General features: G+C 41.2%; 1 protein-coding gene and 1 long non-coding RNA gene across 2 annotated transcripts in view; one reads left to right on the top strand and one right to left on the bottom strand.

The window, feature by feature from the left end:
* Window positions 1-366, bottom strand: part of slitrk4 (SLIT and NTRK like family member 4) — a 14,867-nt gene extending 14,501 nt beyond the window's left edge. Inside the window, exon 1 of the mRNA XM_062963776.1 lies at window positions 220-366. The gene's annotated coding sequence lies outside the window, so the exon portion shown is untranslated. The remainder of the gene's footprint in view (window positions 1-219) is intronic.
* Window positions 367-6,617: 6,251 nt separating this feature from the next.
* On the top strand, window positions 6,618-40,919 carry LOC134294077 (uncharacterized). Its single transcript, XR_010001060.1, has 3 exons — window positions 6,618-7,138; window positions 35,306-35,453; window positions 36,920-40,919. It is a non-coding gene; the product is annotated as an uncharacterized LOC134294077 (long non-coding RNA).
* Window positions 40,920-66,719: the final 25,800 nt, after the last annotated feature.

Genomic DNA, 66,719 nt, shown 5'->3' with positions numbered 1-66,719 from the left:
TTTGAAGCCATTGTTCCGTGTCCTAGTCTGCAGGGCAGCAGAAAACAAGCTCCCTCCCTCCTCCCTAGGACTTCCCTTCACGTATTTGTACATGGCTATCATGTCTCCTCTCAGCCTTCTCTTCTGCAGGCTAAACATGCCCAGCTCTTTAAGCCTCTCCTCATAGGGCTTGTTCTCCAGACCCTCCAGGAGGAAGAATAGAGGCATTTCTGTTTGTACCTTGGTCCGGTTTCTGGATGCAGCCAATTGCAGAAGAAAAGAAGGAGGAGGAGGAGGAGGAGGATTTGGGGAGGAGGAGAGGAAGAGAAGACAAGGAAGAATAGGAGAGGAAAAGGAAAGAAGAGGAGGAGGAGGATTGGTGGAGGAGGAGAAGAAGAAGAGGAATAGGAAGAAGAAGAAGAGAAGACAAGGAAGAATAGGAGAAGGAAGAAGAAACGGGAAAAGGAAGAAGAAAAGAGAATAGGAGAGGAAGAGGAGAAAGAAGAAAGGGGGAAAGAAAGAATGAGAAGGAGGAAGATAAGGAAGAATAGGAGAGGGAGAGGAAGGAAGAGAAGAAGGAAGAAGAAAGGAAAAGGAGAGGAAGAAAAAGAGAAAACGGGGAAGAATAGGAGAAGGAAGGATAAAGGGAAAAAGAAGGAAGAAGAAGAGGAGGAGAGGAAGAAAAAGAGAAGAGGGGAAGAATAGAGAGGAAGAGGAAGGAAGAGTTGAAAGAAGAAAGGGGGAAAGAAAGAATGAGAAGGAGGAGGAGAAGGAGGAAGAGGAAGATAAGGAAGAATAGGAGAGGGAGAGGAAGGAAGACGAGAAGGAAGAAGAAGGGAAAAGGAGAGGAAGAAAAAGAGAAGACGGGGAAGAATAGAGAGGAAGAAAAAGGAAGAGTTGAAAGAGGAAAGGGGGAAAGACACAGAATTTGATTTTATTGTTTTGTTTTTATTGTTATTTTAAAGCCAAGTGTATTGTTTTAATCTATTTTTGTAAACCGCTCCGAGCCAAACTGGGAGTAGTGGTATATAAGTTTAATAAATAAATAAATAAAGGAAGGAAGAGGAAGAGGATAAGGAAGAAGAGAAGACTAGAAAGAATAGGAGAGGGAGAGGAGAAAGAAGAAAGGGGAAAAGAAAGAGAATGAGAAGGAGAGGAGGAAGAGAAGATGAGAAAGAATAGGAGAGGGAGAGGAAGGAAGAGGAGAAGGAAGAAAGGGGAAAAGGAGGAGGAAAAAGAGCAGGAAAGGAGGAAGCACCGAAGAATAGGAGAGGAAAGGGAAGGAAGAGTTGAAAGAAGAAGAAAGGGAGAAAGAAAAAGAATGAGAAGAAGGACAAGAAGGAGGAGGAGAGGAAGAAGAAGAGAAGATGGGGAAGAATAGGAGAGGAAGAGGAGAAAGAAGAAGAAAGGTGAAAAGAAGGAGGAAGAAGAGGAGGAGAGGAAGAAGAAGCAAAGACTAGGAAGAATAGTCTCCTGCTGCCTTGTTATTAGCAATGCTTCTTAAGGCCCATTCAACCTCACTCCTCAGAATGCCTGGTTCTTGGACTGCAAGAAGATCCAACTACTCCATCCATCCAATATTGGACTTTTTAACGCCTTGGATGATTGTTTAATATTTTAATTATGTCTGTTTTAAATCATGACTTGTTAATTTGCTTTTTAAATGCATTCTTTGATGTCTTAACTTTTGATTTTATGATATTATATGATTGTATTGGGCTTGCCCCCTCCACCACACTCCAGGCAGGGAGTTCCAATGCTGAACAGCTCTCTCACACATTTAGGAAGTTCTTCCTAACGTTCAGGTGGTTTGAAGGCATTGCTCCATTGCGTCCTAGTCTCTTGATCCATGGCCCTCATCTTGTCTCCTCTCAGCCTTCTCTTCTGCAGGCTAAACATTCCCAGCTCTTTCAGCCGCTCCTCATAGGGCTTATTCTCCAGACGCTTGATCATTTGAGTCGCGCTCCTCTGGATACATTAAAGATTTGTTCTTCACTTTAAGTATTGTGTTATTCTCCCCCCCCCCCTTTTTTTTCTTGCACTACACATGTGATACAGTAGAGTCTCACTTATCCAACATAAACGGGCCGGCAGAACGTTGGATAAGCGAATATGTTGGATAATAAGGAGAGATTAAGAAAAAGCCTATTAAACATCAAAATAGGTTATGATTTTACAAATTAAACACCAAAACATCATGTTATATAACAAATTTGACAGAAAAAGTAGTTCATTACGCAGTAATGTTATGTTGTAATTACTGTATTTACAAAATTAGCACCAAAATATCACGTTATATTGAAAACATTGACTACAAAAATGCGTTGGATAATCCAGAATATTGGAGAAGCGAGTGTTGGATAAGTGAGACTCTACTGTATGTGCAATGTGCATAGAAATTTATTTATTTTTTCTTCAATTAGTTCACACAAACACTCTCCATCCATCTGCTAAAAGGGCTCAGCGGCTGAAAAAGTGTGAGAACCTCTGGTTCAGACAATTGAATGTTGGACTAGAATCATAGAATCATAGAGTTGGAAGAGACCTCACGGGCCATCCAGTCCAACCTCCTAGACTACAACTCTGAGAGGCTTGAGTTCGAATCCCTGCTCAGCTATGAGAAAAACCATGGGGTGACTTAAGGCACCATCCCACTCTCTCAGCTTTGGGGAGGCATTGACAAACCTCCTCTGAGTGAATCCTGGCAAGAACACTCTGGGAAGGGGCCATCACTCATTGCAATTGACTAACCCTAACAGAGATACACACACACACCTACCTATTGCATGCTTTGCATTACAACCATGTGTATAATCTATATATATAAAAGAGTGATGGCATCACGGCGACTCACAAAACTACAGGCCCCCCAACCTCGAAATTTGACGACACAACCCATCATCCACGGCTCTAGGTTGATACAACAAAAAGAAAAGAAAAATAAAGTCCTAATTAGAGAGAGAGGAATAATTGCTTTTATCCAATTGCTGCCAGTTAGAAGGCTAAGCTCCTCCAACTTGGTCTCCTAGCAACCCAATAAAAAATAATAAAAAACACTAAAAAAAAATAATTAAAAACGCTAAAAAATTAATACAATAAAATACTATAATAACAGAAAATAACAAAAAATAACACAAGAAAATAATAAAATATAATAAATAAAAAGATAACTTACAATAAAATTAATTAAAAAATACAAATAACGTCAAATAAAAATGACACAACAATTTTTAACCAATACCACCACCACTTTGCCACAGCAACGCGTGGCCGGGCACAGCTAGTTACTCAATAAACCCACTCAGATCAATGGGACTTCCTCTCCCAAACTGAGAATCATCCAAGACTTGCAGTTGTTCCCAACTTGGGTCCCTCTGGGTGTTTCTGACTACAGCTGCCATCATCCACAGCAGTCGTTAATGGTGTTACTCTCTGGATATTTGGTAGACATTCCTAATTCAGAAGTCACGACCGGGAGACCTTTACAATGCCGACAATCCCTGTTGAATATATATATATGAATCAGTCACAAATGCATAACCCCAGATGACTCATTCGTAATTGTGATTGTGCGTTTCAGCAATTATCTAGAACTATTTCCGTAGCAAAACCCTTTAATTGCAGGAAGGATGAGCGTGGTGAAGAACACAACAACTAGTCTGTCGAAGAGTTCTGGAAGACTGTAAAGATTTATTTATTTATGTATTTATTTATTTACAGTAATCCACCCTTCTTTTTCACCCCAATCACAATGTACTTATACAGTAGAGTTCCGGTTAACCGACTTCCGGTTAACCGACACTCCGTATTATCCGACATCCCAGGCCCCTTAGGAGGCGCTCATGCACGTTGCTAGGTAGCTTGCTATCTACCTAGCAACGCACACAGGCACCTCCCAAGAGGCAGAGAAGCGCCCGTGCGTGTTGCTAGGTAGATAGCAAGCTACCTAGCAACGCGCACGGGCACTTCGCTAAGCCGAGTGCTCGCTCCTCTGCCCCTTGGGAGGCGCCTGTGCGTGTTGCTAGGTAGATAGCAAGCTACCTAGCAACACCCATGGGCGCTTCCCAAGGGGTGGAGCGATGAGCACTCGGCTTAAGAAGCACCCCTGAGCGTTGTTAGGTAGCTTGTTATCTACCTAGCAACGCGCACGGGCACCTCCCAAGAGGCAGGGCAAAAGCGCTCCTGCGCGTTGCTAGGTAGCTTGCTATCTACCTAGCAACGTGCACGGGGCACTTCCTTCAACCGGCTTGCTGGATAATAGGGCCTCCCTATTATCCGTCTGATCCAGTTATTCGACATTCGGTCTGCCCGTTTATGTCGAATAACCGGAACTCTACTGTACATGGCAAACATTCAATGCCATTAGATATACGACACACAGACAGAAATACAGAGGCAATTTAACATTTTCCAGCTTCTGGCTTCATGAGAGTATGCTTGATTCCAGCCACAGGGGGGCGCTGCCGCTTGATTGCCCACTTGATGGAGTACTTCCTCATTCTTCTGCACACTGCTGGAAGTTTATATGGTGTCATAAATTAATTAAATTAGCCTCCCCGTATAAAGTGATACCTAAATTTTCTTACTTGACAGATGTAACTGTCTTTTGAGTTGCTTAGATCAACAACGAGCTAGGCTATTTAATGGTCGGGTGCTCAATCCGACCTGGGCTGGCTTTGAACTCATGACCTCTCGGTCAGTAGTGATTTATTGCAGCTGGCCTCACAGCTTTCTCTCCTTTCATCTGGTCTTCTAGTAAAAACATTTCCCTAGTGTGTTGTTGACATTGCATGCCTTCAAGTCGTGTCAAATTTATGGCAACTTGAAAGGTGAACTTATCATGGATTTTTCTTCGCAATATGTGTTCAGCGAAGGGGTTAATTTTGTCTTCTGTTGATGCTAAGAGAGTGTGACTTGTGCAAGGCTTTTGGCTTTATTTGTCAAAGAATGGAGGTGTCTATGGACAATGCCGACTCTTCGGCCTAGAAATGAGCACCAACCCCCAGAGTTGGACACGACTAGACTTAATGTCTTTACCTTTACGTAGAGCCAAAGAAGGTCTTGCCATCTCTTCTACCTTCAGTCATCCCAACATTTTGGGCTTCCTATTAAAATATCAAGTAATGCTTTTTAAAAATAGAATGCTCTCTCTGCCACACCTTTAGCATATATACAACATTTATACCCCGCCCTTCTCACCCGAGCGGACTCAGGGTGGCTTACAAAAAATTGGCAAAATTTAATGCCCAAAATGCAATCATAAAAACAAAACAATATAAACAGATCCATTAATAACATTGTTAAAACACATTATAAAAACCTTAAAAACGTATATATAATTAATTCCATTCGTCCGAGATCCAAAGACATACAAACAAAGGCAAGGCTTCTCCTTTCATTTCCGGCTTTCTGGAAGCTCATATCTGGCTCCGGGGAGGTGCTTTCTCCATTTTCAAGCCGAGATGTGGCCAGCAAGATTGCTTGAAGCATCTCTTTGCCTTTTCCCACAGAAGCGGTATCTATTTATCTGCCGACATTTGCATGTTTTCGAACTACAGTAGAGTCTCACTTATCCAACATAAACGGGCCGGAAGAACGTTGGATAAGCGAATATGTTGGATAATAAGGAGGCATTAAGGAAAAGCCTATTAAACATCAAATTAGGTTATGATTTTACAAATAAAGCACCAAAACATCATGTTAGACAACAAATTTGGCAGAAAAAGTAGTTCAACACGCAGTAACGTTATGTTGTAATTACTGTATTTACGAATTTAGCACCAAAATATCATGATATATTGAAAACATGGACTACAAAAATGCGTTGGATAATCCAGAATGTTGGATAAGCGAGTGTTGGATAAGTGAGACTCTACTGTACTAGGTTGACAGGAGCTAAGGTTTGACAGACGGGAGCTCATCCAGTCTCCCGGATTTGAACTGCCAACCTTCAGGTCAGCAGTTCAGCTAACCTTCGGGTCTGCAGTTCAGCCAACCTTCAGGTCAGCAGTTCGGCAGCACAAGAGTTTAAACCATTGCGCCACCACAGCCCCACAAAGACTTAATATTGGGAAGCCTTCTATATAATTGCATTGTTAATACAGTAGAGTCTCACTTATCCAAGCTAAACGGGCTGGCAGAAGCTTGGATAAGCGAATATGTTGGATAATAAGGAGGGATTAAGGAAAAGCCTATTAAACATCAAATTAGGTTATGATTTTACAAACTAAGCACCAAAACATCATGTTAGACAACAAATTTGACAGAAAAAGTAGTTCAATACACAGTAATGTTATGTTGTAATTACTGTATTTACAAATTTAGCAGCAAAATATCACGATGTATTGAAAACATTGACTACAAAAATGGCTTGGATAAGCGAGGCTTGGATAAGTGAGACTCTACTGTAGTACTGTTTCTTACGCAATTCAGTTTTTCAGTGACTTATAGAACAGCTTGAGTCTTTTCACTGAAACTTTAGAAACAGTTAGCCAATGTGTGACAAATGACAAAGTTGACATGGCCTGATTTAAGGATGGAGCATGAGGATCGGAAGCTGGGGCTTAAATGGGGCATATGTACCAGAAAGTGCCGTAATTTGAGTGAGAAAAACTGGATTGGCTATCCATCAGCTAAAGCGTCCAGGCCTCCCTGAGCCCCGACGAATCCAAAAGCATCCTTGACAAAACCATTTGGATTTCACAAACCCGGAGCATCTTCTTTTGAACAGACAGCACCGCCAAGAAGGTTCTCTTCCACCAACAACAACATCGGATCGAGCAAACACTCCCAAACGGGAAAAGTCTTGCAATGATTGTTTGGATGAATGGAGATGTCCTTTGAAGACAGCAACGGATGCCTCTCGGTCCTGGCTTGCATCTCCTGAGTCGACTGCCTGTCAAAGGAGGCAAAGAAGTGGATTTCTTCCACGGGAGAAATAAAGCCTACACAGACTCCGGCTCCACTGACGATTTAAAGAGCTGATGTGAGAGAAGGCAGCAGGAGGCTGTAAATACTCGGAAGGCAGAGTCGCGGCGGCCAAGCGCTGTGCCAAATAAAGCGGAAGGAATGCAGTCAGATATACCTCTCGGTATGGTCCCCAATTACTTCCAGATGGCTTCCTCTAGTTTATCCGGGAGACCTCGCCGTGCTAGAACAGGTAACCTGTCGCTTCCACACTGAGAGCGCATTTCGCGCCACGGCCTCCAAAGGCTGGAGCGGTTCTTTGCGTTGCATCCATTATTCACAACTCTGAAGTTGGATAACATTTGACAGAGGAAAATGGCTGCTTACCAACATTTTCCACCTCATTTTCCCCCTCCTTTGGGTAAACATAGTTCCTAGAGATCTTAAGCTCTGAAACACTCCGTCTAGCCTTCCAGACTCATTCTGCACTGTTAGGCAATTCAAATTTGGATACATAGAACTCCATTGAGATCATACAATACAAAGCTAACATCAGGGTAGATAGGATAGATAGATAGATAGATAGATAGATAGATAGATAGATAGAGAAATAGAGAGATAGAGATGACGGACAGAAAATAGAGATGGACAATGGATGGATAGATTTATTTATTTATTAGTTTTGCCCGGCCACACATTGCTGTGGCTTATGTGCCTTTCTACCTTGCAGAATCATTGGATCATACAATACAAAGCTAACATCAGGGTAGATAGATTAGATAGATAGATAGATAGATAGATAGATAGATAGATAGATAGATAGATAGGGAAATAGAGAGATAGAGATGACGGACAGAAAATAGAGATGGACAATGGATGGATAGATTTATTTATTTATTAGTTTTGCCCGGCCACACATTGCTGTGGCTTATGTGGCTTTCTACCTTGCAGAATCATTGGATCATACAATACAAAGCTAACATCAGGGTAGATAGATTAGATAGATAGATAGATAGATAGATAGATAGATAGATAGATAGGGAAATAGAGAGATAGAGATGACGGACAGAAAATAGAGATGGACAATGGATGGATAGATTTATTTATTTATTAGTTTTGCCCGGCCACACATTGCTGTGGCTTATGTGGCTTTCTACCTTGCAGAATCATTGGATCATACAATACAAAGCTAACATCAGGGTAGATAGATTAGATAGATAGATAGATAGATAGATAGATAGATAGATAGATAGATAGGGAAATAGAGAGATAGAGATGACGGACAGAAAATAGAGATGGACAATGGATGGATAGATTTATTTATTTATTAGTTTTGCCCGGCCACACATTGCTGTGGCTTATGTGCCTTTCTACCTTGCAGAATCATTGGATCATACAATACAAAGCTAACATCAGGGTAGATAGATTAGATAGATAGATAGATAGATAGATAGATAGATAGATAGATAGGGAAATAGAGAGATAGAGATGACGGACAGAAAATAGAGATGGACAATGGATGGATAGATTTATTTATTTATTAGTTTTGCCCGGCCACACATTGCTGTGGCTTATGTGCCTTTCTACCTTGCAGAATCATTGGATCATACAATACAAAGCTAACATCAGGGTAGATAGATTAGATAGATAGATAGATAGATAGATAGATAGATAGATAGATAGGGAAATAGAGAGATAGAGATGACGGACAGAAAATAGAGATGGACAATGGACCGATAGATTTATTTATTTACTAGTTTTGCCCGGCCACACATTGCTGTGGCTTATGTGGCTTTCTACCTTCCGGAATCATTGGATGGCTAATTTGAATAGCAATGAATAGTTTCAGTGTAGCAGGTATGAATGCTGCAATTAGGCACCTTGATTAGCATTGAATGGCCTTGCAGCTTCAAAGCCTGGCTGCTTCCTGCCTGGGGGAATCCTTTCTTGGGAAGTCTTAGCTGGCCCTGATTGTTTCCTTTCTGGCATTCCCAATTTCCCTGTTTTCAGAGTGTTGCTCTTCATTTACTGTCCTGGTTCTAGAGATTATATTGTTCTGTATTGTTGTAATGTTTATTGATTTTGTTATTGTTTTATTGAATGTGTTCTGGCCAATGTAAATTGCCGACTGTTGTAAGCCGCCCTGAATCCCTACGGGTGAGAAAGGTGGGGTAAAAGTGATGTAAATAAATAAATTAAGCGAGATTCTACACTAGTCTGATTCATTTTCTGCAATGGAAACAAATTGTCCAGAAGGTGGAAGAGGCAACAAGGGGGAATCAGCTCTCAATGTGAAAAAGATCTTGGAGTCTTAGTGGAGAAAAAGTTGAACGTGAGCCAAGAGTGTGACGCAGCAGCTAAAAAATCCAACGGGATTTTGGGCAGCATCAAAAGGAGTCTAGTGTCCAGATGGAGCGAAGTCATGGTGCCTTTGTATTCTGTTTTGGTCAGACCTCAAATGGAATACTGTGTCCAGTTCTGGGCACCACAGTTCAAGGAAGATATTGACTCTAAGCTGGAAGGTGTCCAGAGGAGGGCAAACTAAAATGATCAAAGGTCTAGAAACCATGAATAATCCCTGTGAGGAGCGTCTTAAAGAACTTCAGTTCAGCCTGCAGAAGAGAAGGCTGAGAGGAGACATGATGGCAATGTTTAAATATTTGAAAGGAGTAGGGATGAGGCTTGTTTTCTGCTGCCCTGGAAACTAGGACTCGGAGCAATCTGTTGGGTTCAAATGACAGGAAAGGAGATTCCACCTGAACTTTAGAAAGCATCTCCTGACCATAGGAGCTGTCGAACACTGGAACTCTCTGCCTCAGAGTCTGGTGGAATCTCTTTCTTTGGAGGCTTTGAAACAGAGGATGGATGCCATCTGTCTGTGGTGTTTTGATTGTGCTTTTCTTGCATGGCAGGGGGTTGGACTAGATGCTATACAAAATCCCAGAATACTTGTATCTACACAAACACAAGATGGTCTATGCACAAAGAAAATATGTCCAGATAGCATATAGTATTATTAAAGTTCCCCGTACAAAGCTCAATTGGGCAGTACCAGACAAAATGAAAAGGAACAACAGCTCTAACACAAAAGTTATCCAAGTCTGATATTGGTTCCAATGTATATAGGCTTAATATAGAGAAAATTTTACCAGCAGTATTAACAGAAGTAAAGGTAACCCATATCTATATATATAAAAGAGTGATGGCATCACGGCGACCCACAAAACACCAAAACTACAGGCCCCCCAACCTCGAAATTTGACAACACAACCCATAATCCATGCCTCTAGGCTGATACAACAAAAAGAAAAGAAAAATAAAGTCCTAATTAGAGAGAGAGGAATAATTGCTTTTATCCAATTGCTGCCAGTTAGAAGGCTAAGCTCCTCCAACTTGGTCTCCTAGCAACCCAATAAAAAATAATAAAAAACACTAAAAAAAATTGATACAATAAAATACTATAATAACAGAAAATAACTAAAAATAATACAAGAAAATAATAAAATATAATAAATAAAAATACAACTTACAATAAAATTAATAAAAAATGCAAATAACATCAAATAAAAATTACACAACAATTTTTAACCCATACCACCCCCACTTTGCCACAGCAACGCGTGGCCGGGCACAGCTAGTACTTTATAAGAAGAAAAAGAAAAGAAAAAAAAGGGCACCAAAACCACCAAAAACAAAATGCCCAGAAAAGAAGGAAAGATATTATGCCATGCAAAGAATCTGGAAGAAATGTGTGTACATGTGTATACAGGGTGGGTTTTTGGGGGGTTTTTTGGACATATTTTCTTGGTTGGACTAGATGGCCTTTGTGTTCTCTTCCAACTCAATGATTCTAAGACCGTGGAGAAAACTGATACAGTGACGATATCAAGGATGGTGTCACTAAAGGGTGAAGGGACTTCCATGGACCACAGATGATAAACTATGTTGGACCAGTGACTAGGCAATTTCCCTTATTTTGAGTGGTGAAGCCACTGAAAATCAGTTTAAGACAGATTCACGATTCTCATTAATTTTGCTGCTTCATACCAGACTCATCAACTGACATGTTTCCTACGATAATCTGCAAGCAAAAGATACGGCGACTTGTTGCTTCCTTGAAGGAGAATTAACGTTGGAGGGATAATGTTCGCACACAAGAAAATTAAGATAACTGCCGGGGCTGTTTGTTCATTGCTCGGCTTTAATCTTTTCCTCTCTTGCTTCTGGGTTTGGGTATTTTGTTTAAGATGCCCTAATTTTGTCAAATGTTGCATTCTCTATCCATGTAAATGAGATCTTGAAAAGTTTCTTGTATTTGGCAAGATATTTTGTGCTACCTTTTTTAAAGGAGTTAACTTTTTCTTTCCCAATTTGACCTTGGAATTGATCGGAAAAGAGGAACTTATTAAAATGATATTTTCATATTACTTACCGTATATACTCGAGTATAAGCTGACCCGACTATAAGCCGAGGCACCTAATTTTACCACAAAAAACTGGGAAAACATTGACTCAAACATAAGCCAAGGGCGGTAAATCTCAGAAATAAAAATAGATAATAATAAAATTAAATTTTTGAATATTTACATAAAACTGTAATTTAAGATAACACTGTCCAACTCTAATTAAATCATTATTCTCACCTTCTTCAATGTAAATGTGCTTATGTATCCTTTTAATAATAATAAATATAATAATAATAATAAATACAGTAAAATAAGAAATGTAACAATAGCGTAAATTAACAATAGAGTATATTTTTCTCTATTATTGTTGCTACTATTACATTTATTTCACTCTATTTTTTATTATTATTAATACATTTATTATTTCACTCTGATCTTATTATTATTGCATTTATTATTTTACTTTATTTATTATTACTTGTATTATTTTACTCTATTATTATTAAAAGGATACATAAGCACATTTACATTGAAGAAGATGAGAATAATTACTTAATCAGAGTTGGACAGTCTTATCTTAAATTTGAGTTTTATTTTACTCGATTTTTATGATGATTATGATGATTATTATTATTATTATCATTACTTTTATTATTTCACTCTGATCTTAATATTATTATTATTGCATTTATTATTTTACTCTATTTATTATTACTTGTATTATTTTACTCTATTATTATTAAAAGGATACATAAGTTGGATATTTATCTTAAATTTATGTAAATATTCAAAAACATTTAATCTACTGATGCCTTAATTAATGTAATTTTATTGGTATCTATTTTTTATTTCTGAAATTTACCACCCTCGGCTTATACTGGAGTCAATGTTTTCCCAGGTTTTTTTGTGGTAAAATTAGGTGCCTCAGCTTATATTTGGGTCGTCTTATACTTGAGTATATATGGTATTATTATTATTATTATTATTATTACATGTATTATTTTGATCAGAGTTGGACAGTCTTATCTTAAATTTGAGCTTGATGTAAATATTCAAAAACATTTAACCCACTGATGCCTCAATTAATGTAATTTTATTGGTATGTATTTTTATTTCTGAAATTTACCACCCTTGGTTTATACTGGAGTCAATGTTCTCCCAGGTTTTTTGTGGTAAAATTAGGTGCCTCGGCTTATATTCGGGTCGGCTTATACTCGAGTATATACAGCAATGTAATTTTATTGGTATCTATTTTTATTTCTGACATTTACCACCCTCGGCTTATACTGGAGTCAATGTTTTCCCAGTTTTTTTGTGGTAAAATTAGGTGCCTCGGCTTATATTCGGGTCGGCTTATACTCGAGTATATACGGTAATAATAATTGCTGATGATGATAGGGTGACTTGGAGGTCTCTCACTCAAAGGGTCACCATAGATTGAAATTAGGAAACAATTAAAGCCTTGCATCATTATCATGCAGGGTAAGTAAATAATAATGTTAGCTTAGTGTAAAAGGACATCCAAATTGTTGATTAAACTTGACCATTCAAAAAGTAAATACAAAAAAGTTGATCCAAAACTTAACTCCTTTTTTATGTGTAATCAATAGTATACCTTCAAACCACCAGATGGCAGTATCTTTGTCAAGCAGGTCAAAAATAGACGCTAATAGCTGTCAATACGGAACAAAATCTACAATGAAAATCACCGTCAAGGAGATATATACGAGATATATAAGCAAGCAAAGAAAATCCTTTAAAAATGAGGTGACAGTTTTCCAAGGGCATTGCACCGGCTCACATCCTGAAAATCAGGGATGACGGATTGATTTTGTCATGCAGTTCCAGGTATTGTTATCAATATCTGCAACCAGGAGAGTGTGTCCTTGTCTGACTGGTCTTCTTTAACTTCCCTTGTCTATTTGTGTGTTGTGCACTTGTTTTGCTCTTCATTGTCGCAAAATAAATAGAGAAGGGTGAAGGGTGAAATACTGCATTTACCTGCCGTGTAAAAGAGGAAAAGTAACATTGACCATCCCCTCAATATGAACAAAATATGAATAAGAACAAGTGTGATCATTTTTTCCTAATTTTCTTGATTTTATTTTATTTTAAATCGTGTCAGAAGCGAATTGAGAACATACTGCAAGTCGCTTCTAGTGTGAGAGAATTGGCCGTCCACAGAGACGTTGCCCAGGGGATGCTCAGGTGTGTCACCATCCTGCTGGAAGGCTTCTCTCGTGTCCCCGCAAGCTAGAGCTGACAGATGGGAGCTCACTCGACTTGAGAACATACTGCAAGTCGCTACTGGTGTGAGAGAATTGGCCGTCCACAGAGACGTTGCCCAGGGGAGGCCCGGGTGTGTCACCATCCTGGTGGAAGGCTTCTCTCGTGTCCCCGCAAGCTAGAGCTGACAGATGGGAGCTCACTCGACTTGAGAACATACTGCAAGTCGCTACTGGTGTGAGAGAATTGGCCGTCCACAGAGACGTTGCCCAGGGGAGGCCCGGGTGTGTCACCATCCTGCTGGAAGGCTTCTCTCGTATCCCCGCAAGCTAGAGCTGACAGACGGGAGCTCACTCGACTTGAGAACATACTGCAAGTCGCTTCTGGTGTGAGAGAATTGGCCGTCTACAGAGACGTTGCCCAGGGGCTGCCCGGATGTGTCACCATCCTGCTGGAACGCTTCTCTTGTGTCCCCGCAAGCTAGAGCTGACAGATGGGAGCTCACCCCTCCTCGTGGATTCGAACCGGCAACCATCACCAGGACAGCAACCCAAACTTCAGGTCAGCAGTTCAGCCAGCACAAGGGTTTAATTAATTAATTAATTAATTACATCATTCCTACCCTGCCCTTCTCACCCCTCAGGGGACTCAGGGCGGCTTACAACATGAACATATTCATCAAAACAATTTATATCATGTTTAAAAATCCATTCAAATTAAAAACTTACATTAAAATTGAGAGCTTACATTAAAAAACCTACATAGTTATACATATAGATATACATATAGATATACATAGATAGATAGATAGATAGATAGATAGATAGATAGATAGATAGATACATATCTATATAAAAGAGTGATGGCATCAGGGCAGTGGACAAAACAACAAAACTACAGGCCCCCCAACCTCGAAATTTGACAACACAACCCATCATCCACGGCTCTAGGTTGATACAACAAAAAGAAAAGAAAAATAAAGTCCTAATTAGAGGGATAATTGTTTTTATCCAATTGCTGCCAGCTAGAGGGCTAAGCTCCGCCCACTTGGTCTCCTAGCAACGCACTCAGCCCAGGGGACAGGCACAAGAGTTTGGAGAGACCCCTAAGGGCCATCCAGCCCAACCCTTTCTACTATGCAGCAGGACACAATCCAAGCATTCACAACACATGGACAACGTATAAATACTATACAATACTACACAGGGACATAGACCCCCTCTACCCTCACCACTTTCACAGGACACAAACCACCAAATGCATACTAAACATGAATACTACCATACAACAGACATTCAATACCACCACAACCTCAACAAGTTCTCACCAACAGCACCAGACAACGCCACAGCAACGCGTGGCCGGGCATAGCTAGTATACATATATAATAACTCCTGTTAATTTTCTTTAGAAAGGAGGCAAGAAATGAAGCAATTGGGAAATGATACAACCAGTACCACAAAGGTGGAAGTGTACAATCTTCTCCCTCTCTTTGCATTGTGCTCTCAGGTGCGATGAGGAGTCTGCTGCTTTCTAAATTTAATTTCAATTTAAGCTCACTCTCTGTGTTCATTTAATTCTTCCAGCAAGCAATTATAACCATTCACATTTCAGTTCAGCAAAACAGTAAACACCTACACGTTGTCCTTCTTGTCCTTGCTCTTGTTTCACATTTGTTAGGAGGCGAAATCACCACTTTTGTAATCCACTTTACTCAATTTAATTCTGGTCGAGAAAGTGCTGCAATTGTTTTTATTTATCACTATCAAACTTTTAGTTATAAGCAGACTGTATGTGGATGCATTTCCTTTCACTATTGCAAGATTTTGAAGCAACTTCTAGCATACTGCCCATGTTGTATTTGTAGTGCAAAAAAAAAAAAAGACCCTCAACAACAACAATGAAAGATCTATACAATATTTAAAAATAAAAATAATTTTAACCAATATAAACTTATTAGGATTTCAATGGAAAGTGTGGGCCTGCTTCTGACCAATCAGATATTCAAGTTAATTGGGATTGTTGTTGTCCACAAGCCTTAGTTTGGGGTAATTTGTAATAAATCTTGTCCCTATTTGGCAGGGAATTTAAATATGCAGATAGAATGCTCAAACAGTGGAAGAAAAAAAATCTTACTTATGAATCTGGTGACCATAACAAAGAAATGTATCTTCAATCTAGCAAGGACATCAACTTGATCTTTAAAATAAAGTGCTGAATGTCCATCTAATGAACTCTTTGGGTAACCCTGGAAACAACCAGTTTGTCAGCAACAAACACATAATAACTCACACAACTGTGGCAATTTTCCACAGGTTTAAAGGAAGAGCCTGAAGAGACTCTACAAGCAACAGAGGTTAAGATGAGCTTCACTCTTTATTACCAGAACAGACTCTTTTAAGCTCGTATGGCAGCGCCGCTATGGACATTTCGAATAATAGCAATAAAACAAAGCTCTGTGTTTCATAACAAAAATGAAAAAAAAATTACATGCGCATTGGGTAAGGAAGATCTTTTATTTCAGCTACTTTGACGAACTACTAAAAGCTGGTAGACATTCAACTATTAATGAGTGGAAACAAGTTATCCAAGTCTTACCCAATTTGTTGACAAGGGGAGATGGAGAACAGACAAGATTCTGGAAAAAGAAGGAACTGGCCTGCAAACACTTAGAAAGTCAACACGGATTTATCAAAAACAAGTCATGCCAGACTCATCTGATCTCTTTTTTCTATACAAGCTGGGTAGATACAGGGAACACCATGGATGTAGCATATCTGGATTTCAGTAAGGCCTTCGGCAAAGTCCCCCACGACCTTCTGGCAAACAAACTAGTCCAATGTGGGCTAGGCAAAACTACGGTTAGGTGGATCTGTAATTGGCTAAGCGAACGAACCCAAAGGGTGATTCTCCCCAATGCGTCTTCTTCATCTTGGAAAGAAGTCACAAGTGGAGTGCCATCAGCAAGGTTCCGTCCTGAGCCCGGTTCTGTCCAGGATCTTTATTAACGACTTAGACAAAGGGTTAGAAGGCACGATAATCAAGGTTTATTTATTTATTTACCTCATTTATATTCCGCCCTTCTCACCCCGAAGGGGACTCAGGGCGGATCACATTACACATATAAGGCAAACATTCAATGCCTTTTTAACACAGGACAAAGACAAACAAACATAGCTCCGAGCGGGCCTCGAACTTATGACCTCCTGGTCAGTGACTCATTGCTCTCCCGTCTGCGCCACAGCCCCGGGCAGGTTGCAGACGACACCAAACTGGGAGGGAGAGCCAACACTCCAGAAGACAGGAGCCGAGTTCAAAACGATCTTGACAGACTAGAGAGATGGGCCGAAACTAACAAAATGAACCTCAACAGGGACAAATGCAAGATAGTTCACTTCGGCAGAAAAATGGAATGCAAAGATACAGAATGGGGGACGAGGCCTGGCTCGACAGCAGAACGTGTGAAAAAAACCTTGGAGTCCTTGTAGACAACAAGTTAAACATGAGCCAACAATGTGATGTGGCGGCTAAAAAAAGCCAATGGGATTTTGTCCTGCATCAATAGGAATATAGCATCTAGATCCAGGGAAGTCATGCTACGCCTCTATTCTATTCCGCCTTGGTCAGACCAAGTGTGGAATCACACTGTTTGCACCTCAATTGAAGGGAGATGTTGACAAGCTGGAAAGCGTCCAGAGGAGAGCAACTAAAATGATCTGGAGAACAAGCCCTATGAGGAGCAGCTTAAAGAGCGGGGCATGTTTAGCCTGCAGAAGAGAAGACTGAAAGGATACACGATGAGGGCCATGTATAAATACGTGGGGGGAAGTCATAGGGAGGAGTAAGCAAGCTTGGTTTCTGCTGTCCTGGAGACTAGGCTTCAAATTACAGAAAGAAAGGAGATTCCACCTAAACATCAGGAAGAACTTCCTGACTGTGAGAGCTGTTCAGCAGTGGAACTCTCTGCCACGGAGTGTAGTGGAGGGTCCTTCTTTGGAGGCTTTGAAGCAGAGGCTGGATGGCCATCTGTCGGGGGTGCTTTGAATGAGATTTCCTGCTTCTCAGCTGGGTGTTGGACTGGATGGCCCATGAGGTCTCTTCCAACTCTATTATTCTCTGATTCTATGATTCTATGATTCTATGAACCTAGCTGGATTCTGAGCCCCAGAGATGCTCATCAATAAAACGTGATTTGATTTGATTTTGATTCTATTATTCTATGAAATATGGACTATGTATTCCAGCAAGTGGAAACTTGATACCTGAACGCAGCCGTAGTTGTTGGCTCCAACAGCTGTGGAGTATTGAATCTACTCTGAACTTGAATGTTGAAAGAGCTATACTTGGTGATTCACTATATACCAAAATAGGTTCAGGACCTTTAAAGTTTGGATTAAAAATTGCAATGCCTTTACTACCTCAACGAGATGGAAAGATGGCTTTGCTAACCATCTTGCAGCTAAACAGATAGTCATATTCAACCATGTTAGAGTCTTGGTCTTCTTGATGTTGTCGTCATCGTCATCACTGTGTTAGTTTTTAAAAATGCTATGCCAGATTTTAGTCCACAAATGTGGCAGTTTGATTGTACTTTTAATTTTCCTTTTAGCATATAACTACCGTTTGTTCAGCTCTTCATGTTCTTATTGCATTGCTGAGGATTTATGCCTTTGTTTTTGTACCTCCTTCACTAAGCAAAATTATAGCAATTCAGAGCAAAGGTCTCTTCAAAGCCATTATCTCAGAAGCTTAAGGAAGCTTGAGAATTCAGAAACACATTGACTGAAGTGCAATCAGAAGGAGCACCCCATAATCTCTCGAGCGGCTCACCTTCAATAGCTACCTAATCTTTTTTCATGATTTTCTGATTGGGAACTGATTGCTATTTGAGCAAACCATGCCATTACTGGGGTAACATTCTGGAATCCTTTTTCTTCAAAGCAGCAGCTAGGGCAGTCTGTTGCGGGCAAACAATAGAGAGGCCAGAATCACATGTAACACATAAATAACAGACTTGTAATAATTAACAGAAGCTCAAACCTCCATGGACTATGAGCATTAGAGATGTGCAATTCAGTCAAAAGGCATGCCATTTTGGGGTCCATTTTCAGCCCACCGCTCATTCTGTTTACTGGGAAGTTACTCAAATCAGGAGAGGTTTTACTATTTTCATTTGGCAGAGACTCGACCCATTGTCTACAATGGGAAACTTTAAAGGGTCAGTCTTCAGTCATTTTAAGGCCTATCCGCATGAAACCTACCTCAGTTTAGACCCCACTTACAAGGGTTGAATGAAAAGTAATGCCTCCACCTTCGTAACTCCTCAACAGATGGCAGTCCTGGTCTGCGGCAGGTCCTGGCTTGTTCAGTAGACTCTCCTCTACAGTTCCATTTGGCGGGAAGCCTTAGCATTGAACGGTTGTGTTGTTAAAGTGCAAAGTATGGAACCCTGCACAGACGGGGAAGCCTTAGCATTGAACGGTTGTGTTGTTAAAGTGAGAAGTATGGAACCCTGCACAGACGGAGAAGCCTTAGCATTGAACGGTTGTGTTGTTAAAGTGAGAAGTATGGAACCCTGCACAGACGGAGAAGCCTTAGCATTGAACGGTTGTGTTGTTAAAGTGAGAAGTATGGAACCCTGCACAGACGGAGAAGCCTTAGCATTGAACGGTTGTGTTGTTAAAGTGAGAAGTATGGAACCCTGCACAGACGGAGAAGCCTTAGCATTGAACAGTTGTGTTGTTAAAGTGCGAAATACGGAACCCTGTGCAGACGGGAAAGCCTTACCATTGAACAGTTGTGTTGTTAAAGTGAGAAGTATGGAACCCTGCACAGACGGGGAAGCCTTAGCATTGAACGGTTGTGTTGTTAAAGTGAGAAGTATGGAACCCTGCACAGACGGAGAAGCCTTAGCATTGAACGGTTGTGTTGTTAAAGTGCGAAATACGGAACCCTGTGCAGACGGGAAAGCCTTAGCATTGAACGGTTGTGTTGTTAAAGTGCGAAGTATGGAACCTTGCGCAGACGGGGAAGCCTTAGTATTGGACGGTTGTGTTGTTAAAGTGCAAAGTATGGAACCCTGCTCAGATGGGGAAGCCTTAGCATTGAACGGTTGTGTTGTTAAAGTGTGAAGTATGGAACCCTGCGCAGACAGTCGGTCAATGCGACTTAAGCAACGTGCAGTCATTGAGTTCTTGATCGCAGAAGGTATCACCCCAAAGGAGATTCATCCGAGAATGCAAGCTGTTTATGGCGATTGTGTTGATGTGAGTCCTGTGCGTCGTTGGGTGAGTAAGTTTAAAGATGTTGAGGTGGGAACATCTGGCTTGAGTGACAAACAAAGGGTCGGACGTCCTTTGACAGCAACCACCGAGTTTCACAAGCAAAAGGTTGACAGATTGAATCAGGACGATCGTCGTATCACTCAGAGAAAAATTTCAAGCATCATCGGTATTTCACAAGAATTTGTGGGTCACATTATTGCTTTGCTCAGCTATCGGAAGATCTGTGCACAATGGGTCCTGTGAGACGTTGGTTGCGGAAACAGAGTGTCGACTTCAGAAAACTTTTTCATCGTTGGCAGAAATGTATCCAATTGTCTGGTGATGATGTGGAAAAGTGAATAGTGGTAGTTAAAGAGCACATTCTAAGGATTATTTCTGCTTTTGATTTATTAAAATATTCCCATCCAAACCAAAGTAACAAAGGTGAAGGTATTACTTTTCATTCAACCCTCGTACTAGGGAGTGATTCCTTCTAAGGGTCACTGCCTCTCCTTGAAGTTCTGATTCATTCATGATCAAAATGTCATGGGAAAGAAGTCAAAGGGTCATTTTTCCAGGGTCTGGGTGTGTTAACATCCCAGACTGGACGGCCACTTCTCTATTGCCTTTAAGAAGAAATGGATGAAAAGATCTGCCCACATTCTCTAATCCCACAGAACCATCCGTTTCTGAAAATGCATACATTGCCTGCCGCTATAGCAACCAAACTGTTGACAAGAAGAGATGGTGGTAGTCATTTAAACAAGTGGAATGAGAGTGTTATAATTCTGTGGTTGGGCCCAAATCTATGGCATTTATAATGTTGTAAATTGAGTTGTTGCCTATACCCTGCCCTGAGATTTTGAAACAGAGCAGGATTTGTTTTACTGGATTAATTACTATTTATTATCATTAATTAGAAAATGACAGTTGTACCAGTGCTGCTTTGAAATTAGTGTGCATGTGTGAAGGCACACATGCACATGTGTAAAGGAAATATAGAAAAATTGCTAAAAGGGATGAGAAGAAGTTCTTGATATAACCTGGTGTGACTGATGTACTAAAACATTAAACAAGTTACGTAAATGTCAGGGTAGGTGTCTGAAAAGATTAAAATGTCTCTTAAAAGTTGAGTTCATTTTAATTGGGATGTAGAGTAAAGAGTTTCTGTTTGAATGTCTCTATAAAGTTATCTGCTTCCTAAGACCTGTCTCCAGAAGCCAAGAAGGACAAAGTCAAGCCACTCTTGAATCAAATGGCAGCTTTGGGAATCCTTCTTCTCTGAGATATCGGGACTGAGTTCCAGCTTTCACCGACACTCTGTGCCGGGCCCACACTGACTCAACTTCCCCACTGCCTATTTCTGTGGTTTATAGATGCACAAATCAGAGCACACGCATTTTGTTTTTTGAAGATTTATCCAGACCACCTGAAAGACCATATCTCCTTATAATAACCTGCCAGAACCCTAATAATAATAATAATAATCATCATCATCATCATCATCATCATCATCATCTTCACATGACGTGGATTGACTACAAAAAGGCCTTTGACTCACTCCCACACAGCTGGATCATCAAGTGCCTGGATGCCATCGGGATTTGTAAAAACGTTGGCACCTTCATTGAAAACATGATGGAGCACTGGAAAACTGAACTGTTTGTCGGAAATGAAAGCTATGGACTTGTCAACATCAGAAGAGGAATTTTCCAGGGAGACTCATTGGCCCCTCTGCTTTTCATTATTGCCATGATCCCTCTGTCAACAATCTTACAAAAAACAAATCTCGGCTATCAAACATCTAAGAATTCTCACAAAATTTCGCATCTGATGTACATGGATGACCTGAAGCTGTATTGGAAAACGGAAACTGAAATCCAGTCTCTGACCAACACTGTCCGAATTTTTAGCACTAATATCAGCATGGAGTTTGGCTTGGACAAATGTTCGACAATGGCATTGAAGAAGGGAAAAATCATTGAAAGTGAGGGTATAAATATGCCTAATGGCCAAACGATAAAGTGTCACCAGCCAGAGGCCTATAAATATCTGGGCATATTACAGTTGGACAACATCAAGCATGAACATGTGAAGACTGTGGTCAGTAAAGAATACACACAAAGGGTCAGAAAAATTCTCAAAATCAAGCTCAATGGAGGCAACACCATCAAGGCCATAAACACCTGGGCCATACCTGTCATAAGATATACTGCTGGCATTATAAACTGGACACAGAGGGAACTGGACAATTTGGACAGAAAAAAAAAAGAAAACTCATGACCATTCATCATTCACTGCACCCTCGCAGTGATGTTGATCGGCTATATCTGCCTTGAAGATCTGGTGGCAGAGGACTCTTACAAGTAAAATAAGTAGTCAAAGAAGAAGAACATGCCCTGGCAGAAGATGGAAAGCAAAGTGAAGAACCTGCTTTGATTGAAGTCAAAAATCAGAAACTCCTCAAAGCACAGCAGACAAAAAATCAGTACAAGAAAACCGCACTACAAACTAGAGGTGACAGCTGGCACAACAAAACATTGCATGGAAAGTTCCTTGACAAAATTGAAGGAAAAGCTGATAAGGAGAAGACCTGGCTCTGGCTCATGAATGGGACCCTGAAGAAGGAGACAGAAGGCCTGATCCTTGCAGCCCAGGAGCAAGACATCAGGACAAAGGCAATCAAGGCCAAGATCGAAAAATCAGCTGATGACCCAAAATGCAGACTGTGCAAGGAAACCGATGAAACCATGGATCATATCCTCAGCTGCTGTAAGAAAATCGCACAGACAGACTACAAATAGAGGCACAACTATGTGGCCCAAATGATTCATTGGAAAGAAGAAGAAGAAGAAGAAGAAGAAGAAGAAGAAGAAGAAGAAGAAGAAGAAGAAGAAGAAGAAGAATCTCTCTATGTAATATAAGATCTGAACTAAACCTTGTTTCAATCCCTTCCCTAAAATGTAAGGTTCTCTATCCCAAGGTTTTACTATAGTTTTTGATGTCTTGTAGTTCAACACACTCAGGCACAATTGTGGAGTGTAAAGCAGAGAGTTCAACTTGCATTTTGAAGCAAGATTTACAGAAAGAAAGGAAAAAAAAGATAAGCTGCTCTTTATGTTGCTCATCAGTTTAAGGCAATTCCTTTTAAATGACTCTCTCAATCTCTCTCTCAATCCTCGAGGTGTCCCTAAGTCTGGAAAGCAGTGATGCAACCAAATAAATATTCACTCAGGCTAATTAGCTCACTGCTCCACAATGCCATGGTGTCGGTATCAAATGTTTTTTTGTCATCGGGTTTCAAAAGAACTTTTATCTCATTTCTGAACAGGAATAAGGAAATGTGAGAACATCAATATTTCAAACTGCGCATAATTAAAACTTCATGTGTTTGGCCCCGAAGCCACGTTGGCAAGCCGGGCCCATTGTCTCTTACATCCGGGACGGGATCGCCGTGTCGCATATCGACAGCTGGGCAGTAAATGTGGCCTAATGTTGTTCACCCCGAAAATGTTCTCAATATGCCATGGGTAGTAATGAAATCTTCCCCTTTCTCTCTTTTCTATGACTCCATTAATATTAAAGGCAAAGAGTCAAGTGTTCACCGAGGTGTTTCCTATTCAGTTTGTCATTAAGGAATGTGGAATATCACAGCCGCCCCACCAGGCTGTTGTCATCCAAGACACATTCTAGAGAATGAAAAATAGAAAGTGAGAAGAGAAAAGGACGGGCGAAATCACAGAGAAGGCCATGGAGATGTAGTCTTATATCAGAACATCCTTTTGATGAAGTGCCGGTGGGATGCCAAGAGTGTCCCTGCTGTGCTCTTCTCAGTTCGGCCAGTGTAATACTAATTACATTAATGGGAGAGAAATACCAGGACATTTTTAAAGTAATTAATGGAGGGACATCAAACTTAACCTTATAGGATTCTCTCGTGGTACATTCTGTGCATTCTATGGTACAATGGAAATCATATATTCTATTTTTTTTTTGCCACACACAGGAGCAAAGCGGGATAAAAATGAATTAATAATAATAATAATAATTAATTATTATATTATATTATATTATATTATATTATATTATTATTAATAATAATAATAAAATGCAGACTGTGCAAGGAAACCGACGAAACCATTGATCATCTCCTCAGCTGCTGTAAGAAAATTGCACAGACAGACTACAAACAGAGACACAACCATGTGGCCCAAATGATCCATTGGAACTTATGCCTCAAGTACCACCTCCCAGCAGCAAAGAACTGGTGGGATCACAAACCTGCAAAAGTATTGAAAAATGTGCACGCAAAGATACTGTGAGACTTCCGAATCCAGACTGACAAAGTTCTGGAACACAACACACCAGGCATCACAGTTGTGGAAAAGAAAAAGGTTTGGATCATTGATGTCGCCATCCCAGGTGACAGTCGCATTGACGAAAAACAACAGGAAAAACTCAGCCGCTCTCAGGACCTCAAGATTGAACTTCAAAGACTCTGGCAGAAACCAGTGCAGGTGGTCCCGGTGGTGATGGGCACACTGGGTGCCGTGCCAAAAGATCTCAGCTGGCGTTTGGAAACAATAGACATTGAGAAAATTATTATCTGCCAACTGCAAAGGGCCACCCTACTGGGATCTGCACACATCATCCGAAAATACATCACACAGTCCTAGACACTTGGGATGTGTTAGACTTGTGATTTTGTGATATGAAATCCAGCATATCTATCTTGTTTGCTGTGTCATAATAAAATAATAATAATAATAATAATAATAGAGTCTCACTTATCCAACATAAACGGACCGGCAGAACGTTGGATAAGCGAATATGTTGGATAATAAGGAAAGATTAAGAAGAAGCCTATTAAACATCAAATTAGGTTATAATTTTACAAATTAAGCACCAAAACATCATGTTATACAACAAATTTGACAGAAAAAGTAGTTCAATATGCTATGTAGTAATTACTGTATTTACAAATTTAGCACCAAAATGTCACTATATATTGAAAACATTGACTACAAAAATGCGTTGGATAATCCAGAATGTTGGATAAGCGAGTGTTGGATAAGTGAGACTCTACTGTAATAATAATAATAATAATAATAATAATAATAATAATAATAATAGTAGTAGTAGTAGTAGTACGAGGGTTGAATGAAAAGTAATGCCTCCACCTTCGTTACTTGGGTTTAGATGTGAATATTTTAATAAATCAAATGCAGAAATAATCCTTAGAATATGCTCTTTAACTACCACTATTCACTTTTCCACATCATCACCAGACCATTGGATACATTTCTGCCAACGATGAACAAGATTTCTGAAACCGTCACGGAAGAAGTCGACACTCTGTTTCCGCAACCGGCATCTCACAGGACCCATCGTGCACAGATCTTCCGATATCCAAGCAAAGAAATAATGAGACTCACACATTCTTGTGAAATGCCGATGATGCTTGAAATTTCTCTCTGAGTGATATGACAATTGTCCTGAATCAATCAACCTTTTGCTTGTGAAGCCCGGTGGTTGTTGTCACAGGACGTCCAACTCTTTGTTTCTCACGCAAGTCAGATGTTCCCACCTCAACATCTTTAAACTTACTCACCCAACAACGCACAGGACTCACATCAACACAATTATCATAAACAGCTTGCATTCTCTGATGAATCTCCTTTGGGGTGACACCTTCTGCGGTCAAGAATTCAATGACTGCGAGTTGCTTAAGTCACATTGACCGACCATCTGCGCAGGGTTCCATACTTCACACATTAACAACACAACCGTTCAATGCTAAGGCTTCCCACCAAATGGAACCGTCTGTGCAGGGTTCCATACTTTGCACTTTAATAACACAACCGTTCAATGCTAAGGCTTCCCACCAAATGGAACCATCTGTGCAGGGGTCCATACTTCACACTTTAACAACACAACTGTTCAGTGCTAAGGCTTCCTGCCAAATGGAACTAACTGTAGAGGAGAGTCTACTGAACAAGCCAGGACCTGCTGCAGACCAGGACTGCCATCTGTCGAGGAGTTACGAAGGTGGAAGCATTGCTTTTCATTCAACCCTCATAATAATCATAATGGGAGAAAAGCAAACTCCCATAAGTCACTTTGTGGATGCCAGTTATAGATAATGGGAACCGTATGCTAAAAATATCCAAAGAAAAACAGTTGCCCACCACAACAGAAGTGCCATTAATGGAGAGAGATAACTTGTTTTCTGTTCTTTAACAGAATCTCTGTGCCTCTTAAATGATAAAAAAAAAATATTTTTTATCATTACATTTGTTTCCTTGAGAGCTTTGTGCTTAGTAATTTGCAGAAAGGTTAAGGTCATTAATTTACAAGGAAGAATAACTCTTAAGAGTTTCAAATGAACCCAGTCGTACAGCACAAAACTGCAATTTTGTTCAAGGCTGGTTCCTACCATCTATTCTTCCACCATCAAATATGTTGTCATGGTGAGTGTAATGGAAGGCATATTAACAGCAATTAGCTACCTGAGATGATTCCAGGGATATGGAAGCCCATTTCTGCTAATTTAATACAATCTCCCACACAACCTTCGGCTGTTTATTTCGCAAAGACAACCGATTTGTGTAGACAATGAATGCATTCTGGTGGATCTTCCCTGAGACATCTCTTGTTAAGGTAGAGTTTCTAACACAGCAAATGGATGCATTATTCCTTTTTCTAATGCATCCTATTGATTGCAATGCAGATAAAGTTAAGACAACTGGGTCAAGTCTCTAGGTTGTATTTATTCCGTAGGAAATTCTGAGGATCATATGGAATAATGAAAAATAATGCAAGAAGCCCACATAAAGTTCAGTTTTGGTTTTCAAAAATGTTTTCCACTACTGTGTGTGTCTTGTGGCCTATTAAAATGGTAAATTCATTATACTAGAGAAGTAGTTCCCAACCTGTGGTCCATGGACCACCAGTGGTCCCCAAGAACTAAAATATGGTTTGCGGCCTCGCCATTACTACACTGTTACAACAAGGGCAATTAGTCTCGCAAAACCCTCTTATGGTGCCAAGGCAACGGGGATGTTGGAAGGGGAGAGGCTGACTACCCACGAAAGGCACAACAACAAGCAGGGCCAGCCCAAGGTAATTTTCAAGTGTAAGCGAACTGAATTTTGATTCCCCCCCTCCCCCCAAACCAATGACTGATTTTGAAGCAGAGTGTTACAAACCTTGAGAATATTATCAAGACTTTAATAAGACTACTTTATGTACCAACAATTATATTTGTTGAAATTGGACATTGGATTATACGTGGTTTGTTATATTGATATTGATACTATACATAAGTCTACCATTATTCATTGTGTAAACCACAGGAACGGAGTTATGGTCAATCTATATATATAAAAGCGTAATGACATTTTGGCCTAGGACAAAACAACAAAACTACACATCCCAGAAACACTAAACTTGGCAGCACAACCCCTCATCCACGCCTCTACGTCCATACAAGAAAAATACAAGAAAAATAAAGTCTTAATTAGAGGGAGAGGAATAATTGTTTTTATCCAAGTGCTGCCAGTTAGAAGGCACTTGGTCTCCTAGCAACCCACTCAGCCCAGGGGACAGGCAGAGTTAGGCCTCACTTAGGCCTCTTCAACACTGCCTATAAAATACAGATTATCTGATTTTAACTGGATTATATGGCAGTGTAGACTCAAGGCCCTTCCACACAGCTATATAACCCATTTAATATGGACTTAATGTCATGGGAAAACCTTTACCCTTTACCTTAACTACCACCAATTCCTCAATACTTTATTTCCCATGCCACCATACTTCGCCACAGCAACACGTGGCCGGGCACAGCTAGTCATAATATATAAGTGACTATATCACTATAGAAATATAGAACTATAACATAACTTACTTTATATTATATACCATACTTTTCCTTTTTTCCATTTTGCAGAAGATATAATTAGCCAATGGAGGGAACAGAATTCACGACTAGAGGCTATTGGTCTGATGTGGGACGGCTCTTCTCACATTCTTAGCTATTGATGTGCCAAAATGATCCCTTGCTTCCATTGTTTTGTTTTTGTTTTTTGTTCATGGACATGCCTGTACATGAATCAAATACCATCCAACCACAACTTGCGCAGACAGTAATATAACAGTGTGCACATTCTCATCAAGGTTGTTGTTGACCGGTGGTACATCTGCAATGGCTTTCCAGTGAGTGAGCCCATGTTGTTAGTGGAGAAAATGAAAGTTCGTCTCCCACAAGCTATGGTGAAGAACATGAAACAGGAACCATTGTTAATGGATTGGCTTCACTTCAGACCTAAGAAGTGAAGCAATTAGGCGAATTCAGAGTTGGAAAATATTGAAGATGTCCCTTACCTAGCCTGGAGACCAGGTAAGTGGAAATTTGTGGAGGTGGATGAAGAACAGCATGTCAAGTATTGACCCACTTCTCTCTCTAGTACATGAAACATAATATCAAGTGATACCAAGTGATTTCTATTAAGTTCGGCATTAACTGATGGATTCTATTGTACCCTCCGGCTACTGACATATCAACTGACCTTAAAGAAAACATCGAGAGCCTTCTGGCTTCTCACCAGTGAACAAGAAAGCTGATTTTCCCCCTTCTAGCTCTGTCATAAATCAGATGACCCATCAAATGGAAACAGAAAAGCTGACATCCCAGAATAGATTAAAATGATGATGAAGAAGACAACATGACAGCAGAGTCTAATTTTCTTGAAGCATCAGACTGACTCAAATCAGATTTCTCTTCTTCCCTCCCAAAAGATGTTTAAACAATTTGTATATTATTTTAGCAGCATATATATAATACGTTTTGCTGATGCTGCTTCAGTTATATTTGGGGGGAAATAACATGCTAATTACAAAGGCATTTTGCGATGGGACACAATCTGTGGCATTTATTGTCACACGTCTAGCTTTACCTTTGTTCGTGGAAACAGTAAACAAAATAAACAATGGGATGTTGTGGGGTGCATCATAATGTCACAGCAGACGGCTCTGCCCTGCAAATTCTCCTATAGCTACTACAGCTTTTATGTCCAGGTTTCTTCTTCTTTACTCGTTAAGTTGTTTCCGACTCTTCGTGACCTCATGGACCAGTCCACACCAGAGCTTCCTGCTGAGTTTTTTAGTTTATTGACAAAGAATAGCAAAACTTAATAAAAAGCAGTAAAGAAAGCAATAATCCAATTGAGAGTGCAATCCATAAAACACAGTTCAGGGTGTTTGTAGATAAAAGTACAGTAGAGTCTCACTTATCCAAAACTCTCTTATCCAACGTTCTGGATTATCCAACGCATTTTTGTACTCAATGTTTTCAATATATCATGATATTTTGGTGCTAAATTCGTAAATACAGTAATTACTACCGTGTTTCCCCGAAAATAAGACAGTGTCTTATATTATTTTTTACTCCCAAAGATGCGCTAGGTCTTATTTTCAGGAGATGTCTTATTTTTCCATGAAGAATAATTCACATTTATTGTTGAACAAAAAAATGAACATTTATTCTATACTGTACAGTAGTTGTCATCACAAACCAACATAACTAAACCAGACAAACTGACTTCTGTCAAGAATTTCTTGTTACTACCATTATTTCCATATACAGCTGGTATGTACATTTACCAGTCCTGCATGCTATGGTGTTTTGTTTGGCGGGTGCCGGGCATGCTTCCAAACAAAAACTTTGCTAGGTCTTACTTTCAGGGGGGCCTTATATTTAGCAATTCAGCAAAACCTCTACTAGGTCTTATTTTTTGGGGCTGTCTTATTTTTGGGGAAACAGGGTACGTAGCATTATTGCGTATTGAACTACTTTTTCTGCCAGATTGGTTGTATAACATGATGTTTTGGTGCTTAATTTGTAAAATCATAACCTAATTTGATATTTAGTAGGCTTCTCCTTAATCTCTCCTTATTATCTAATATATTCGCTTATCCAACGTTCTGCCGGCCCGTTTATGTTGGATAAGTGAGACTCTACTGTACAGAGTCCCAAGAATAGCAAGGGAATTCTGAAGAAACCAGAAAACATGAGCTTCAAAAGTATAATCCAAACACAGATTCCAAAAATGAGATGAGGCATGAACCGAAACTAAGCAAGAGTTGAATCTCCAACAGCGATGTTGCTCTGACTGAAATCTTTCCAAAATACATCTCCTTTAAATCCTCCTTGCAAACTAGAAACACATTCCTCTGGGCTCTAGCTCCTCCACGCCTGCCTCCAATTCTCATGGAGCGTCTGGGGCCTGATTTCAACTTCAACCTGGAATCCCTGTCTAACACAAATTCATCCCCCTCGTTCCCATCTGGGCTTTGTTGAGATATATATATATATATATATATATATATATATATATATATATATATATATATATAATGTATTTTATAGTGAAACATGATACATTGAAAGTGGTGGAACAATATATCAATAGAAAAGTGGGAAAGTATCAAGAGGAAAAAATAAACATAGAAATAGAAATAAAAAAGACCAAAAAAAAAGGAAAAAAAGAAGAAAAGAGAGAAAAAAAAACCCGGGTTATCTTGGCTTCGGAGTTGCCTCTTTCATTAATTGTGTCTTTATGTACTCCGTTTAATCTACTTTATATATTAGACAGGTCTATCATAAAATCCATTCTTCTTTTTGTTAGGAATTTTATAAAGTTTGTCCAGTCTGTTTTGTTTTTCCCTTCTCTTATTTTTTGTGTTGTGGACTATGTCTAGTATTGTTATTATCCATTCTTCGGGGGTTGGGAGTCTTTTTCCTTTCCAGATCTTTGCAATCTTGCCGCTGTGCTTAAATAAAAAAATATTTTATCTTCGTTTCTCTTAAATTTTGCGTTCGTAAAACGTAATAAATACATTTCCGGTTCTGATTTAAATTTAATTTCTACAATTTATTGTGTCATTTTGTGAACAGTCTTCCAATATTCTTTAATTTTCTCATAGGACCACCATTGATGAAAAAATGTCCCAATTTTTTTTCCCGCATTTCCAGCACATATTAGATTTCTTTTTATTAAATTTTGATAGTTTTTCTGGCGTGTAGTACCACCTATATTGCATCTTGTACCAGTTCTCTCTGATATCAGTTGCGGCCATATATTTTAATTTTTCTTTCCAAAATTTTCCCCAATATTCCAGATTCAAACTATGACCTCATAGTTTGAATCTGGGCTTTGTTGATATTGACAATTCTCAGACTCCCGTGAAAGGTCATCCTTATCGCAAACTTTAGAGCTATCCACATTCCCCTGTTCTGTCTGTTTTCTAAGCCATCAACACTTTCCGAATCCACCTGCATTTCAGAAATGTCAACATTCCCAGGGACAAACTGCTGTTCCACATTTCCTGGAACAGACTGCTCAAACCCAAATCCCCTTTCATCATCAGACTGAACCACAACAGGGGATGCAAATAAGTCTTTGATTGTTTTAATTGTCCTGATATCGGGTGAGGAGGAAGTTTCCCGGAAAAGGTGCCCTGAGAAATCTCATGGGAAAGAATCCTAGATGCATAAGACATCCTTTGGAAGCTTGTCAGAAGAAAACAAAAATGTTTAAAAAGCTTGAATGCATTTCTTTCAAACAGCAAAATCCAAGAGCAATGTAAATACCAACATTGATCTTTACGCCAGTATAAGACTTCATATTTCCTCTTCAAATTTGTACTGTCAGATTTCTCCAAAACTGGGATTGTTTTGTTTCCACTGGGACAGACTGATAAATATTGCAATGTAAATGTTTCACAGCAAATATTACAAAAACCTTGATCTGCCTAGTTGTCTACTGTTTTACAAGTGCACATGGTTCGTTTCCAAGCTGTACATATTCCATCAGTTTCTTGACCCCATCCGTTCTTCTACTCTAGTTCTCTCGCTACACATTCATCTTGGATTCTGGGCATTCATTCATTTCCTCAGTGTCTCAGCCATTTATTAACCCTCCCTCTTCATTCGAGAGTATCATTCCCTCCTCCAAAGCTTGCTGAAGTGGAATGTGTCATTTGGCACCTTCCAAATCCCTTTGCCAAAAGACAATGCATTAGTTTCCCTTCTCTGCTTAAGAATGCCAATCTCTTCAAAGTATCCAATGCTCACCAAAGCATAGCTGTAGATGTTTGAAAGCTTATAGGTCAAATTGAATTGGATTTTTTCCCAAAGCACCTGTCGGGGGTGATTTGGTTGTGCTTTTCCTGCATAGCAGGAGGTTGGACTAAATGGCCCAGGTAGTATCTTCCAATTCTATAATTCAATGAAAATTAGAATTTCCTCCAATTTAGAATTTTGCCTTAAGATGTGCTGTGATGTCTCCAAAGCTCGGTCACATCTCTCTCCCTTATAATTTAATAGACATAAACCTTTCTGGTAGGGGTGTATGATTTGGTAAAAAATTGTCCAATTTTGGTCCCATCTTCAACTGCCCAACCCCCATTCTGTTTACTGGGAAATTCCTAAAATCAGGAGGGGAAAATATTTATTTATTTTACAGCATTTATATTCCGCCCTCCTCATCCCGAAGGGGACTCAGGGCGGATCACATTACACATATAGGCAAACATTCAATGCCTTTTAACATAGAACAAAGACAAGGCAAACATAGGCTCCGAGCGGGCCTTGAACTCATGACCTCCAGGTCAGAGTGATTCATTGCAGCTGGTTGCAGCTGGCTTACTCTCCAGCCTGCGCCACTGCACAAGCCCATTCCATGACCCATCAGCTGGAAGTTCCATTTCCATTCTGGGAAGATCCGTGTTAGGGATTCCTCTTCTTCAGAAGAGGAAGGGGAGCAGGAAAGTTTTCATGAATCTGAGAGTGAGTTGGAGTCTGAGGAGGAAATTTTACAAGTACCCACATTTCAGGAGAGGCGAAAGGAAACAGAGCAGAGACGTCATTCAGCTAGAATAGCTGCCAGAAATGCAGGTGAGTAATTGGGAACTGCACTAGCCGCTGTGAGGGGACTCAGGGCTATAAAGCAGAATCAGGTGCAGCCCACTCTTGCTGGTAACAAACTGACTCTAATGCCTTCGCTCCCCGTGTGCCTGCTCCGAGTCTGCATCTGGATTTATTGCTGTTTCTTTGTCTGAAATAAGACTGCTATTTGATTAGGGACTGTATCAGAGACTAAGAACTGCATTTGCCCTAAGACTTCCTTTCTTCCTTTTGCATTATTCCACTGAGTGTGCTGTACTTTATGTTTTGCTGAAGTAAAGCAGTTTTCATTTAAGTAAATGGTAAGTACCACAGTGTCTTAAGGCTGTTCTTGCAAGACAAAACAGGACAATCCAGCCTATTGGCGACAATGGGGGACCTGGAGAGACTTCTCTTGCTGTCATTTTTATGGCTATTGGGATGAAAATGGCCACACTTGGAGGACACATTTACATCTGCAAGCCCACCAAGTTTCAGAATGTTTGGGTCCTTCAATGATTTTTAGGATTTTTTTTTAAAAATTGCTAGAAATATGGGGCCGGGCTGTGGCGCAGCTGTTGAGCAGCTGCCTTAAATCACTCTGACCATGAGGTCATGAGTTCGAGGCCAGCCCGTGGCGGGGTGAGCATCCGTCAATTAAAAATAAAAAATAGCCCCTGCTCGTTGCTGAGCTAGCAACCCGAAAGATAGTTGCATCTATCAAGTAGGAGATAAGGTACCACTTATAAGTGGGGAGGCAAGATTAACTAATTTACGACCTGGAATGAGGAAGTGCCATCAGAGTGGATGATGAAGCAGCTGCTCCCCCCTGTGGCCAGAATCGAACATCCCCTCAGGAGAACGTTAACTTGCCTCTGCGTGTGTCTCTCAGTCTCTGTTTGATGTGTTTATGGGCATTGAATGTTTGCCCTATGTGTGTTATAATGTGATCCGCCCTGAGTCCCCTTCGGGGTGAGAAAGAAGGGCGGAATATAAATACTGCAAATAAATAAATAAATAAATAAATAAATAATTTTTAGACCCACAAAAAAAATCATTGATCATTAAAACTGGGCAATCACTGATCAATCAGCTTGAATCTTCTCTGATTAATCAAGGAATTATGATGATGGTGGTGGTGTTTATTTACACCCCTTTTTTCTCCCCACAAAGGAATGGACACAATGAGAGCCTGTTGCCCTGGTAATTCCATCTGTCACTGGAGTTTGGGGAAGTTAACTTTTTGCAGCTCCAATTCTTGGAATGCTCCATCCTGGCAATGGGGTTCTAGAAGTTGAAGAAAACTTTTCAAGGCTCTGGCTTCTTTCATATCACACGAGGAAGACGTTTGCCTCCATTTGCTCCTCCATCTGAGCAAAACTGTCACCAGTGGGTTTGCCTCTTGCCCATTCATTTGTAAATTGTAAGCCATTGCTCATCAAACCTGAGTGTTTATTAGTACTCCACGTCCGACTCATCCTTGTCTTCTCCAATCAATCTTCTTTCATTGCTAGAGAGGATCCACTTCCATCATTACAGGAGCATTTGAAATACCCTTCAGGGTTTCTACTAACTACTCTCATCCTTAATAGGGAAATTAGAGATCTAATTTGGCAAAAACAAACAATTAGTATTTACAGAATGGCTCCAAATGCAGCTGAATTGTACGCAGCAATCAGGCTGGTTAAAATACTAGCTTTCGGCAGCTATCCATAATAAGCGCCTGTTTCCAAAGCTCTGTTTTGTCACAATTTTAACAATAAAGGTTGCTACTAAATGGTGTTTGTTCTTGCTTCTTGTGAGCCATCAAGTTGGCTTCAACTTATCATGATGTAATGAAAGAGAGACCTGTTAATGTGGGATTTGTAGGCCCGGGCTGTGGCGCAGGCGGGAGAGCAAGCCAGCTGCAATTAACTGCAATGAATCACTCTGACCAGGAGGTCATGAGTTTGAGGCCCGCTCAGAGCCTATATTTGTTTGTCTTTGTCCTATGTTAAAAGGCATTGAATGTTTGCCTATATGTGTAATGTGATCTGCCCTGAGTCCCCTTCGGGGTGAGAAGGGCGGAATATAAATGCTGTAAATGAATAAATAAATAAATTGATAGTGTTTAAATGCAATTTGTGCCATGCTTGTATTGCAACTGATTGCATCATCCAGAATGTACCATAGTGTGGAAAGAGTTAATTACCAAGAAGCTATGATGACCTTGATGCGTGGCTGGAACTAGGGAGTATCCAGACACAAGTGTTTGTGCATAACGATTGTGTCAATTCAGTTGAGTTCTGTCTGCCTAGAGTTCGAGTCAAGTTCTGTTGGAGAACAGAGCAGTCCTGTGTTCGTCTGTTGTCTGCAAGTCTGTTTGTGTTGATTATTGCTGCATAAGGTAAAACTTTGTAAATAGTTTTACCAACATCTCTAAGTGTCTCTTTGTTCTGTGTTCCACTGCTTCCATCCAACTACTGCTGCACTGCAAATACTCTGACAAGACCTCCCCTGAGTTATTGATTTTCCTGGTTTTCTTCCTTACTCTCAATTCATTTGTAATGCAATTTCAATCTTCTCTCACTGCCTTCTAGGCTTGGGCGTGGATCCATTTTCCAAAAAAGTCTTCGGCCGGATTGGTTGGTTTGGATGCCCATAACAGCATGGCCTCTGCTGCTAATTTTTTTCGGCAGCAACAGAACAACGGCTGTCGAAAACCTGGTTGCTTTCAGTTTCTTTCAGGTACATATAGAGTATGGGGAGAGAAACAGTCGCTAGAAGGAAAGGATCCCAGAAATTGTGATTTCTTAAACCCTTGCCTTAAACCTGGATCTCCTCTAAAGAGAGAAGGGAAAGGATCGCATGAAGGGAGGTCACCCAAATACCACTTCTCAACATAGTTGCCATTCAAATCTAAGCACTTTTCATAGCAATGAATGAGCTTGGCAACTCCTTCCCCACAAAACTCTGCCGCTTGCGTCCTCAACCAGCCGGTCATTTACCATAGCGATGAATGTGCTTGGCAACTCCTTCCCCACAAAACTCTGCCGCTTGCGTCCTCAACCAGCCGGTCATTTACCATAGCGATGAATGTGCTTGGCAACTCCTTCCCCACAAAACTTTGCCACTTGCGTCCTCAACCAGCCGGTCACCCCTTCCTGTAGCTGCATATCGTGGCCAAAACGCTGCATTTAGGAAGCAAGTGGCAGAGTTTTGTGGGGAAGGAGTTGCCAAGCTCATTCATCGCTATGATAAGTGCCTAGATTTGAATGGCAACTATGTTGAGAAGTGGTATGTGGGTGTGGCTTTCAACTGCATATGGTAAATGTTTTCTCCTATACTTTGTTCATTTTTAATTCCAAAATGTAATCTACTTGTATATTCACACAGTTTTCTTCATGGTTCAACATTTCCATGGAGATGTTACCAGAGCAAGTGTGTGTGTGTGGATAACCTTCGTATTTTTCTTTTTGACAATCTATGTTATCCTACAGGACTTTATTTTCCATTAGCTGAGTTTTCTCACCCATCAGCTTTCGCCACTGACTGGTTACATATGTGTATAAAGAAATCAGAAAATGTTTATTCTGATTTCTATATATGGAAATGCATAAAAATGGGAATCCTAAATAACATATCTTTATGCTTGAGGATGTAATTTGCTTCCTTCATAGCTACCCTCTCAGCTCCTTTATTGACTTGACTTCATTTCAGTTGATGACTAATCCAACGTGTAGAAAACTTTTAATCATTGGGACGCCTTTATCAACCTCCCTAAAATTATTTAAATTTCCCATGATCCTTATTTTTGCTTTTTTAATATTCATATCTAACCTCCTTTTGCAAATTTCCTCTTTGATATTCATTAGTAATCATTAGTTATACCTGCAGCAAAATATGGATAGAAGTTTAAGAGCCCACAAATACAAGTTGCAAGAACTTGAAATTTTATTTAAGCCGTCTTTTAGGCATTGAGTATTTATAGCTCCTCCTAATAATATGTGTGTCAAAGGCCAAAGTCATGTGATATAATATGGCTTTGACTGTCCGTGCTTCGATAGTTTAAATGGCTGTGTAGTTCAGTTATGCTTCTGTATTTTAAAGTGTGAATTTGAGATGTGGAGTGTGAGCATTTTGGCAATGTCTCTTCAGTTGCCTTGCTGAGCAATGGCGAAAGAGAATAAAAATATAATATCCACTGCTTCCAGCTCTAAGACGACTTGCAAATAAAAGAAGGCACTCTGAAGTGAGAGGAAACTGTGCGAACCTCGGCTCCCCGGGATACCTGAAGGGTAGCATGAAGGTGAAAAGCCATGCGTCAAAGGCTTTTCTACGGAAACGATGTCCTTCCCTATTTGCAAAATCTCCAAAGCAGAACATCCCTCAGAGCCGGGGGTGGCGAAGCGTGGCTTGGCCTTATAAGTCAAAAGGGACAGAGATGTGTTAAGCCAATGTGACTCATTTTATCCTCAGGAACAGTGGAGTTCTGCTTGCATTACACCATCTTAATCAAATGGCACAATGACCTCCTGAAGATCTTGTCTGGGAAGGAAAGCATTTAAGAAATTGTCCTCTGTCCAGCAGACCTATATTTTTTGCCATGCTCAGCAGCCACAGCCGACTGAATTTTAAGCGCACGTATTATGCTTCCTTAACTGAATGCATATTCAGTTCAACATTTTGTTTCCCTAGTGAACACTGTATTTGTATTTGTCTTGAGCAGGGGTCCCCGAACTAAGGCCCGCGGGCCAGATGCGGCCCTCCAAGGTCACTTACCTGGCCCCTGTCCTCAACTTTAGACTTAGGGTTGACCTAAGCCTGAAACAACTTGAAGGCACACAACAACAACAATCCTAATTTTGGACTATTTCATCATAGTCCGGTCCCCCAACAGTCTGAGGGACCGTGAACCGACCCTTCACTTAAAAAGTTTGAGGATCCGTGGTTTTGAGTCTCCATTCTGTACAAACCATGATCAAGATCCTAAAACACAGAACGGGAGTGTAAAATTATGCCGTGGATTTATGTGGCAGTTGCACATGCACACACTGTCTCATTAATAAATTGCAGTGTCACACAATCTGTTGTGCAGGTACATCTGCCTCGTGCAAAATGTGCAACCATGCACAACATGTCTGAGCATTGTGCATACCTATGATCAGAGACGGTCCACCGGTGAGGCCAATTAGGCGTTCGCTTGTGGCGCATTGTTACCGGGGGCGCTGTTGAGGAGCCCCCGCGTGCGCCTGGAGTCCCAGCCTGCCTAGGCTGCTCCACACGGTGCCAGGCCTGAGCAATCACTCCATGAAGCGCCAGGTAATCGACTGCGCGGACGGGTAGGCCTTCCGTGTCCACGAGGGTGATTGGAAGGCCTGCTCATGTGCACAGGCCCATCAACCACGCTTTTTGGGAGCTGGGCCTGTGCGCATGCGCAGGAAGAAGCAATCGACCGCACGGTCGATTGGAAGGCCTGCGCATGCGCACAGGCCCATCGACCATGCTTTTTGGGTGATGGGCCTGTGCGTGTGCGCAGGCCTTCCAATAGGGTTGATTGCTTCGGCCTGCACACGTGCACAGGCCCATCACCCAAAAAGCATGGTCGATGGGCCTGTGCGCATGCGCAGGCATTCCAATTGCCCCCGCAGATGGGTGACTGGGGCATCCGTGCTCTCCAGGGGTCTGGCACTGGTATTTTTTAGCGATTTGTTTGTGGGGGGTGCCAAAATTCTGGTCGCCTACTCCCGAAAATTACCTCGGGACGGCTCTGCCTATGATCAACATAAATGCATATGAAGGAGCAGTGCCTAGGCATGCGCAATGGTGATGCGAACGCATTGGTCAGGTGGCCCTGGGGACTGCATCTTATTTTCAAAGTAGTTCCTTCATGGAGTATGCAGATTAGTTGCAGGAGTCATGTGTCTGTTGAGATGGACCCAGGTTTCCCCCATAGTTTGGTATGGGAGATAGAATCAAAAGCTGGTCTGAAGTCTATGAATGCAGCATAGAGAGAGGATGACCTGTGGGAGGAATATTTTTCTATGAGGTGTTGCAATACTATGCACTTAGAGATTCCCAGAGAAGTGTTCTCAGAATTTTTTAAAAAACCCTTTTTACTCAAGGTTTCCCACTTTCATGATGGGGTCCTGCACCCCTAACCACATGGAACTGACTGTAGATAAATAATAATAATAATAATGATAATAACAACAACAACAACAACAACAACAACAACTCTAGTTGGCTGTTGTAAACTAATTTGGATCCTTGTTTGGATTTTTATATAATTTTTATATAATTTTGTTTGACTACACCTAGTTTAATTTATTGATGTTAGGTTTAATTTATTGATGTTAGACTTTAAATTGATGTGAGGTTTTAATTTTATTTTTATATGTGCGGTTTCTCTGGAATTTTTTATGTTTAGTATTTGTTTGTTTATGGAGGCATTGAATGTTTGCCATTTTATGTTGGAATCCACCCTGAGTCCCCCAAATAAAGTTTTATTATTTTATTGTATGACACAGCAAACAAGATACAGTAGAGTCTCACTTATCCAACACTCGCTTATCCAACGTTCTGGATTATCCAACACATTTTTGTAGTCAATGTTTTCAATACATCGTGATATTTTGGTGCTAAATTCATAAATACAGTAATTACTACATAGCATTACTGCGTATTGAACTACTTTTTCTGTCAAATTTGTTGTCTAACATGATGTTTGGTGCTTAATTTGTAAAATCATAACCTATTTATGTTTAAAAGGCTTTTTCTTAATCTCTCCTTATTATCCAACATATTCGCTTATCCAACGTTCTGCCAGCCCGTTTATGTTGGATAAGTGAGACTCTACTGTATTATTATTATTATTATTATTATTATTATTATTATTATTATTATATTTTATTTTTCTATCCCGCAACCATCTCCCCGTGGCGGCTAACATGGGGCTGAGCCCAACACAGAAACAGAGTATAAAAAATTAAAACACATATCAATAACTAAAAACAATAAATAAACACATATGTAAGATTATAAATGCAGCTTACCTTGATAAGAGTGTTGCAAATATTGATAGAGAATTAAAACGCCTATGGCCTCTTTGTAACCCAAAATAAAGAGTGCCGCTTTTACGCAAGCATGTCTTTGAATAATACGCGTTGTGTTCTCTATTTGTAGCTTTAATGCATTTCTGGAAGGAGGCAATAAGGTAAAACGGGGAAGAAAACACGCTGGGATATTCATCCAACTCATTCCCATTTTATAATTATGAGAAATGATACCTGGTTTTAAGCATATTATTTGCTTTGTTGAAACCCTAGAATGGGTTATTTGTTTGACTCTTTGTCTCCATGCTGCGGGATACACATCCACACACTTTCACAAAACAACCAGAGCCGGGATGTAATTGAATAGGGCCTTCTAGCCATTTAGCAGATGTATTCATGTATATTGAAATTAATGACCATGAAATCTGCATAATTAAACCTGAATAATAAGACAAAGATAGTGTTCAGGGGTGTTTTCCCCTCCCGCCCCTTTCTTTCCAAACGAGGATCATCCTTCTGTCTTGGATCATACCCGTCTCAATCACATATATAGGAAAAGGCTCCAAAGTATTTCCTTCCATTTTGACAGCACTTTGAAAAACCTCCTGCTTTCAAAACCCACATCTGTCCTCTTTTGAGAATGCACCAGCTGGGCCACAAAAAGAGAAGCAGACGAGCATTTATTCACCTGGAATATTAAAGAAAAGGGACTTTTAAAGAACAAAAAGGAAATGCGGACGGGTAGTTTGTAAACAGGTATTAACCACAATAAAGAAATGGAGCTTTGAAAGAATCCCAGTGTACCAGGCTACCATTAAACTTTGGGGAAACTCCAGACATTCCTTGACTTCTGTTAACGCAGAAGTCCATAAACATTTTGGAGTGACTAGGAGTGACGTCCGGTCCAATGTGGGTTTTGTGGCCAGTGTAGACAGACCCCGAGTCCCATCCTCTTCCATGCAGGCATCTAGAGCTAAAGCACTTCACAGGCCCCTTCTAGACATATTCCAGGATCTGATCCCAGATTACCTGATTTGCTTATCTCATATTGTATGGCAGTGGAGACTCATATTGAAGGGACCATAAGCCAGAAAATAGTGAACTTTTGCCTATGTGGCTTTGCCTTTGCATATGCCCCTCCCTCCCTTCCTGTGAGATGGTGCCTTTCTCCAGAAAGTGTCATAATAAAATAATAATAATAATAATAACCCTCAAAGCACAGCAGACAAAGAATCAGTACAAGAAAACCGCACTACAAACTAGAGCTGACAGCTGGCACAACAAGGCATTGCATGGAAAGTTCCTTGACAAAATTGAAGGAAAAGCTGATAAGGAGAAGACCTGGCTGTGGCTCACGAATGGGACCCTGAAGAAGGAGACAGAAGGCCTGATCCTTGCAGCCCAGGAGCAAGACATCAGAACAAAGGCAATTCAGGCCAAGATCGAAAAATCACCTGATGACCCAAAATGCAGACTGTGCAAGGAAACCGACGAAACCATTGATCATATCCTCAGCTGCTGTAAGAAAACTGCACAGACAGACTACAAACAGAGGCACAATTATGTGGCCCAGATGATTCATTGGAACTTATGCCTCAAGTACCACCTCCTAGCAGCAAAGAACTGGTGGGATCACAAACCTGCAAAAGTCTTGGAAAATGAGCACGCAAAAATACTGTGGGACTTCCGAATCCAGACTGACAAAGTTCTGGAACACAACACACCAGACATCACAGTTGTGGAAAAGAAAAAGGTTTGGATCATTGATGTCGCCATCCCAGGTGACAGTCGCATTGACGAAAAACAACAGGAAAAACTCAGCCGCTATCAGGACCTCAAGATTGAACTGCAAAGACTCTGGCAGAAACCAGTGCATGTGGTCCCGGTGGTGATGGGCACATTGGGTGCCGTGCCAAAAGATCTCAGCTTGCATTTGGAAATAATAGGCATTGACAAAATTACTATCTGCCAACTGCAAAAGGCCACCCGACTGGGATTTGCGCTCATCATCCGAAAATACATCACACAGTCCTAGACACTTGGGAAGTGTTCGACTTGTGATTTTGTGATACAAAAACCAGCATATCTTTCTTGTTTACTGTGTCATACTGTGTCGTTGTGTCAACAACAACAACAACAACAACAACAATAATAATAAACAATATTATATAATATATTACTATTATTATTATTATTATTATTATTATTATTATTATTATTATTATTATTATTCCCTTTGGAAGCATCTTGAAGCTCTTCTATGTATGAGTAGTATTCCAGGAGGTTTGCTGACATCCAGGCTTCCTTGATGGAAGAGAAAGAAAAGTGTCCCAGGAACAGAAAGGGGAGCCTTGTAAATTCCCCATTGATGCCAATAGGCTGGATCTAGCCACAGTTTTTGGCTATGGACCGAATATGGCTACCCATCCGTTTTCGGGAGTCGGGCGAAAACAGCTATGGGGGTCTACTGGTATCCGGCCAGCAGAAACAGATCAACATTTAGCCCAAATGCACAAGCCCACTTCTGACTGCAAATCTTTATTCTGTATATTTCCACAATTTTGCAAATTGAGGCTAATGAACTTTGAAAAGTCACAATATGAGTAAATCAAGCAATGCAATTTCCAGAGACAGAGAAAAAGCGGATGATTTGAAGGCACGGCTCCATTATCTCTGTCTTGAAGGCTGTGGTTTTCCGTGTGAGTCTTGAATGAGGCTGTTGCACTCCATCTCCCATTCGCTCCTTTGGTGGCTGCAGACATTACTTCTCCACCGGCATCAGCCTATCGTGAGGCACACCGGGTGGAATGATTCAGCACGATGGAGGTATCTTTATTTATAAGAACAGAAACACTCATCCATGTACAGTCCCAATGTTCTGGTTTCCACTGCAAATGTATAAATAAGGGGGGTGATTAAGTTCATCTATACATATAAAAGGGTAATGAAATTTCGGCCTAGGACAAAACAACAAAACTACACATCCCAGAAACACTAAACTTGGCAGCACAACCCCTCATCCATGCCTCTACGTTCATACAACAAACAGCTCCAGCTACTCCAGAAAACAGCCAGGCTTTGAGGCTGCAAGGCTAGTCACTGCTATCTATATATATAAAAGGGTAGTGACATTTCAGCCTAGGACAAAACAAGAAAACTACGTGTCCCAGAAACGTCCCAGAAACACTAAATTTGGCAGCACAACCCCTCATCCATGCCTCTACGTTCATACAACAAAAAGCTCCAGCTACTCCAGAAAACGGCCAGGCTTTGAGACTGCAAGGCTATTCACTGCTATCTATATATATAAAAGGGTAGTGACATTTCAGCCTAGGACAAAACAAGAAAACTACGTGTCCCAGAAACGTCCCAGAAACACTAAATTTGGCAGCACAACCCCTCATCCATGCCTCTACGTTCATACAACAAAAAGCTCCAGCTACTCCAGAAAACGGCCAGGCTTTGAGACTGCAAGGCTATTCACTGCTATCTATATATATAAAAGGGTAGTGACATTTCAGCCTAGGACAAAACAAGAAAACTACGTGTCCCAGAAACGTCCCAGAAACACTACATTTGGCAGCACAACCCCTCATCCATGCCTCTACGTTCATACAACAAAAAGCTCCAGCTACTCCAGAAAACGGCCAGGCTTTGAGACTGCAAGGCTATTCACTGCTATTCCACCTGGCCAACAAAGGATTCCCATAAGCCACAGCAACGCGTGGCCGGGCACAGCTAGTGCTATATAATCTTAGTGCTATGATTTCAGTTTAACTGCTACCGTTTCCATCTTATGTAATCCTGGGATTTGCGTTTTACGTAAGAGCACTTCAGGGTCTCAGCCATAGACGTCTCCTGTCTCACCCAACTGTGGCATCCTTTGTTCAGAGTCGTTAGCTGCCCCCGGTTGATTCATGTCTGGAACTCAGAGGAGTTGTCCACGTGCTTGTGGATTTCAATGGCAGAGCACTTGATGGACCAACCTGGACACAGAATATTATTTGATAACACAGAAATGCTCAACCACTCCAACAACTATCATGTCAGACTACGCAGAGAAGCCACTGAAATCCACAAGCATGTGGACAACTTCAACAGAAAGGAGGAAACCATGAAGATGAACAAAATCGCTACCGGTATTAAAAAACTCAAAAATCAGAACAGTAAATAAGAAGCAACACTCTGAAAACAGAGGAGTTCCAGACATGAACCAATCAGGGGCAGGTAACGACTCTGAACAAAGGATTCCCCAGGCAGGAAGAAACCAGGAAATGAAGCTTTTCAATGCTAATTAAGGTCACTGGCCTCCAACTGACAAGAGTTCTTCTCTCACCCTGGACTTTCCACCTTCCTTGCTTAGTTTCTCCATATACCTCACAACCTCTGAGGATGCCTGCCATAGATGTGGGCGAAACATCAGGAGAGAATGCTTCTGGAACATGGCCAAACAGCCACAAAAAAGCACAAAGCAGCACTCGACCAATATGATATTTTTCTTCCACCATTTACTGAGAATTAAATTTGTTTTCATGTGTTTCCCTACAAAGAAAAGGTTTCCCAACTCTTAGAAACAAAGCTTTCTGTACAATTTCCGAACACCTCAAGAAGCGTACCAGGGCAATATGATTTAATAAAGACATTATAACCTATCCGGAAAAAGTGTCTATTTTTAAATACATATAAAACTGCATGTTTCTCTATGCCAAGTAATCCCTGAGAACATTGTGCAGGAAAATACTGCAGTGAAATCTGCATTCTTTCTCCCTTGTGGCCGGGAGAAAATTACAGAAATCTTTCATGCCTGCACGGATAGGTGAATATTTATATCCCTTCTGAGGATACTTCTTATGAATTGTGATGATCACCATACCATAGTTGTACAACCGAGACCTCAAACTGCGGTTATGCTCCAAAGGAAGTGAAGTTGTTCTACGATCGAAAGGTGATGCATGAAAATATATCAACTGCAACTAACTTGCAGGGCTGTGGCGCAGCGGGTTAGTAGCCAGCTGCAATAAATCACCATTGATGAGTTTGAAGCCAGCCCGGGGCGGAGTAAGCTCCCGACCATTAATGGTCTAGCTTGCTATTGACCTAAGCAGCCCGAAAGACAATTGCATCTGTCAAGTTGGAAATTTATTTATTTATTTATTTACAGCCTTTTTACCCCACCTCTCTCACCTAAGGGGACTCAAATTTAGGTACCGCTTTATGCGGGGAGGCTAATTTAACTAGTTGACGACACCTTCCAGCAGTGTGCGGAAGAATGAGGAAGCACTCCATCAAGGACTCGGTGGCACAAGTGGGCGGTGAAGCAGCAGCCAGAATCGAGTATATCCTCATGAAGCCAGAAGCTGGAAATGTTAAATTGCCTCTGTGTTTGTGTCTCTGTCTATATGTCGTATGTCTAATGCATTGAATGTTTGCCATGTATATGTACATTGTGATCCACTTATCTGAAATTAGAGTTTTGTGTAAATACAGTAGAGTCTCACTTATCCAACACTCGCTTATCCAACGTTCTGGATTATCCAACGCATTTTTGGAGTCAATGTTTTCAATATAACGTGATATTTTTGGTGCTAAATTCAAAAATACAGTAATTACTACATAACATTACTGCGTATTGAACTACTTTTTCTGCCAAATTTGTTGTCTAACATGATGTTTGGGTGCTTCATTTGTAAAATCATAACCTAATTAGATGTTTAATAGGCTTTTCCTTAATGCCTCCTTATTATCCAACATATTTGCTTATCCAACATTCTGCCGGCCCGTTTATGTTGGATAAGTGAGACTCTACTGTATTCAAAAACATTTAACCTACTGATGCCTCAATTAATGTCATTTTATTGGTATCTATTTTTATTTCTGAAATTTACCACCCTCGGCTTATACTGGAGTCAATATTTTCCCAGTTTTCTTGTGGTAAAATTAGGCTTATATTCAGGTCGGCTTATACTCGAGCATATACGGTATTTTGGGAACACCTCAAAAGGAAATTTATTGGCTACTGCTAACAAAGGAAACCACTTCCTCTTTGCTTCTGAACAACAGAACTTGGAAAGTAACTTTTTGCAAGAAGGCATATAATGATGTGCTGAAATCATCTTTATGAATGAGTAAAGATTGGGTGTAGGATCGTAATTGTGCATTTAAAATGGAGCGGAGTGAATATTTATGGGAAGAAGGAAACTGAGCAGGAACAGACGGTCTCTTCCATCCCTGTATCTATTGAATTTCATTCCTCTACTTACCTCCTCTTAACTACAATGCTCTTCTTCCTCTTGCAACTCATCATCTTATTTATTCCATCCCAGGGATGCCTTTGCACCTTCATTAACAATTTTCAGTCTCTAACTTGTGTTGCTTACGATGCAAACTCTTCTTCTTAAATTACTTCCAGTGGTGCAAGTCTCTAAGACAATGTTTAATTCATAAATATAAACTTCACAACTGATGTTACAATTGCCAATACATTTCTTTCGACATGCCAGAAAGAGGAAAAACTTGGTTGTACACTTCGCTTGAAGGACCTTGAGAAGCAGAAATAGGAGATGTTGCTTAACCGTCAACGATATTGGTTTTGAATTTATAAAGTTGAGTTATAATAATAATAATAATAATAATAATAATTTTATTTTTATACCCCGCCCCATCTCCCCGAAGGGACTCAGGGCGGCTTACATGGGGCCAAGCCCAGTCATCGACAATATAAAAACAAGGCAATAAAACAGATCAAACAACAATAAAAACAAGTCATAAAAAATTACATACAAAAACATAATGATAAAATCTTGGATAAAATCTAGGAGTTGATATTTCTCCTTTGCGCTCTCTATGAGTCCAGCCAATGCCCTAATTGTCCTCAATTTCTCAAAAGATTTTTTTTTCTGAATGACCAGCAGAATCTCTACTGCAGTAGAGTCTCACTTATCCAACACTCGCTTATCCAATGTTCTGGATTATCCAACGCATTTTTGTAGTCGATGTTTTCAATACATCGTGATATTTTGGTGCTAAATTCGTAAATACAGTAATTACTACATAGCATTATTTCGTCTTGAACTACGTTTTCTGTCAAATTTGTTTTATAACATGATGTTTTGGTGCTTAATTTGTAAAATCATAACCTAATTTGATGTTTAATATGCTTTTCCTTAATCCCTCCTTATTATGCAACATATTTACTTACCCAACATTCTGCCGGCCGGTTTATGTTGGATAAGTGAGACTCTACTGTATTTCCAATCCTGCTTTCGTGATTTATGAGGTTTTTTCTTTTCCTTCTCCTTCTTCCTCCTATTCTCCTCTTTCTTCCTCATTCTCCTCCTCTTCCTCTTCTTTCTACCCTTCTACGAGGGCTATCCAGAAAGTAGATTACGTTTTGGAATTAAAAATGGACAAAGTATAGGAGAAAACATTTACCATATGCAGTTGAAAGCCACACCCAAATACCACTTCTCAACATAGTCGCCATTGAAATCTAGGCACTTATCATAGCCATGAATGAGCTTGGCAACTCCTTCCCCACAAAACTCTGCCGCTTGCGTCCTCAAAAAGTATAGGAGAAAACATTTACCATATGCAGTTGAAAGCCAGACCCAAATACCACATCTCATGTAGTCGCCATTCAAATCTAGACACTTATCATAGAGATGAATGAGCTTGGCAACTCCTCCCCCACCAAACTCTGCCACTTGCACCCTCAACAGTGTGCGACCCGCCTGTTCTCCTCCTCTTCTTTTCTCCTGTTTCCCTCTTTCCTCCTATTTTCCTCCTCTTCTTCCTTCCTCTTTTTCCTCTTCTCCTCCACCTGCATTTTCACGTCAGCTCCATCATATGGAAAGTTTCTCATTGGCTTTTCTTTTCAAGATTTTAACAGTAGTAGTTTGCCATTGTCGCCTTTAGGTTATGAGAATGTTACTTACACAAGGTCACACAGCGGATTGCCATGGATGAGTCAACTCAAACATAAATTCATACCACAGTTTCCCAAGATCCCGGTTTCATTTCTAAATGTAATAGTAAGAATAATAGTAAAATAATAAATGTAATAATAAGTAATAGAGTAAAATAATAAATGAAATAATACCAATAATAATAGAGAAAATTAATAAATGTACCATATATATTCGAGTATAAGCCAACCCGAATATAAGCCAAGCAGGACCCTCACCCGAGTATAAGCCGAGGGGACTTTTTCGGTCCTAAAAATGGCTGAAAAACTCAGCTCATATTCGAGTATGTACGGTAAGTTGTGATCTTCCAGTAATGCTGAGAGTCTATCCTCATTCATTTCCATAAAATAATTTATTTTTTCTTTTGGTGGGTCTATTTGTTCTCTGCTTGTAATTACAATAGCTTCTTTGTTACTCCATAGAATTACTTTCAGTTCTTTTTTGTGAGTACTTTGATAAGTTAAAGCGAAAGAACGAGAAGGCGGGGGTGTTTGCTCATCTTTTCATCTCTATCCTGCAACAACTAACACCTCTTTGAAGTCCAAATTGTTGGGTAAAGATGGCAAAACACTGGAACAAATGTCAAAACCAATTTTTCTCAACAGCCGACTTGGATGCAAGCTTCCCTTCTAATGAAATAATTACAGTACGCAAGTACTTATCTTAACTTAGTTTGTCATAATTTAAAATTCATGCTAATTAGGCATCTTTTTCAAGAGTGTAATTTGACACTAATGCGTAGCTTTGGTAAAACTCTCTCTAATATATGTTTTCTTACATTTCTAGATACCTTGAAGCAAATTAGAGATTCCACCTTATGGTTCTCATACATAATATTTTGCTATATATTTCAGTTGCTTTGAAATAAACTTATTCCTTTATTTGGACAGTTTAAAAGTCTAGACTTTTCCCACTTTCCAGTTTTTGATTTGGAACCTGATTTATTCCTATCTATTTGTCTTCATTTCAAAAGGAAATTCTTCTGATGTAGTTATTAGAGGTGTGCAAATTGATCGGGATGTTTGTTACTTGGATGTAAATCATATATTTTATAATTACGACACGTATTCCGATGTGCCAAAGATTAAGAAATTGAACCTTTTCATTGCTTCAGTTCGTAAGTTTCAATTCCTTTGTAAGCTATGATTCAGTTGAAATTCACACCACTTTGGTAAAGCCAAGAGAACATAAAGTGCTTAAAAAGCAATTTATTGTCGAAGGCTTTCATGGCCGGGATCACGGGACTGTTGTATTCTCTCCTGACGTTTCACCCACATCTACAAGAAGAAGATGAGAATGATGATTTGATCAGGGTTGGACTGTCTTATCTTAAATTTGAGTTTTATGTAAATATTCAAAAACATTTAACCTACTGATGCCTCAGTTAATGTAATTTTATTAGTATCTATTTTTATTTCTGAAATTTACCACCCTCGGCTTATACTGGAGTCAATGTTTTCCCAGTTTTTTCGTGGTAAAATCAGGTGACTGGGCTTATATTCGGGTCAGCTTATACTCGAGTATATATATATATATATATATATATATATATATATATATATATAACTAGCTGTGCCCGGCCACGCGTTGCTGTGGTGAAGTATGGTGGTATGGGAAATAAAGTATTGAGGAATTGGTGGTAGTTAAGGTAAAGGCTAAAGGTTTTCCCCTGACATTAAGTCCATTATAAATGGGTTATATAGATGTGTGGAAGGGCCTTGAGTCTACACTGCCATATAATCCAGTTAAAATAAGATAATTTGTGGAAGAGGCCTAAGTGAGGCCTAACTCTGCCTGTCCCCTGGGCGGAGTGGGTTGAAAGGAGCCCAAGTGGGCAGAGCTTAGCCTTCTAACTGGCAGCAATTGGATAAAAACAATTATTCCTTTCCCTCTAATTAGGACTTTATTTTTATTTTTGTTGTATGAACGTAGAGGCATGGATGAGGGGTTGTGCTGCCAAGTTTAGTGTTTCTGGGATGTGTAGTTTTGTTGTTTTGTCCTAGGCCGAAATTTCATTACCCTTTAATATATATATATATATAGATTAGCTGTGCCCGGCCACGGGTTGCTGTGTCATTGTCTGGTGGTGTTGGTGAGAAATTGTTGAGGTAGTGGTGGTATTGAACGTCTGTTGTATGGTTGTCTTTATGTTTAGTATGCACACTGAAGTGGATTATATGGCAGTGTGGAGTCAAGATAATCCAGTTCAAAGCAGATAATATAAGATTCTAAATGGGTTATATAGCTGTGTGGAAGGGCCTTGAGTCTACATTGCCATATAATCCAGTTAAAATCTGATAATTTGTGGAAGAGGCCTAAGTGAGGCTTAACTGTGCCTGTCCCCTGGGCTGAGTAGGTTGCTAGGAGACCAAGTGGGTGGAGCTTAGCCTTCAAACTGGCAGCAATTGGATAAAAACTATTATTCCTCTCCCTGTAATTAGGACTTTATTTTTCTTTTTGTTGTATCAACCTAGAGCCATGGATGATGGGTTGTGTTGTCAAATTTCGAGCTTGGGGGGCCTGTAGTTTTGTTGTTTTGTCCGCTGCCCTGATGCCATCATTATAGCCTGTGACACCACTAAGCTCTTGTGTCAATATTTTTCATTTTGTTGGGAAGAAAATTCAAATGAAATTTGATCTATCCAATCTGATACCTAATCACTGAGATATGACGGGAAACAGAAACCGTTTACAGTAGTGTCTTGTGGAGGTGTGAAGCCACTTGGCAGCATCTGGATGCAGTTCTGAAACTGGAAAGAAACTGCAATTACCATCATTCTTGATCTCTTCTAGCATTCTGCTTCCTCAGCTATGCTTGATATGACTTCTGGGAGTTGCAAACCAACATTTAAGGAGCCACACAGACCCCATCCTTCGGCCTCATATACAGTAGAGTCCCGGTTATTCGACATAAACGGGCGGGCCGAATGTCGAATAACTGGATCAGACGGATAATAGGGAGGCTCTATTATCCAGCAAACTGGTTGAAAAAGGTGTCGTGCGCGTTGCTAGGTAGATAGCAAGCTACCTAGCAACGTACACAGGCGCTTCGCTAAGCCGAGTGCTCACCGCTCCGCCCCTTGGGAAGCGCCTGTGCGCGTTGCTAGGTAGCTTGCTATCTACCTAGCAACGTGCACATGCACCTCCCAAGGGCAGAGCAGCGAGCACTCGGCTTAGCGAAGTGCCCGTGCGCGTTGCTAGGTAGCTTGCTATCTACCTAGCAACGCGCACGGGTCCTTCTCTGCTCGCCGCCCTGCCTCTTGGGAGGTGCCTGTGCGCGTTGCTAGGTAGATAGCAAGCTACCTAGCAACATGCATGAGCGCCTCCCAAGGGGCCTGGGACGTCGGATAATACGGAGTGTCGGTTAACCAGAAGTCGGTTAACCGGAACTCTACTGTAAATACAACAGTAAAGTCCACAGCATGGGAAAACTACTTTTTGCAAAGTTACGTCATCGCCCACCCAGCTTCCAAGCACAATTTTTACCAGCCCTGTTCTGGTGTATTCCAATTCAGTGAAATAGTTACAAGAACAGCACTTGACATTAGTTGCTTCCTGGTGCTGCCAAGTAAATTAATTGTTGTTGGGTGACAGGCAAGCCTTTGTCCTCAAGCACACTTGAAGTGAGAGAAGTGAATGTCTTGATCATCCGCATGATATTTTGATGTAATGAGGGCACAGCGGCATCATTAATTATGTGTATATAGGCCAGGATCCGGTGTGGGAGTTGCATCTCCATACGTGACTTGTGTGGAGTCAGCATGGCAACGTGGTTCGAGCATTGGACTACGACTCTGGAGAACAAGGTTGGAAGGCCTGTTTGGCCACGAAAGTCTATTGGGTGACCATGGGCAGCCTCAGGAAATTTAGTGATAGGCTTCGTAAATCAGAAATTATTTGAAGACACACAATTGGAATTAGACTTGCTTAGATCCATAATGTCCAATTCTAACACATGGTATATGTTATACAAATGCATAGGAGAGACGGCAAAGTGACTGATGCACAATGCAAATCAGGACCAAAGTTCAGGGATTCTACCATTGCATAGCCAGGCTGTGGCGCAGGCTGGTTAGCAGCCAGCTGCAATAAATCATTCTGACCAAGAGGTCATAAGTTCGAGGCCAGCCCGTGTTGGACAATTAAAATAAAAAATAGCCCCTGCTCGTTGTTGACCTAAGCAACCCGAAAGATAGTTGCATCTATCAAGTAGGAAATTTAGGTACCACTTATATGTGGGGAGGCTAATTTATGACACCATAAAAATCACCCAGCCGCTGTTGGAATGAGGAAGTTGCCATCTCAGTGGATGATGAAGCAGCTGCTCCCCCTGTGGCCGGAAACAAACATACTCTCAGGAAGCTGGAAGCTGGAGAAGGTTTAAATTGCCTCTGCGTCTGTCTCTGTCTCTGTTCTATGTTATATGTCATTGAATGTTTGCCTTATATGTGTACCCTTCGGGATGAGAAGGGAGGAATATAAATACTGTAAATAACTAATTCTACCAATTTGCAGCAGGTTCTCTTGCCTGTGTCCCTTCAGTAACAGGATTCTGTACCACTTCTGATATGTACTATTTAAGCACATGTAAAGCTACGCCACATCAGGTCCAGTTTTAAATAATAAGAGTTGCTTGTTACTTCTAAAATGAAGACCATGAGTAAAATGTTTGAGAGGTTGGTCGTTGGGGAGCTTTCTTTTTTGAAAAAGAAAGATTAGTTTATATAAAATAGTAAAAGTAACTAAAAAGTAACTTTGTAGCAATATATTAATAAAAAAAAACTCTTAAAGGAATGAGTTGCTATTTGTCTCTAACAGAGTTGTGTGCAGAATTCAATTCTCCAATTTCCTTCGTTTCTTTCAAAAAAAAATTTGTTCCCCCCCCCCCCCCCCGGTACGAATATCAGCTAGACAGCAAAATAAGTGGGAGCTGATCCTGGCTCCAAGCCTGCTTTTTGGTATCAATGTTTAATCTTTCTTATTACTCCCCAGCAAATAAAAAGTAAACTCTCATTCCCTGGAAACTACTCTTCTCTTTCAGGAAGTCATCGCTCTTCCTTACCTGGCAGTGGGAAGCCTCCTTAACATGCCTTAGAATGGAAAGAGTGTGCGGCTGGCTGGCGTGGTGTAGCCCGGGAGAGAAAGGGCACATGCCTGCAGCCGAGCGCCTCTCATAACTTGCCTCCTTGCCTTGGAAAGAGAGAGTGTGTGTGGCCTGCAGGCCCAGAAAGTGTGTGCTTTCTAGTGCCTGCAGCCAAACGCCTACCCTAGAATAAGAAATTTTTACTCTAGAGGAGGCCCAGAAAGTGTGTGGGCCTGCCAGTGCCTGCAGCCAAGCTCCTCCTCTAAAGTAAGAAACGTAACTTGCCTCCTTGCCTTAGAAAGAGAGTGTGTGTGTGGCATGCAGGCCCAGAAAGTGTGTGCTTTCTAGTGCCTGCAGCCAAACGCCTACCCTAGAATAAGAAATGTTTACTCTAGAGGAGGCCCAGAAAGCATGCAGACCTGCCAGTGCCTGCAGCCAAGCTCCTTTTCTAAAGTAAGAAACAGAACTTGCCTCCTTGTCTTAGAAAGAGTGTGTGTGTGTGGCCTGCAGGCCCAGAAAGTGTGTGCTTGCTAGTGTCGGCAGCCAAACGCCTACCCTAGAATAAGAAATGTTTACTCTAGAGGAGGCCCAGAAAGCATGCAGACCTGCCAGTGCCTGCAGCCAAGCTCCTTTTCTAAAGTAAGAAACAGAACTTGCCTCCTTGTCTTAGAAAGAGTGTGTGTGTGGCCTGCAGGCCCAGAAAGTGTGTGCTTGCTAGTGTCGGCAGCCAAACGCCTACCCTAGAATAAGAAATGTTTACTCTAGAGGAGGCCCAGAAAGCATGCAGACCTGCCAGTGCCTGCAGCCAAGCTCCTCCTCTAAAGTAAGAAACAGAACTTGCCTCCTTGTCTTAGAAAGAGAGTGTGTGTGTGGCATCCAGGTCCAGAAAGTGTGCATGCCTGCCAGTGCCTGCAGCCAAGCTCCTCCTCTAAAGTAAGAAATGGAACTTGCTTTCATGCCTTAGAAAGAGAGTGTGTGTGTGGCATCCAGGTCCAGAAAGTGTGCATGCCTGCCAGTGCCTGCAGCCAAGCTCCTCCTCTAAAGTAAGAAATGGAACTTGCTTTTATGCCTTAGAAAGAGAGTGTGTGTGTGGCATCCAGGCCCAGAAAGTGTGCATGCCTGCCAGTGCCTGCAGCCAAGCTCCTCCTCTAAAGTAAGAAATGGAACTTGCTTCCATGCCTTAGAAAGAGAGTGTGTGTGTGGCATGCAGGCCCAGAAAGTGTGCATGCCTGCCAGTGCCTGCAGCCAAGCTCCTCCTCTAAAGTAAGAAATGGAACTTGCTTCCATGCCTTAGAAAGAGAGTGTGTGTGTGGCATCCAGGCCCAGAAAGTGTGCATGCCTGCCAGTGCCTGCAGCCAAGCTCCTCCTCTAAAGTAAGAAACAGAAGTTGCCTCCTTGCCTTAGAAAGAGAGTGTGCGTGTGGCATGCAGGCCCAGAAAGTGTACACGAATGCACAGCCCTACTCTCTATCATCCATATATCTCGGTCTCTATCTATCTATTCATTACTTCATGTCCATTATGTTATTAATATATTGCTAGTGTATTACTTTTCAGCTATTTTTACCATTCTCTCTCTCTCTGTGTACCATAAACCTGTGGTTTACTCTAAATTAGAATTGGATCAATTGTTGTTTGGTGACTTGAAATGTAGGCAAATTCCATCAGTTATATTTTAGATATGCCTATTAATAGGCCACAACGATTCAAGCTCTGACCATATATTTGAGGGAAAATTAAACAGAACACGAATAGCTGTAGTGGATCATTATTACCATCAAGAAGCAGAATGCTCTCAACAGACCTTTTCTTTCCACTGATCATAGAATCTGTTTCTGTGCCCCATCCCTATTATTGATTTCAATTTCCAACCATTTAAACAAAGAGCACCTTCTATGTTATTCATCTGGACGAGATGTATTGAGGAGTTTGAGATGCTATCATGATTATACCAAAGACATAATCTCCTTTGTGTTCGGGGATCTCTTTATATGTAGATTTCTTTTTGAGCTGAATGGGACTCAGTAGGTACAAGGGCTAATAATTTCTTCCTGTCTCCTTTGTATGATATGAATGGGCAATATCCCAGCCATTTGATTGGCAGAGGATGGTGATTATAATTTCTTCACCAAGCTCTTATTAACATAGTTCTGAATATGAAACTTGTTCAGTTTACAATACCTAGCTGCATTGTCACAATTTAAAAAGTTACTTACCTGCAGTTATATATCTAAACAATTATTTTCTGATAGAATAACATCTCAAATTAGTCAATTAGTTTCTGGTTATGAAAAAATACTGTTTATTTTTAAGATGCTTATAATTTGCTAGCCTGTGCTACAGAACATAAGTATTGGGGCTACACTATAGAAGTAACTACCCGTATATACTCAAGTATAAGCTGACCCGAATATAAGCTGAGGCACCTAATTTTACCACAAAAAAAATATAAGCCGAGGGTGATAAATTTCAGAAATAAAAATAGATACCAATAAAATTACATTAATTGAGGCACCAGTAGGTTAAATGTTTTTGAATATTTACATAAAGCTCAAATTTAAGATAAGACTGTCCAACTCTGATCAAATCATTATTCTCATCTTCTTCAATGTCAATGTGCGTATGTATCCTTTTAATAATAAAAGAGTAAAATAATACATGTAATAATAATAATAACAATAATAATGATAAATACAGGATAATAATACAAGTAATAATAAATATAGTAAAATAATAAATGCAATAATAATAATGAAATCAGAGTGAAATAATAAATGTATTATTATTAATAATAAAAATAGAGTAAAATAAATGTAATAGTAGCAACAACAATAGAGAAAAATAATAAATGTAATAATACCAATAATAATAGGGAAAAAAAATATACCACATATTCTCGAGTATAAGCTGACCCAAATATAAGCCAACCAGGACTAGCTTTTAAAAGAACATATTATAATTTTCTTCTTTTTTCCACTTTGATGTATTTCTTAATTAGTTCTTAGCATCTACGTTGTTCTAAACAAGAACAAAATAGTTGAAGCAAAAACATATAATTGGAGATGGCTTTCGTGAAAGTATTTTAGATACATTTTTCTCATGCAAATATATAGATGCACACACCCAAAGCATTTCACTGAATTGTAGGCTTGTGCAATTCGGCTAGAGGACGATCCATTTTTGGTGTCCGAATTTCGTTGGGTACCCAGATCCGTTTTCGGGAGCATCTCAAATATCGGCTAATGGAAAAATCTGTTTTTGGCTAGGCAACCGAAAGATCTGGGAAGATCCGACCCATTGGCAGCAATGGGGAACTTACGAGGCTTCCCTTTCCGTTCCTGGGACCCGTTTGAGAAACGGCAAGTCGCTTCTGGTGTGAGAGAATTGGCCCTCTGCAAGAATGTTGCCCAGGGGATGTTTGATGTTTTACCATCCTTGTGGGAGGCTTCTCTCATGTCCCTGCATTGGGAGCTAGAGCTGACAAAGGGAGCTCACCCACTTTCCTCAGATTCAAACCGCTAATCTCTTGGTCAGCAGTCCTGCCGGCACAATGGTTTATTTATTTATTTATTTATTTATTTACATTTTTTTTACCCTGCCCTTCTCACCCATAGGGACTCAGGGCAGCTTACAACAGTCGGTAATTTGCATTGCCCAGAACACATTCAATAAAACAATAACAAAATCAATAAACATTGCAACAATACCACATCAGTTAAAAACCCTATTAAACTCTATTAAAACACGAATTATAAAATTTTTAAATGCATATGTAGTTAGATTCGTCCACTGACGCCTTGATTCAAGCCATATCACCTCAGATATTTACTCCTCAAACTCTTGAGCACATAGCTTTCCAACTGACCAGGAGGACCTCTGTCTTGTCTGGATTCAGTTTCAATTTGTTTGCCCTCATCCAGTCTGACACAGCGGCCAAGCACTGGTTCAGGTGGGAAGGAGTGACAGAGCTGGACATCGTCTGCATTTAACCTTATTTATGCAACCTAGATATATAACCTATGAATACAAACCAAACATGTACTGATAAGAAATCAGCACTGGCAAGGCTTGCTCAACAGGATGATTTCCCTTTTTATGAAGTACAGCTGAAGCATCTTCTGCAGAGTCTACTGTAAACACTGCACGCAGAACAGATTGCTGTAGATGCCTAAAACAGCCACTAGGTGGCGTTCAGAAAACCTTTAGTGCTGCAAAGATTTTCAGAACCCCCAACATTCTACTAAGGCAGTGGCTCCCAAACTTATTTGGCATGATGCCCCTTTTCCAGAAAAAATATGACTCAGTGCCCCCTGGAAAGGGGGCGTGGCTTAGAAGGGTGGGCGTGGCTCCTGCTCAAGAGGGCGGGGCTGGGACTCTCCCCTAGTCCAAGATGCAGGTCTGTGAGGGGAGGTGGGTGGGGCCACAAATGAGAGGCCAGGACTGGGATGGGCAGAGTTACGAGCTCTGAGGCAGGGCTGACCTTCTATCCCTGTCCTGCGGTACCTTCCAGGACACAGGGGGTGGGGCTAGAGGAGGGGGCGGGGCCTCTTCCCAAGTGCCTGACGGGGCTGGACCTTATGCCCCACCCCCGTGTTCTAACAAGCGCCTCAGGGGAGGTAGACAGAGGCTCCTGGGAAGAGGCTCCGCCCTCGCCCCTAGCCCCACCCTTTAGTCCTAAAAGGCTTCTTAGGAGAGGTATAGAGGCTCAGCCCTGTCTCGGGCTCTTGGAAGGCGGCCCCGCCCCCTTCCCTAGCTCCGCCCTCTGTGTCCCAACAAGCGCCTCAGGAGAGGTATAGATTCTCAGCCCTGTCTCGGGCTCTTGGGAAGAAGCCCCGCCCACTCCTCTAGCCCCACCCTCTGTGTGTCCTAACAGGCTCCTCAGGTGCTCGGCTCTGTCTCCGGCACTTGGGAAGAGCCCCCCCTCCTCTGGCCCCGCCCCCGTGTCCTAATAGGTGCCATCACCGCCCCCCTGGATCGCCCCAGTGTCCACCGGGGGACGGGAGCGCCCACTGTGGGAATCTCTGTACTAATGGGACCCCATTTGGTGTTGGGATTGTTACAACCCCCCCGTTCTTTGCACAAAAGATGTGAAAATGCCCTCTTCTCTCCCAGACTTTGGCGTTCCCTTCCTCCTTGGAAATCCCTTTGTCAGCACAAGTGGTGGGCTCCGGGGCAGAATAAGTTTAAGAGCCAGGCTTGTGTGAGGAAGAGGTGAAGGAAAGAGAGACGGAGTCCGTTTCTGTTTCTGCTTCAGGTGCAGGTTGTGCCATCTGGAACGTCATCCTTATAACTTTCCACCTCATTGACTCTCTCGTCCATTTCTGAACGCATCTTTTCCCTTGGCCCTGCAGCTCCTAATTTCTGTTTCTCCCTTCTATTATTCATTGCTTGGCAATGCCAATCTATTATTTACCATCACCCCAAAGCCTTATTTGAGCAAAGCGGACCACAAGATGACGGTGTGTGGCAGGTGTGTTGTTTTTTGAAGCCATCCTCTCCTTGAAAGACGACCGGCGAGAGTCCGGTCTTAGCAAGGTCTTCCCGAGTTGATTGGATTTATTTTATCTCCAAGGGACATGCTTTGCTGGCATTGTGTTTGAATTCTCTTTGCGACCGAGCAGCAACCGCCAAGGCAGGCATCCTGGGTATTAGCTAATTTTAGTAAACTGCTTTGCCCTATTGACCATTACTTCAGGCTGAGTTTCTTAACCGCTCATTTTTAATAACCTCGTTTTTTAACGGAGGAATTTGGACATGGGATTATTTCCTGGAAATGCGGTTTCCTATCAAAAATTTAATGAACGACGGCAGAAAATCTCTGGAGGATAGAACAGCCGGCAAAGAAATCCCATTTGATTTGCTTAAATAAATCCTGGAATTCGATGTCATTCTTCATAAGCCAGCTGCCAAAAAGCAAACACCGGTGTCCATTAGTATGCATACGTCTGGCCTTTTTACTTCATCCATGACTGATACATCTAGAGCAAGTGGAAAGAAAACACCAGAGAAAAAGGAAGGGTTTGGGGTTTAAATTTGTCTCCAAATTATCCCTTGAGAAGCATCTCTCTTGTTCTCTTTTTTAGATTACCAAACTCTCTCCCATTTCCCTTACAATTACTCTCCGTGAATTAACCTGTTGTGGTGAAAGAATTTCTACCATCTCAGTAGTGATCACTTTGTGCTTTGTTCACTTCTGGCATTATATATTTTTTTCATGTCAGGAGTGAGTTGAGAAACTGCAAGTCGCTTCTGATGTGAGAGAATTGGCTGTCTGCAAGGACGTTGCCCAAGGGATGCCCGGATTGATGTTTTACCATCCTTGTGGGAAACTTCTCTCATTTATGTATGTATTTATTTTAGTTATTTACAGTACAGTAGAGTCTCACTTATCCAACACTCGCTTATCCAACGTTCTGGATTATCCAACGCATTTTTGTCGTCAATGTTTTCAATATATCGTGATATTTTGGTGCTAAATTCGTAAATACAGTAATTACTACATAGCATTAATGTGTAATGAACTACTTTTTCTGTCAAATTTGTTGTATAACATGTTTTGGTGCTTAATTTGTAAAATCATAACCTATTTTGATGTTTAATAGGCTTTTTCTTAGGCTGTATCTGTTTTTAGTTCTGAAATTTACCACTCTTGGCTTATACTGGAGTCAATGTTTTCCCAGTTTTTTTGTGGTAAAATTAGGTGCCTCGGCTTATATTCGGGTCGGCTTATACTCGAGTATATACGGTAACTCATTTAAATAATATAAATACAACACCATGCATCATTTTTACAACACGGTGAGATTTCTGCCAAGGCAATACCCTGATTGCTCAGCCATCTCTCTCTGAGTTTTCGAGACTTCATAATTGGCAATCAATGGAAATTGTTCTGATCAGAGGAACAGTTTCTTTTAATGAGGCCAATCTCATTGAGCTATTAAGTAATTTCTTCCTTTCTGGTCTGTAATTTACTGGGAGAGACACGGTTCATTTTTGAAGCAATAAAACTGAAAGGGCAAAGCTATTGATATATTTATCAATGCCCTATCTAGAGATCGCCTTGGAGTCAAGACACCTGTGGAATGTCATGCGATTATATGGCGGAGCAATCAGTATTATGCATCCAAATGTAATCACCTCGGAGACCTCTCGTGGGAGCTTCCCTGGGTGCCATCAGAACCAGAATCATTGATTTCTCTTGTCGGTGATTTTCATTCATTTGACCTTAGAGACAGCAATCATTTTCAAACAACATGCCAGTCTGCAATCTACTCTTATCTGGGGATTGTGAAAATCCAAGCCCACCATCATTCCTTCCCATCCCTTCTTTGCATCTGCTTGTAAGATTCTTTTTTTCATAGGTTTTCATTTCCTTTATTGGTGTGTATATTCATTTACTAGATATGCAAATATATATATTTTTAAAAATGAAACATTATTGGACATCAGTATTTTGTAGTTTTCTAATACCCTTCCAAAATAAAACAACAACAACCCAGGACTGAAAAGAATATTCACAATTTGGAACTGATTCTGCACAAAATTCATATAGATTGCTTTCTGCATAAGAAACAGCACTTTTTGTACAGAAAACACTATTGCTACATGGATGTATTTTTTGCATTATTATTATTGTCATTATTATTATTATTATTATTATTATTATTATTATTATTATTATTATTATTATTAATAGCAATGATGGGCACATTGGGTGCCGTGCCAAAAGATCTCAGCCGGCATTTGGAAACAATAAACATTGACAAAATTACGATCTACACACAGTCCTAGACACTTGGGAAGTGTTCAACTTGTCATTTTGTGATATGAAATCCAGCATATCTATCTTGTTTGCTGTGTAATAATAATAATAATAATAATAATAATAATAATAATAATAATAATAATACACAGGCGGAACTGGACAATTTGGATAGAAAAACAAGAAAACTCATGACCATTCATCACTCACTGCACCCTCGCAGTGATGTTGACCGGCTGTATCTGCCTAGAAGATCAGGGGGCAGAGGACTCTTGCAAGTCAAACAAGCAGTCAAAGAAGAAGAAGATGCCCTGGCAGAATATGTAAAGCAAAGTGAAGAACCTGCTTTGATTGAAGTCAAAAATCAGAAACTCCTCAAATCACAGCAGACAAAGAATCAGTACAAGAAAACCGCACTACAAACTAGAGCTGACAGCTGGCACAACAAAACATTGCATGGAAGTGCACTTGGGAAGTGTTCGACTTGTGATTTTGTGATACGAAATCCAGCATATCTATCTTGTTTGCTGTGCCATACAATAAAATAATAATAATAATAATAATAATAATAATAATAATAATAATAATAATAATAATAATAATAAAGAATATGTAAAGCAAAGTGAAGAACCTGCTTTGATTGAAGTCAAAAATCAGAAACTCCACAAAACACAGCAGACAAAAAACCAGTACAAGAAAACCGCACTACAAACTAGAGCTGACAGCTGGCACAACAAAATATTGCATGGAAGTGTACTTGGGTTCGTTTTGCCCCTTTGGGCCTGTTTAGAAGTTGTTTGGGGCCCCTTTAGGGTGGTCCAGGGTTTGTTTTGCCCCTTTGGGCCTGTTTAGAAGTTGTATGCTAAAACTTTCAATACATTTCTATCCTGAGTTATGTGACTATGAATTTTCTTTAACTGTGATAACTGCAAGTTAAGATAGTACAAATGAATTCACCTCAGTTTCTTCAGATGAGTCCAGGATTTGGTTCAGAGGTTTCAAATCAGGCAATTCTTTTCTCTCAACAGCATCACTGGGAATATCTTTTCCCTGCCAAAAATGATTTAACATGTTTTTAACAAACATAAAACAAACAAACAAACATAGGGTGGTCCAGGGTTCGTTTTGCCCCTTTGAGCCTGTTTAGAAGTTGTTTAAGGCCCCTTTAGGGTGGTCCAGGGTTCGTTTTGCCCCTTTGAGCCTGTTTAGAAGTTGTTTAGGGCCCCATTAGGGTGGTCCAGGGTTCGTTTTGCCCCTTTGGGCCTGTTTAGAAGTTGTTTAAGGCCCCTTTAGGGTGGTCCAGGGTTCGTTTTGCCCCTTTGAGCCTGTTTAGAAGTTGTTTAAGGCCCCTTTAGGGTGGTCCAGGGTTCGTTTTGCCCCTTTGAGCCTGTTTAGAAGTTGTTTAGGGCCCCATTAGGGTGGTCCAGGGTTCGTTTTGCCCCTTTGGGCCTGTTTAGAAGTTGTTTAAGGCCCCTTTAGGGTGGTCCAGGGTTCGTTTTGCCCCTTTGAGCCTGTTTACAAGTTGTTTAAGGCCCCTTTAGGGTGGTCCAGGGTTCGTTTTGCCCCTTTGGGCCTGTTTAGAAGTTGTTTAAGGCCCCTTTAGGGTGGTCCAGGGTTCGTTTTTCCCCTTTGAGCCTGTTTAGAAGTTGTTTAAGGCCCCTTTAGGGTGGTCCAGGGTTTGTTTTGCCCCTTAGGGCCTGTTTAGAAGTTTTTTGAGGCCCCATTAGGGTGGTCCAGGGTTCGTTTTGCCCCTTTGAACCTGTTTAGAAGTTGTTTAAGGCCCCTTTAGGGTGGTCCTGGGTTCGTTTTTCCTCTATGAGCCTGTTTAGAAGTTGTTTAAGGCCCCTTTAGGGTGGTCCAGGGTTCGTTTTGCCCCTTTGAGCCTGTTTAGAAGTTGTTTTAGGCCCCTTTAGGGTGGTCCAGGGTTCGTTTTGTTGTCGACCGCGTTTTTAGGGGATCGGGCCCCTTAAGGAGAGAGCCGATCCGGTCCTGAGAGAATGGACCTTGGCGGAGCCAATAGGAGAATATGAGCCGCAATACAACCTGGAGCCGAAATGAAGAAGGTCCGCCAAAGTTGAAGGAAAATCCGCCAAGGAGTCTTTATTGAGAGATTCAGCTGAAAAGGACACTAGTAGCGATCATTCAGCCTACTAGCGTATCATATGTTCCAAATAAAGCCATATTTATACAATATTTCGGTCTGACAGCCCCTTGAATTTCCCGCCCCACTCCCCCGCCCATCTGATCGCTGGTTGGCTAGGAGGTTGAACGAGGCGGGCTTCCGTTTCCCGCCTTGCTCTGTTGGCCCAATAGGGAGCTGCTTTTTGTCCCCACTCGAGCCAATCAGGGAGGAGAAGGCGGGAGTTATTGAAACAATGAAGTGACAGGGCAGGAAAGATCATATTAATTCCTGCTAGACCGATTTCTAAAGGGATTAATGACAGCAATCAGGGGTTCCTGTCACGTATACAGATTTTTAGATATGCCTTGGGGTGTCAGGGGGGGAAGTGGTGATGGGTGTTGATGAGCCAAAATTGACAGGCTCCACAGGGCGCCTTCCTGAGGTGTCCTGGAATTTCCTTAGGATGAGATATGACAATGTTTGCCTTGGGGGCGAATCACCTTTAGGACTCAAGCCTTATATTGTCCATGCAATCTGAATTAGATTGGGTTAAGCTGTGGCAGATTATCCTTTTGTTTTTGGGAAGGGAAGCCTGGGTCATAGGATCTGGGGTTCAGGTTGGGGTCAAAATATTTCCTATTTGATTTCATGATTTGACAATTATATGAAATAAAATGAAAAATAAAATAAAGTTGGAATATAAACCCTGCTGGGAAAAATACATATTTTCTGGGGATCCCAAAGAGTACAAATACATATAGGCAGACAGATAGATTTCAAGGAAGTAAGGGAGAATCCATAGAGGTGGGTTACATTGCATAAAGGGGAATCGTGAATGATATAAACAATTTGAAAACATTTGATAAGGACGAAGTTCACAACATCTGGGGAACCCAATATGGAAATTCATAAAAGTGGAGTTTTAGCAGCATGATTTTACAATTCATGAAGTTGTTATCTCTTGCCTCAGAGTGCAGGGATAATCCACAGTAAACTCCAGTAAAAAGTCTCAATCACCTTCTACTATAAATATATGGAATATAGAACATAAAGTCTTGACTTTTGAACTATCTTTTACAAAGTCCTGGGGGGAGGGCGGTCACCTCGATCACAGTTTTGCCCCTTTGGGCCTGTTTAGAAGTTGTTTTAGGCCCCTTTAGGGTGGTCAAGGGTTCGTTTTGCCCCTTTGAGCCTGTTTAGAAGTTGTTTAAGGCCCCTTTAGGGTGGTCCATGGTTCGTTTTGCCCCTTTGAGCCTGTTTAGAAGTTGTTTAAGGCCCCTTTAGGGTGGTCCAGGGTTCGTTTTGCCCCTTTGAGCCTGTTTAGAAGTTGTTTTAGGCCCCTTTAGGGTGGTCCAGGGTTTGTTTTGCCCCTTTGAGCCTGTTTAGAAGTTGTTTAAGGCCCCTTTAGGGTGGTCCAGGGTTCGTTTTGCCCCTTTGAGCCTGTTTAGAAGTTGTTTAAGGCCCCTTTAGGGTGGTCCAGGGTTTGTTTTGCCCCTTTGAGCCTGTTTAGAAGTTGTTTTAGGCCCCTTTAGGGTGGTCCAGGGTTCGTTTTGCCCCTTTGAGCCTGTTTAGAAGTTGTTTAAGGCCCCTTTAGGGTGGTCCATGGTTCGTTTTGCCCCTTTGAGCCTGTTTAGAAGTTGTTTAAGGCCCCTTTAGGGTGGTCCAGGGTTCGTTTTGCCCCTTTGAGCCTGTTTAGAAGTTGTTTAAGGCCCCATTAGGGTGATCGAGGGTTCGTTTTGCCCCTTTGAGCCTGTTTAGAAGTTGTTTAAGGCCCCTTTAGGGTGATCCAGGGTTCGTTTTGCCCCTTTGAGCCTGTTTAGAAGTTGTTTTAGGCCCCTTTAGGGTGATCCAGGGTTCGTTTTGCCCCTTTGAGCCTGTTTAGAAGTTGTTTTAGGCCCCTTTAGGGTGGTCCAGGGTTCGTTTTGCCCCTTTGAGCCTGTTTAGAAGTTGTTTAAGGCCCCTTTAGGGTGGTCCAGGGTTCGTTTTGCCCCTTTGAGCCTGTTTAGAAGTTGTTTTAGGCCCCTTTAGGGTGGTCCAGGGTTCGTTTTGCCCCTTTGAGCCTGTTTAGAAGTTGTTTAAGGCCCCTTTAGGGTGATCCAGGGTTCGTTTTGCCCCTTTGAGCCTGTTTAGAAGTTGTTTTAGGCCCCTTTAGGGTGATCGAGGGTTCGTTTTGCCCCTTTGAGCCTGTTTAGAAGTTGTTTAAGGCCCCATGAGGGTGATCCAGGGTTCGTTTTGCCCCTTTGAGCCTGTTTAGAAGTTGTTTAAGGCCCCATTAGGGTGGTCCAGGGTTCGTTTTCCCCCTTTGAGCCTGTTTAGAAGTTGTTTAAGGCCCCTTTAGGGTGATCCAGGGTTCGTTTTGCCCCTTTGAGCCTGTTTAGAAGTTGTTTTAGGCCCCTTTAGGGTGGTCCAGGGTTCGTTTTGCCCCTTTGAGCCTGTTTAGAAGTTGTTTGGGGCCCCTTTAGGGTGGTCCAGGGTTCGTTTTGCCCCTTTGAGCCTGTTTAGAAGTTGTTTGGGGCCCCTTTAGGGTGGTCCAGGGTTCGTTTTGCCCCTTTGAGCCTGTTTAGAAGTTGTTTTAGGCCCCTTTAGGGTGATCCAGGGTTCGTTTTGCCCCTTTGAGCCTGTTTAGAAGTTGTTTTAGGCCCCTTTAGGGTGGTCCAGGGTTCGTTTTCCCCCTTTGAGCCTATTTAGAAGTTGTTTAAGGCCCCATGAGGGTGGTCCAGGGTTCGTTTTGCCCCTTTGAGCCTGTTTAGAAGTTGTTTAAGGCCCCATTAGGGTGATCGAGGGTTCGTTTTGCCCCTTTGAGCCTGTTTAGAAGTTGTTTAAGGCCCCTTTAGGGTGATCCAGGGTTCGTTTTGCCCCTTTGAGCCTGTTTAGAAGTTGTTTTAGGCCCCTTTAGGGTGGTCCAGGGTTCGTTTTGCCCCTTTGAGCCTGTTTAGAAATTGTTTAAGGCCCCATTAGGGTGATTGAGGGTTCGTTTTGCCCCTTTGAGCCTGTTTAGAAGTTGTTTAAGGCCCCATTAGGGTGATTGAGGGTTCGTTTTGCCCCTTTGAGCCTGTTTACAAGTTGTTTAAGGCCCCTTTAGGGAGGTCCAGGGTTCGTTTTGCCCCTTTGAGCCTGTTTACAAGTTGTTTAAGGCCCCTTTAGGGTGGTCCAGGGTTCGTTTTGCCCCTTTGAGCCTGTTTAGAAGTTGTTTAAGGCCCCTTTAGGGTGGTCCAGGGTTCGTTTTGCCCCTTTGGGCCTGTTTAGAAGTTGTTTAAGGCCCCTTTAGGGCGGTCCAGGGTTCGTTTTGCCCCTTTGGGCCTGTTTAGAAGTTGTTTTAGGCCCCTTTAGGGTGGTCCAGGGTTCGTTTTGCCCCTTAGGGCCTGTTTAGAAGTTGTTTTAGGCCCCATTAGGGTGGTCCAGGGTTCGTTTTGCCCCTTTGGGCCTGTTTAGAAGTTGTTTTAGGCCCCATTAGGGTGGTCCAGGGTTCGTTTTGCCCCTTTGAGCCTGTTTAGAAGTTGTTTGGGACCCCGTTAGGGTGCTCCAGGGTTCGTTTTGCCCCTTTGAGCCTGTTTAGAAGCTGTTTAAGGCCCCTTTAGGGTGGTCCAGGGTTCGTTTTGCCCCTTTGGGCCTGTTTAGAAGTTGTTTAAGGCCCCTTTAGGGTGGTCCAGAGTTCGTTTTGCCCCCTTGGGCCTGTTTAGAAGTTGTTTAAGGCCCCTTTACGGTGGTCCAGGGTTCGTTTTGCCCCTTTGGGCCTGTTTACAAGTTGTTTAAGGCCCCTTTAGGGTGGCCCAGGGTTCGTTTTGCCCCTTTGAGCCTGTTTAGAAGTTGTTTTAGGCCCCTTTAGGGAGGTCCAGGGTTCGTTTTGCCCCTTAGGGCCTGTTAGAAGTTGTTTTAGGCCCCTTTAGGGTGGTCCAGGGTTCGTTTTGCCCCTTTGGGCCTGTTTAGAAGTTGTTTTAGGCCCCGTTAGGGTGGTCCAGGGTTCGTTTTGCCCCTTAGGGCCTGTTTAGAAGTTGTTTTAGGCCCCTTTAGGGTGGTCCAGGGTTCGTT

This window comes from Anolis carolinensis, unplaced genomic scaffold, assembly GCF_035594765.1.
Source record: "Anolis carolinensis isolate JA03-04 unplaced genomic scaffold, rAnoCar3.1.pri scaffold_12, whole genome shotgun sequence".
Classification (NCBI taxonomy): domain Eukaryota; kingdom Metazoa; phylum Chordata; class Lepidosauria; order Squamata; family Dactyloidae; genus Anolis; species Anolis carolinensis.
This window is presented reverse-complemented; position numbering and strand designations above follow the sequence as displayed.